The sequence below is a fragment of the Topomyia yanbarensis genome, chromosome 2, assembly GCF_030247195.1.
Source record: "Topomyia yanbarensis strain Yona2022 chromosome 2, ASM3024719v1, whole genome shotgun sequence".
Lineage (NCBI taxonomy): Eukaryota > Metazoa > Arthropoda > Insecta > Diptera > Culicidae > Topomyia > Topomyia yanbarensis.
Window position 1 is genome coordinate 57,090,906 of NC_080671.1, and position 72,089 is coordinate 57,162,994.

The window sequence follows — 72,089 nt, forward strand, 5'->3', positions numbered from 1 at the left end:
AACTATGCAAATTCTAAGCTCGATCGATGAAACTATATTTTTGCGTCCACGGTTCAAAGTTTACATGGGATTTCGTATGGGGAAATCGACTTTTACAAAATAATTCATCCAAGAGTCACCCAGTGCCTCCTAAAAATAAAACAATGTAAAATTTTTGTAAAAAATTTATCAAGGAAACAAAGTCTCGAAGACTGCAAAACGATTTGAAGACTGTGGAAAAAGTTATTGAACAAAAATCGACTTTCAATTTTCATAGCACCACTGCTACCGACGGTCGAATTAGATACATAATTGTTGAATTGTCTAATTGTGTATATAATAAGCCCCAATTTACCTCTTAAAACTATTAGAATATAAAAATCGGAAGCAAAAATCCGACGGAGATCCTTCAGCCAGGCACGTAGCCAGAGGGGGGGCTAGGGGGCTAAAGCCCCTCCCGAAATTTTTCAAAATTGAATTTCAAAAACCGGCGACTTTTAACAAAATTTGTTGCTCATTTGGTTTGAACAAATCTTTGAGAAAAAGTTGAAGAAGGCTATTTCTAACCACCAAAGGCAATGATCACGAAATTCAGTCACTTTATGCTTTTGCTCGAGCCAGTGCGACGCGAACGACAAAAATAGTAACTTTTATATTGTGTGTCTTGCCTAAAGAATAAAAGAAACTGTTACTATAATTGTTGCTGTAGTAATCTGTCGAGAAGCAAGAAGTGGTGCTCCAGCCAAATACGGTGATTATAAAATTATTGATGATTCGCTTAGGACCGAGTATACATAATGTGGAACATTTCCTGAAGGTGTAAATGGAGGTTGGACTTTCGGAAGCGAGTTCTACCATGTCAGGCATTTAGCGCTCAACAAATTAGCCCAGACGAAACCATTCATTTCGAACAACTTAAAACACATGGTTGAGTGTGACAATGCTATAATTAAGATCCTCCTATATATGGACGTTGAGAACATCAATGTTCCGCTACAAGATCGGATACCGCTTACTCGCAGATTAATGTCACATTTGGGAGAAATGGAATCCATTCGGAAGGATAATTATTGAGAGCGAGAAGCAAGGAAGAAATCAGATATTCGCAAACATAAAGGCAAAATTGACGAATTGACATAAAGTTTTGCAAAAGTTTCACAGGAAACGGATAATTTGCTGTGATTTGAAAACAGATAACTCTAAATAAAGCCTCTTTTGCAAATTAGATGTAAGTGCGATGTGTTCTCTTCCATGTGTCGGAAGCAAGTGATGCTGAAATTATTAAGCTCACCTGTGTTTATAGTTTCTAGTTATTTTGGTGGTGTCAATGATATATTTGCCTAATTTTACGTAAATTGGAAGCATTCACTAATCAGTGCTAAGTAATTTTCTTTCGATTAGTGAACAAGTTCTGAGCAGTTTCGCTCAGTAGATTAAATTCTGGGTAGTTTTCATTAGTAGATTAAATCATTGAAATATATTTTACATTGTCCAAAAACCCATGAAATCCGAAATAATACATTCAAATGTTCAAATATAATATTTACTTAATCTAGGTAATCTTCTCAAGTTCCAACGGTTTTGCAAAATTCTGAACGTCAATGAGCTAATGATCTTATTCTTGCATTGTAGTGGAATCAGTAGTTTTTTGCACTCACTTTACATTTTGACTTTTACTATAGTTTCAGGGATCTAGGAACATCAGTCTACGATATTTTTAATTCGTAAGTCCAATGATATAAAAGTATCTAAAAAGAATCTACTTAAATAAATAAATAGATAGTTATTCTCAGTTGCCTGATAATATTGTCGAAGATAGTGTTTAACCCATTCCCCACGAGAGTCAAATGAAAAAACATGTGTTTTTCTCAGGATTGTTATAATTACGACATGATCAGTATCATTTAAACAGAAAATTTCATAAAGTTGAGTTAACGCATACTTCGGATGAAGTCACAGAACTAGTAATAGTAGCCTGATCATGAAAATAGGAGTTGAAGTTCACTTTGTTCGGACATTCTTTGCAACGATAAACTTGGATTTCACACTGATATATTCCTATCCATGGAGACAACCTTGACGTTGGTTTCGTTCTCCTGTTTAGCAAATGTGTGTAAAGTTTCGTTAGGCGGGTTTTTGGATATTTTTGTACTCATTCCAATTTAGCGTCTTCTACACCTTGTAAACGTGTAGTCTAGAATGCGTAGCATTTTCAATCAGCTCTAAATATTTTGATCTCTTGAAGAAATCTTGAAGAATCTTGAGAGAAATTTGTAACTTATAAACTAATAATAATCAAATTTAATTCATCGATGCACTATAGCTTTTCTTGTAACAGACAACATATTCTTAGGGTTTTTTAGTGTCTATTGTCTTAGTTATGGAATTGTTTTCACTAAGAACATTTCATAATTACATTCAGTTTACTGTGAATATCTCAAGTCATCAGAATTTATACATTTATGCAATAATTTTCAAGCCCCTCCCGAAACAAAATCCTGGCTACGGGCCTGCCTTCAGCATAGTAATAACTTCAAAAATGTTCACAAACTCGGCAAGGACCTCCAGGATAAAAATCGGTTAACAATAAAAAAATCGTTCGCATCCGTATAACGTGATGTTCAAGATTAAAAGTCGGCTAACAAAAACTAATTTGTAAGGTTTTTATACTCAAGGTTTTTTATCCGGCTCTTACAGAGGAAAATCATATCCGGTTTTTCTATTATAATATAATTGAAGGGGGTTTTACGAAGCATTTTTTATTAATTCCAATTATAGGTTCCAGAGTTACGGGTTGAAGAGTTACGTTTGAAATTCCCTTATAAATCGGAATCAACATGTTACCTAAAAGATGCAAAACTTCATAAAATGTGTTCTAAATTGCTTGGATTTCTAGCTTCAGGTCACTGATGCTCAATCAAACCATTGACCGCTTTGGACACCCCCGCCGGAACCGGCAGCTTCGGAATTGTGTTTAAGTTACTGAATTGAATGCACAACTGCATAAATGTTAAATGTCAAATGAAAGCCACAACATCCTTATTGACTGCTATTGAATTCCATTTAAATCGGAGTTGTGGTTCCTGTATTACGTACAATGCGAAATTCCTATGTAAACCAGTATAATTATTATTTCTAAATGATGCAAAACTAATTGAGATGAGTTCTAAATTGCTTGAAATTGTTTATTGCGAGCTTCGTTCTCACAATCTCAATCTTAAATGAATGGTATATTAGTCTTTATCTTATCTTATCTAACATGAAAAAATTTTCAGTGCATATTTTTTCGTGCAGAAATGTTCATTGTCTGTTATTCATTCTCAGAAAGTTTTGCTGTATAAAATACAGTAATCGAACAAAATTTTTTTGAAATTATTGTACGTCTGCGCCCTTTTAAAAAGTGTAAAGATTCGTAAAAATCTACGATGGTCGGTCACGATTTTAAATATTTTCGGAGGGATCTTCGTGGAATTCCTCTTTTATTAAAATCTGTCCCTTTTTCGATGATGGTATTTACAACCCCTTTTTCTATATAAGTTCGCAACGAATTCGCTAAAACAGGCTTTTGATGCAATTTTCGATGCATCTACTAGGTTGACTATTTGAACAACAGTATTTAAACTGCAAAAACCTGGGAAATAATAAAATTCTAAACAGATAACGAATGGTGTTCTATTTTTACGTCGCGTGGTTTTTTTAAATAGCATCCCCGTTAAACTGTCAAATCTATTTACATCACATAACTTTTCATGACACGAAGTTGGTAATGCTTATTAATACATTATGACTAGACTAGTGCCCACCGCTAGATGACAGCATCTTAATCATAACTTGGAGGTTAGTGGCGCAAATATGAAACGTCAACGCCGCGGTCTCATTGTTTTGTCTTCAACTGTATACACACTTATCCTCAGCTACTCATTGCAACTAAAACGCTTTTACTCATAAATGAGTAAAATTTGTTTGATTGTTCAATATGATGTCTGATCGAAGTAGGTCATCTCCATCCGACATCGGTACTTCATCATTCCGACTACTATCACCTACTTTTACTCATTTTTGACAAGGTACGGTTTTTGTCAGCAACGCGTCAAATCTACTCATTTGTGCAAAAACCGTACCTTGTCAAAAATGAGTAAAAGTAGGGGAAGCTATTAGGAATGATGTAGTACCGATGTCGGATGGAGGTGACCTACTTCGATTAGACATCATATTGAACCTTCAAACAAATTTTACTCATTTTTTAGTAAAAGCGTTTTAGTTGCAATGAGTAGCTGAGGATAAGCGTGCATATCTCTCTGGCGTATTGTAAAATTTGATGTCGAAGAGCTTCTAGATAATGCAAAGGTTACGATCGTTTGTCTTCTACTTATCAAACTGTTGTTGATTTCCAACTGAGAAAATATCCCAGCAACACACAAAAGCTAGTGGCAAACAATAAACTTGTTTATCACGAATCAATTTTTCTTCGCATTTTCCATAACAGAAAGAAAATCCCATGAAGCTCTACTAGCTTCCATTTTACTATAGTATGCAAACAGTAAATCTTTATTATAAACAAGTCCTCGTTCGGGAGTGAATTTCTCTGTACTTCTTTACACACAGTATAAAGTTCAACCAAGCCGATTTCTACGGATTGACCTATTGAGTATCGTTTACAAGCTGGAGAGATTATGGCTAGGAGAATATACTTTTATTTATTCTTATCGTTACCTTCGAAAAGGCAAGGAACACGTATACCGAGCTCAAGCAGATATTTGGCAAAGGAATAATCGTTCATTTGTTGTTGACATATCCATAGTCCAGATCAATGTCATCCATAATCGCTATATCGTTTTGCACCCAACTGGGTGAATTAATAAAGTGATATTAAATCGAGCGAATTAAATTCCCTCTTGGTAGACACAATGATTATTGTCCTTTGTATCCCGCTTGCATTCCAATAGCTCGCTCCGCCAGATCGGCAGACCGGAAAGCACCAGCAAGAGTTTCACTTTAAATACAAATTTCACGCTCTATTCACTTTTTATCCTCGACAAAAGCCTTGTTCAGGCATCATCAGCCACCACCGAGTCGAGGAATCGTCCTGGATACAATCATAATTCAGGGGCAAGCCAGAGCAAAAGGTTTTGCTGAACACCGTGCAGCCAAAGCGAAGGGAGCGATAATCTTATCCTACTTAACGGCCAGAAGTGGGCCCTTAGCGATGCGAATTTTCATTCATTTGTTCGCCGCTTCCTGGCTCGACTGCAGTCTCAGATGCCCTTTTTAGGTACGGATGGTGACTGGTGATGGTGGTTGGTACTTAGGGATGGCAGAGAAGTGATATGAGTTATGGTTTTAGTTACTGATTGATATACGACGATTGATTTCTTGGATTTGCTTGCTGTTTTACTGAAGGAACCCAAACAGATATGCGTATAAAGGATAATACCACCAGCAGCGGAAAAATGTTCCCTAAATTGTAAATATAGTGCCATAAATTCTGGAACAATTACATTTTTACGTTACGAAAGCAGGACTATGAACTAAAATACAAAAACAGATATATTTGTTCTTATGTTGTGAACCTCAGTCACGGTTTCCGCCATGTTCTTACCAAATCGATTTTGTATACGTAAACTAGTTCACAACTTTATAAACATTATTCATAGAACCAAAGGTGTTATTCATAGATTTAAGAACATTAGTTCACAAAATCAAAACATTCTAGATATTTTCTCGTGAACTATTTCCCGAAAATCGGAATTTTATACATGAATCCATTTAATCTTCGTGACCTAATCCACGATTCCTAATATAATAGTAACGATCCAATGTCCACGCTCGTGAAATAGTTCATGAAATCGTAAAATATTATTAATGTATTCGTGATATGGTTAATGATTGCTAGTGTAATACACACGACTTACCACTCGTGAAATAGTTCACGAAATAATTCAATATTATTCATGTATTCGATTCCTAGTACATGATTTACGATCTGTTTTGCGTGCTTGTGATATTTAGAAGATATCTCTAATCATTTTCAATTTTATACATCATGCTAATGAAATTTTCACGTGAACTATTTAAAAAAATGGAGTATTATTTGTGGTATCATTTTCCTTCCATGCACTTTTTCATGAAATATTCAGATACGAGCAGTAGATATAAGAACCTCGAACATCGTTATTCATTTGATACGATTCATTGCGATGTCTGTACGGAAAACGAAAAATGCGCTGAGCACCATAAGTCGGGTTCGTGATATAGATCATAGTTTTATGATCCAGCTCTTATTGTCACGTTGCTCCGAGTAAAAAACCGATAATAGCCAAATATAACAGACTAGCTAATAACCATCGCGCGTTGCTGCGACTTTCAACGAAATAGGAGAAAAACACAATTTGTTCCGAAGCGCCATCTGGCGGGCAGATAATCTCAAATCACACACAAACACGCTCCAGAACAAATGCCTACAATGTGTAAATTTTGTCGGAAATCGGTTAAGCCGTTTGGAAATCATATACATACAAACATTGACTTTTATACTTAGGGGGACCCAGGGCTTTTAGGACAGTGGGGGTAAATCGAACCCCCTCGATTTCTCAGAAAATAGTAAGACTTTCTGACTATCGTACATATTCGTGGAAACGCTATTCTGAAACATTAATTTTGAGAGCTGAAGTTGATTCTTTGTTCTTTGTAAAAAGGAGATATGACGTGTTTCGTTGTTTTGCCATTCTCAACACAAAAATCATTATAATGAAAAAACTGTAATTAAAGCAACAAATAAAAGTGAAAAAATAAAAGGTAAATGTTTTGGAATGCTTGTGGCTTCTATTTTATGGAATGATTTTTGTTTGAGTGATAACAGAGATATTTTCGAGACGCTCACCACTTTCGTGCGATATGAGCATACGGGGCTATTCGGACTCCCTATTCCGTCAACCACCGTTCAGCGGCTTGCGGCTGCGCACACCATTGCACAGGCCACAGCAAAGAAAATACATGAGCCGTCAATCGACAGTTGTGACATACCAGATTAAATTATTGTAAAGCAATTTAGTGTCTCTTGTAACTAATTCATAGGTAAACATAATTCCATTGTAAACAAATTAACGAAAAATGACGGCCTGAATAGCCCTGTACGGAGGTCCAAATTACCCCTACATTGTAAAAAGATGGAAAAACGTAGAGGTTTGCAAATCGTCGCCTAGCGCTGCTATTAAGTGGTGCAAATGAACCTTTTATAGCACCAAATTGTAGCTGAGGTTTCAAACTAACAATTAGGACTTTTGACCGGTAACTTTTTTTACATCTATCCACCTAAAAGGGCGATTTACTTAAGTAGGTCCGAATAGCCTCGGGTTTCCCTATTGATTGCGATAAGGCGAAGAAAAATTGCGAATATCATGATAAAACTAATAATAATAATATTGTAATACCGCAAATCGTGTTTTTCCAGAGACCAGAGCTTAAAAAAATTGACATCGCTGCATGAACTTGAAAGAAAACGAAATTCAATTCATGCCCGCTGCGATGAATGAAATTTTTGGTTTGTTTCCATCGTCATTCGTTCTCCCGACGCAGCGCTTTCAGGTACGGACATGTTCGGTTTCAGAAGCAAAGTGAATTTTATTTCTATGCTGGCTCTGAAAGGGATTATCGTTCAAAAGTGCACCAGATATAGATTACGCAGTTCACTTATGCTCGAAAATGTAAAAGATGCTAACTGCTGTCGTCAAACTGTCGACATAATAACAAATGAATGCTTTGGTTGGTGAATGAATTTATATTTCCTCTCCACTCAAGCATTCGATTCTGCATGAAATGTCAGTCAGTTGGAAAGTGAATGAGTGAGGGAGGCGTTGAATCTGAATGTCGGTTTCGGTAAATGCAAGCAGAAATAGGTGACTGATTTTGAAATTTCGTAACACTGCCAGAGACATTATACAAAAAGTATCGTCGCCGAGCCGCTTGTCCATATTTATGTTATTGAAATGATACAATATAATGTACCAAAGTTATGGTCTATTCGCTTCACCCAAATTTCTAAAAAATCGCAAAAAGTGTTTTTTTCACGCTGAAAAACGTGCTCGGACCCATCTCGCTTTAACGCCGAATAAATATATTTTTCCCTTTTTTCTCAAACATTTTTCAAAGTACTGAAATGAATCACTGAATCCATCAAAAGAGTCGATTCAGTTTAGTGAGTGAATCGGGCACGATTCGCTCTCCAAACTGAATCGGTTTGCTCATCTCTACTGCGAACTACGTTTGGGCCTGCACGGAGCCAGTTTGCATCAGTTGATAATTTAGGATTACCAAGAGGTGAACATTGAAGTAAAATTTGCTACTTCCAGGCATTAGCATTCATTTATTCTCTGTGCAATTCCAGCTAGTCCAGATCAGGAAAGGACCAATCAGCGGGCGCTAAAGCTTAAGTTGTAAAATATATTTTAGAGTTTTTGGTGGTGTCCAACGAGAAAAGCAAGAAAAAAATCAATTTTTCGGCATTTTTTTAGAACTTTGGGTGAAGAGAGTTGACCAAAACTTTTGTGCATTAAAATGTATCATTTCAATGAGATTCTGTGAATTTTTCATGCAAAATATTGACAAGCGACTCGGTGATGAAGCTTTTTGTAGAATATCTCTGGAAAAGACACGATTTGCGGTGTTAACTGTCATTCAAAAACTACTTAACCGATTTTTTTTTCAAATTTTGCATACACATTCTATGTAAAAATACTTAACTCCTACGTTGAGTTTTTGAGATAATTTTTCTATTAAGGTTGTTTTTCACTCATTTGAAATAAATATTGATGTCTTTCACGAAAAATTCCACCATTTTTGAGTAAAACACCCCCTGAATCGAAAAATTATATCAAAAACTCTACGTAGAGGTTAGGTATTTTTTATATAGAATGTGTATGCAAAATTTGAAATAAATCGGTTAGGTAGTTTTTGAATGGCAGTTAAAACGCAAATCGTGTTTTTTTTCAGAAACGTTCTACAAAAAGCTTCATCCCCGAGTCACTTGTCGATATTTTGCATTAAAAAATTACAGAATGTTTTTGAAATGATACATTATAATACACCAAAGTTTTGGTCAATTTGCTTCACCCAAAGTTCTGAAAAAATCGCAAAAAAGTATTTTTTATTTTGCTGAAACCCTTACCCTCCCTTAATGGAAATCAGTTTGGGTAGTCAAACTTTAAAATTTTCGGGGGAATCCGGACCCTTATAATCCTCCCCCTGGATCCGCCATTACAAACGTAATTCCTTAGTTTCAAGAATTTTAACAAATATAAAAAAGAAAAGTGGTACGTTCAAACTACCGTTTGTCATATAACCGAAATGATTTAAAAAGTACCTAGTATAACAAAAAGCTGAAAGAGAAACATATTCTCCAGTTCAAAATTTGCGATGAACATCCCTACCATCTGTTGGCTGTGCACTTTTCAAGTTCGCACTTACTGCGTTCCATTCTGTTGGATATGTCACGATATACACATAACCCACCCCAGCCTGTTCGATCAACAAACATGAATTTTCCATGCTTCGGACGGCTGCCGCTGTATATATGCGGTCCTACAACACAATAATCTTGGGCTGGTTTGAATTCATTTACCGTGAGAGTGCGACTTCTGGTCGAACTTTCTCAGCAATATCTCATCTCGTTATGAGCATTGAATGGGATCATTTGTTGTTGAAAATCGAAGCAGTCCGGAATGCGAAACGGAACGATACGAGAAGCAAAAATCAAACATGCGCGCAAGTTCGGTAGAAGAATCGCATTTATCCGGGTATCATATGGTGAATTTTTCTTTCTGTTCGTCCCTGAGAGACCCAAAACGTTGAATAACAATATAATACGTTAAAAAGTGCCACTTGAAAAATTGCGTCGATCGGGGAAGGGGGTTTGCTCGTAAACCTTAACGAAATGGAAATCGGGTTTTAAATCGTTACTGTATGTTTGCTGAAAGGATCTGAAGTTGCATGAAGAGAGTTTTTTATACGATGATTGACTAACATTATTCTTTGATCGAGGGACGAAATACAACAGTTGGTTTAGAGAGCATAATTGCGAGATAATTTCTTCAAGTTATTGAAATGGAATTGTGTAAAGTGGATCTCATTCTAAACAAAGATGAAAGATTTAGTTGGGGTTAACTACCCATCAGTGTGTGTTTTTTATTCGAATAGTATTAATAAAATACATCTAATAATATTTTAGCAGGTACATGCTTGTACGATAGAGCTGAAGGTATTGCATACCAGGGCCAAATTCGCCTCAATTCGTATTTAGGTACCTATTTTAGTGAAACAAACGTACTATGAATATTTGAAAAAACCTGCGCCTCAAATCAGTAACAAAAAACTGTGTACATATCGACATCAATTTTACGTATCACAAAAACAAAATTATAGTGATCCAACATGAATTATTTAGAGCATTCAATATATTTTTGGAAGACTTAAAATACCCCAAATACTTACAAACAACAAATATGTTTCAACTGTAATCCTATATTGATTTTGGTACATCTTCGTCATCAACGAACAATCAACACATTCCTTCTAGCACACGTGCAAAGTCAATCGAAGCGTGATATTTATATTAAACACTTGGCCACGTGCGAACACTCGTAATTAATTTTTTAAGCAAACCCGCACTGTTACCAGATGGTAGGTTGTTATGAGAACAAGATGCTTATCCTTTCAAATAGCCCTATCATGTGATCGGTGGCAAAAAGTGTATCTTGTAGATGGTGTTAAAACAAACTGATATTAACACCCCGCCCAAAACGATTGCCACGTGGCTATACTTCTAGCGAAAGGGCTTGCACAACAGGAAGGAAGCAATAAAAAGCATCGACGGTTTAATATTTGTTTGTTGGTATTTATCCGATGAAATTACAAATTTTCGTTTGCGGAACACGCTCTTGTGGCGATGATTCGATTTTGATTGATTGTACAGCAATATAATAGAACTAAAATTGACGGTTTCGCTATCAAACATCTGCACAGTCAGGATGCTCGCCATACTAGCAAGGGTGCTCAAAAATCCTGTGCGATTTCAATAGCACTTTGAATAAACAAAATCTAATTTACACAGCGTGTGATTGCTAGAGTAGTATGTCTCTGCGCTGCTGGTAGCAACCGATACCGACAGCTTCCCCCCTTGAACATAATACCGGCATTTACCCGTTATACAAAGGGGTGAACACAATAAATTTATCAAATGAAATCAAATTGTCCACCGCTTAAAATGCAATTTCGCCGATATCTAAATCGTCACTTAATTAAACATCAACAAAAAATAGACATCCTGCTGTCAGAATAGAATCTTTAAAAATGTGACACCCGCGTGGTTCGAATTCCCGCAACAGTTGGTATCAAGCTGATCGGCTCTTGGATGGTGGTGTCATGAACAATTAAAACAATCAAAATCATTGCTGGGTGGATTTGTTTGAACCTGTTCTAGTGTTCGTGATGATTTCGGCATTCTCGCAGTAGAACACCCGATTCTAGAGTATTCAGCTAAAGCTGTGAATAAATTTTATTTTTAGTGAAAGATCAATTTTAATCTTAGCTCTTACGATTTATTTTAATTGAACAGACATTACTTACTAGTATACAATTTCAATTTAGGCTGCAAATAAATTTTAGATTGTAAATGAAAATAATTATTTATTAACAGATTAAGGCCGAAGTGGCCTGTGCCGTATACAAAAGATTCCTCCATTCTACTCGGTCCATGGCCGCGCGTCGCCAGCCACGCAGTCTGCGAAGGGTCCGCAAATCGTCTTCCACCTGGTCGATCCATCGTGCTCGCTGCGCTCCACGTCTTCTTGTACCGGTCGGATTGCAATTGAGAACCGTTTTCAGCGGGCTATTGTCCGACATTCTGGCTACGTGCCCGGCCCACCGTAGTCGTCCGATTTTCGCGGTATGACAGATGGGCGGCTCTCCCAACAGCTGATGCAACTCATGGTTCATTCGCCGTCTCCATGTGCCGTCTTCCATCTGCACTCCACCGTAGATGGTACGCAGCACTTTCCGTTCGAAGACACCAAGTGCGCGTTGGTCCTCCACGAGCATGGTCCAGGTCTCGTGCCCGTAGAGAACTACCGGTCTAATCAGCGTCTTGTAGATGGTCAACTTCGTACGACGGCGAACTCTGTTCGACCGAAGTGTCTTGCGGAGGCCCAAGTAAGCACGATTTCCTGCCACGATGCGTCTACGAATCTCTCTGCTGGTATCATTGTCGGCGGTCACCAGTGAGCCCAAGTACACGAACTCTTCAACCACCTCAATTTCGTCGCCACCGATGCAAACTCGAAGCGGGCGGTTCTCATTCTCTTCTCGTGAACCTCTTCCTATCATGTACTTTGTCTTCGACGTGTTGATGGCATGTCCGACGCGCTTGGCTTCTCTTTTCAGTCTGATGTAGGCTTCCTCCATCTTCTCAAAGTTTCGTGCAATAATATCAACGTCATCGGCGAAGCCAAGTAGCTGAACGGACTTTGTGAAAATCGTACCACTCGTGTCGATCCCTGCTCTTCTTATTACACCTTCCAGCGCGATGTTGAATAACAGACACGAGAGACCATCACCTTGCCGTAACCCTCTGCGTGATTCGAAGGGACTCGAGAGCGTCCCTGAGACACGTACTACGCACATCACCCGATCCATCGTCGCCTTCACTAATCGCGTCAGTTTGTCCGGGAATCCGTAATCGTGCATAATCTGCCATAGCTGATCTCGATCGATAGTGTCGTATGCGGCTTTGAAGTCAATGAACAAATGATGTGTGGGCACATTGTACTCGCGGCATTTCTGCAGTACTTGACGAAGAGCGAACACCTGGTCCGTGGTAGATCGTTCGCTCATGAAACCCACCTGGTACTGCCCCACGAACTCTCTTGCAATTGTAGGCGGCGTTCAGCAGGGTGATTGCTCGGTAATTACAGCAATCCAGCTTGTCGCCCTTTTTGTAGACACGACACCTTCCATCCACTCCTCCGGTAAAATCTCCTCCTCCCAAATCTTGGTAATCACCCAGTGCAGCGCTTTAGCCAGTGGCTCGCCACCGTGTTTTAGTAGCTCGCTTGGTATTTGGTTAACCCCAGCGGCTTTATTATTTTTGAGCCAGCTAATCTCCTCCTGGATTTCTTGGAGATCCGGAGCCGGTAGTGTAATGTCTTCCGCGCGTGCTCCCAGGTGCGTTACCATGCCATCCTCGTCGTCTGCTGCATCGCCGTTCAGGTGTTCTTCGTAGTGCTGCCGCCACCTCTGGATCACCTCACACTGGTCCGTGAGAAGATTCCCGTTTGTATCTCTGCACATGTCGGCCTGTGGTACGTACCCCTGCGCGAGCGGTTCAACTTCTCGTAGAATTTCCGTGTGTCTTTAGCGCGGTACAGCTGCTCCATCGCTTCGCGATCTCGGTCTTCCTGCTGGCGCTTTTTGGTCCGGAAAACCGAGTTCTGCCTGTTCCGTGCCTGTTTAATTCTCTTCTGTATTGTTCGTTATGTGGGTTTTTTAAGGGGCGGCTTATAGGGCCTACGCCAACCACCTGTCTCGCCGGTGGGCCATCGTGCCAGGACTGCTTAAGGTCCCACCTGGACACCAGGACAGGTTTACGCCTTCCGAAGAAGGGTAACCCCCCCCCCCCCCTTCCCTGCCAGCATACGACCAAAGTTCCCGCCGGGGTTGGTTACCCGATCTTCACTAAGGTTACTCGTATCCCAGTCGACGCCACGAGGAGGCCAGGGCTAGGAGTTACTGGGCAGGAAGTTAAGGACCGCAAGTGGGGTCTATTTTATGCCTTCAGGGATGAATATAAGCACAATATAAATTTAATTTTAATTTTAATTTTAATCTCCTGCTTCCTGTTAGTTAAATGAATTTGTCAAAGTGATGGGGTTATGTCACGTTATTTGATAGCCCACTGTGATGGTGTCAACCGAATATCAACGCTTGAGTTTTGGCTCAGATTCGTGGTCGTTAACGAGGAGCAGCTTTCCACCTACTTGTACCGAACACATGGCATAGTTTAATTGACATATATTCAAAAAAATTTCATGGGATTGCTTGCAGCCTATGGCTATTTTAATTATTTCATTTTTGTTCGTACGACTAACCTTTCATGCGTATTTCAAAATCTCAGTAGAAGGCTTTGAAGTATGAACTAAACGGAATAATAATTTTTTAACACTATTCGGTCGAATGTAGTTTCGCTAATTTTGTAACAAATTGCGAAGTATGTACGATTAAATCACGGAAATTGTTTTATTTTTACTTTTAAAAGCTGCGCTCTGATTGCTTGTCATTACAGTGAAGACTGATTTTAACAGCCCCCCCCCCCCTCCCCGATATCTGACCCCAATTTTGTCTACTACCGACTTTGTCAGCTTCACCTCAAAATCCGTTTGATGGTCACTGGCAGATAAATCAAGGCAAATTCGAGTAAATCCTATCATGAAAATATTTGTATTATCTTAACCTTCTGCTGCCCAGCCTTATCTTTTGGCGTGGTATGGGAAATTCGTTGTGGAATGTGGAAAACAGGGTTGCCACTGGTACGAAAACCTCTTCGCAACTTTCCTAACAATCATGCAAATACATGGTTTACTGAATCGATTTTGTTGGCTATTTTTGGCAAATTTAAGACTAAGAGAAACGAAAGCAATGAAATTGAAAGACGGATAGGTATGAACTTAGAATGGAAAGCTAGGACTAGGCTGGCTCATATGGACAATATCGAAAGGAAATGTGAAGAATCCTTTGCCTTCTGCTAAGTGGGAGTTGGGCGTTGCACCCAAGTCTATCGCACCCCCGAAGAGATATTGTCATTCAAATACGGCTCAAACTATAGCTCTTTACCACACTGGGTTAGAAACAATAGCATATTCTTGAGTTTCAGCTCTCTGTACATAGGTTTATCTATGTATGGAGAACCAAAAATCCAAATACGCAATTGCAGTACTGCAGGATAATTACATATCAAATGATATGAAGTGCCGTATTCGGATTCACAAATATCACACGAATAATACTCAGCACGCTGAATAGTAGCCATGTGATAATTGAGTTTGCCATGTCCAGTCAGTACCCTGACTAGATTACAGCAATTGTTTCTTGGAAAAATGCAGCAAATTCTTTGACATTTTGACCACTGCCCTCCTTATTCGATCAGAAGCTGTTTTGGTAAAAAGATATTTGCATTTCCCTACTTTAATATGTTAATATTCCAGAAGTAATCAACAAGGTGATCAGTTTATTTTTTTTGTGTAATACTTTATTTAATCAAGTAAAAGCGAATTAATTAAATTTGGCAATAAAAACCATTTCGAATTTGTGCAAGCAATAAGCAAAGTATTGTTTCTATTAGGGTTGTGGCACCAGTAAAACCGGATTCGAAAATCCGGGGAATACCGGTCTAATTTTGGTACGGAATAAAAATAAGTAAATTCCGGTATATTCGGTACCATGCACTACTTTTGATAAAATTATTTCTATATTATAGGGGGACCCGGTGCTATTAAGACAGTGGGGATAATTCGGACCCCCTCGATTTCTCAGAAAATAGCAAGACTTTCTAACTATCGTACATATTCGTGGAACCGCTATTCTGAAACATTAATTTCGAGAGCTGAAGTTGATTCTTTGTTCTTTGTAAAAAGGAGATACAACGTGTTTCATATTTTTGACATTAAAACATCCTTAAAACAAAAGTCATTCTAACATTCTAATGGTAAAAACGGGATTAAAGCAATAAATAAAAGAGAAGAAAATAAAAAGGAAGTGTTTTGGAAAGCTTGAGGCTTCTATTTAATGGAATGATTTTTGTTTGGGTGAAAACACAGATATTTTCGAGACGCTCACCAGTTCAGCGGCTTAAGGCTGCGCACACCATTGCTCACGCCACAACAAAGAAAATACATAGGCTGCCAATCGACAGCTGTGACTTACCAGATTAAGTTTTTGTAAAGTAATTTATTTATTGCTTCTTAAGGAGTGTCTTTTATAAATATTTCATAGGTAAACATAATTCCGTTGTTAAAAAATTAAAGAAAAATGACGGTCCGAATTACCCCTACATTGTAAAAGGATGGAAAAACGTAGAGTTTTGCAAATCGTCTCCTAGCGCTGCCATGGAGTGGTGCAAATGAACCTTTCATGGTACCAAAATATAGCTGATGTTACTAACAATTAGGACGTTCGACTGGTAATTTTTTTTTACATCTATCCACCTAAAAGGGCGATTTGCTTAAGTAGGTCCGAATAGCCCTGGGTTCCCCTATATCTAACTTATACCTAAAACTTGACGACAATCAAAATGCCATCGCCTTCAGAAATCTATCTGGTAATAACGGGAGTCAAGTGGCACACTCAATAATAGATCTACCTTTGCCAGATCACTTTAAAAGTACATTCATTTTCTTATTTTGTAGCACCGTGTTATCATTTTCAAAATGCTACGCCTTAAAAACTTGATCATTGAGATATGGGACACTTTCAAATTCGTGTATTTTTTACCCTAAATTCGTTTCTAAATATGCTGACATCTTTAAATGCCATCAGCCAGTGCACGCCTTCTTTTAGTCACTGCACAGAGGAGTATTTGACTGAGAAAGCTGGCCGTAAGTCAAATTTTCAAAAACCGTTATCAAGAACATTATATTATATCATAATATTCCCTAGTAATTTCTGTATTAGATGGCAACCACGTTGCGTGTATTTACTAAAGTTTGGCAACATTGTTAACTGTCAAAGGTAGGGGATTTTAATGCTCCTGGCTGATTTGAAGGAGCGCGTGGAAACTAAATCATCCAAACATATTTTGGTGTAGATGGATCCATGTACTCTAAAAAATATCAGTCTTATTAAACTTAAATACAAAGAAAAAAAATCCGCGATTTTCTTACTTTTCAAAATTGAAAAAGTTCGTGTTTCCAATCCGTCCCAGTGAAAACTCTTTTGCCCTGATTAAGTTTAATCCAAATACTACTAGATCGATGAAAAAACTTGCTCATAATTGCTCCATTTTGAAAACCGAGATATTTGAAAAATTTGACATTTTTGACATTTTTCCCCTTTTATTACATAGTCCGTGCGAAGTTCAAACATTTACAAGCATATTTCTTTTCGAAATAATTTGTTATTCTTGGCAAGATTTAGGTTACTTAGCTGTGAAACAAAATGATGTTTTTTATTGAACCAGAGCGCTTCAAAGTGTTTCGGCACCAGCTGAGTCATTTCGAAACACAGTTGAAGCAACATATGTAGTTCAATTCTGCACGAAAACAAATCAATTCGAAGCACTTTGGAGCGCTCTGGTTCAATAAAACCATCATTTTGTTTCACAGCTAACTAAACCTAAATCTTGCCAAGAATTACACATTATTTCGAAAAAAATATCCTTGTAAGAGTTTGAACTTAGCACGGACAATGTAATAAAACGAGGAAAAATGTCAAAAATATCAACTGGAGCAAATATGCGCAAGTTTTTTTCGCCGATCTAGTAGTATTTGGGTTAAACTTAATCACGGCACAAGAGTTTTCACTGGGACGGATTGGGAACATAAACTTTTTCAATTTTGAAAAGCGAGAAAATGGCTGATTTTTTTCCTTGTATTTAAGTTTAATAAGATTAATATTTTTTAGAGTATATGGATCCATCTACACCAAAATGTGACCCTGACCGCGGTTTATTTAAAAAATAGGATATTTAAGTCAAAACAATTTGAATCACTAATGTTTGGAAAATTTTGTTTCCACTCGCAGCTTTAAATCAGCCTAGAGTATTAAAAAAACCCCTACCTTTGACAGTGAACAGCGTTGCCAAACTTTAGTAAATACACGCAACGTGGTTGCCATCTAATGCAGAAATTACTAGGGAATATTATGATATAATATAATGTGCTTGATAATGGTTTTTGAAAATATGACTTTCGGCCAGCTTTTTCGGTCAAATACTCCTCTGTGCACTGCCTCGCTGGTGACTGCTCCTTTCATCTTCAGTTCGAGTTTCATTGTAGCACAAGATTTTCATATTGGACGGAATTTGTAACAATTTTGCGGATTCGGCTAGTTTGAGATGAAATGACTCTTAACAGGAAACACTACTGCGAGACGTTTGAAACGGATCCAGGAGGAGGGTCTTGGGGGTCCGGACCCCCTCCCCCCGTTGTTGAGAAATATTGAATAAGTTTCAATTTTATATTAGTTTCAAAGTAAAAATCATTTCAAACCAAATTTAGCCACCAAAACAAATTTTAATTAAATGAGGTATTGACGCATAACGTATTCTACAATGTTCATTCCAAAATTAAAATTTCGGACCCCTCCCGAAATTTTTTTCTGGATCCGTTGCTGGTTCAAACACTCTAGAAACAAGCCGTTGAAGAAATCAAGAAAGAAATATGGCGAGAGTGGCTGGAAACTGATGTAAGTCAAACTGGTCGGCATCTCTGGATCGATTCCTGTTTCGACAAGTTACGATATTAGCAATAATTGTGAGTAGACACAGCACAGCTCGGTCAGCGAACTAGCAACGGGACAATAAGGAAAGGAAAAACACGAACGAACCACACGAAGTCAAAGAAAATCGGGATATCGTTGTCAGGAAAAATTTTACTGCCGATAATATCTTGAGAGCCGGAGTTGTTGACAGCTATATGGTTCACGAAAACGGGCATCGATATCGAGAGAAATACCGCCGCCGAGGAATTCTCAGCACCAGCTAGTATATGAATAGGAACGAGTTGCACCAAGAAGGATAAGAAAAAGTAGTAATGGAGGAAACATGAACGATTAACACAAAATAAAAAGAGCAGGAGCACAATCCATCCTGAAGTTATACCTAACGATGCACCCGGGGAATGAGGATTAGGGTAAACAGCAGGTTTAGATTTAATCGGTAGGCTTAACTACTACAAAATACTGCTTTAAGATTCCGATACTACCACGAGCCAGCAGGTAACGATGTTTGATGAAGAATCCTTTTCGATAACAGAAATTGACTCAATTTGTTGAGCTGGATCGATTGATAGGCAAGACTCGGCCCTTCCCGGCTCGGAAATAATCTTCAGAGTTTAAGAATTTATGTACCTTTGATTTATAAGAAACACTAAAAAAATCTAAGTTTTATCGTTGACGTAATTGCAAACATGACACAGTTTAACAAACCATAAATCACGGAATGACTAAACATAACCGCGTTCCGTTTAATTTTTTATGAAACATATACTTTACATACGCAATGACATAAAATTACGCTTAGTACCATTCAGAACAAACACCTTATGTGGAGTAAAATTACGTGATTTGCGAAATTCAATGCCATGTAAAATTAAAATTAAACGTAAAACTATGTCATTTTTAATGCTCGTATATGTCAGGGTCATAAGACGTAAATTTACAGGTAAACAAATCAAAACCCTACACTCTTATAAAAAATTAAAATTACATTTGACGTAAACAACGTAGCGACGGATTTTTTCTATCTGATAATAGGATTTTACATGTTATAATATGTAAAATTAAATAATGTGACTTTTATGATGTAAAACTCAGACTGAATGACCTAGGAAAAGCCGAACAGCTCACATTTTTACATTTAATTAAATGTAAATTTTTTGTGAATTGGGACGCTCCTTTTATGTGAATCTGGCAAGACGTAAAGTTACAAGATTTTTTTTGCTGTGTACCTTCCCTTGAGAAACTTTCTGCGCACCGGCCTGGTAGCACGTACTTGCTGTTAGGGTAACTGACTAGATTTCGCCAACATGTAACTGGACTATCATGAAAATTAATGAAGTGTAAAATCCGTTTATTAAAGCACTCCCTTTCATATACTATTCATAGTCCAATCAGTCAAAAAAACCGTTTTTCTTACTGAAGGAACAGACCATCGCCAAATATTTTTTGTGTGAACATATGCACATGCCATGCTATGCATTCATGATGGGCAGATTCTTATGTGAAAGTACTGGAATTTAACGAGACCTACTGGAAAACATTAAGCGGAAGAGGGTCAGGAGAATACATCACAACCGATTGCCAACACATCTACGGCAAATCAATCCAACTACCATCATCTGAACCACATAAGGTTTCCAAATTTGTGGCAAATATTCAGCTGAAAACACAGCATCAAGCACCGCAACATCAACAGCCAGCACCTTCAGCGCGGGTTTTGTGACCTTCAAGTGCAAAAGACTACGAAAAACATCTGATCGTGAGCCCGAAGCATTACCGATTAGAGATTAGCAGACTAGTTGTGTAAAAAGAACTAGATCACAAGAACTATTTTTTCATTCAGTTGAATGTTTAATTGTATATAGCGAATGATTGTCGAAACAGATCTGGAAAGGCCGGAAGACACATGCAGTATAATTACGGAGCGAAAACTCTCGTTGAGCGTTTGCCAGCTGAACTGTTACGCAGGTTCGTTGAAGAGTGGCCAGTTGTTCATGAAGAAATGACTGAAATAGAGAGTGAGAGAAATTTTTCTATTCTTCTTGAATGTTGTTCTTCGTTCGTTCCAAATTAAGAGAGCATCAAGGTTAGTTGGTAGGACTTCGGGTCAGTTCATTGTCATCTGTTTGCCCAAAAATTGGTCCCTTGCATTTGGCGACCTGCTTTAAGTGAACTGATCAATCCCTTTCTAAGCGAATTAAGTAAGTTCTACTGTGCTGTGAAAAGGAACTCCCTTTCACTCTTTTTATTTGAAGAACCAGTTATCCTAAACCCTTCACGAACGGATTTTCCATCTTTACGTGAATGATAAGAGAAAAGTAAATGAACCTCAAGATGCAGCAGGCGACCAGACAAGTGTTTCCCCGTCGCGAAACAAGTTATAGAAAGTAGCACGTACGAAATCCAACGAAGACTTAACATTTACTTAGCCGTATCGAATAAACGAATTATAAAAATAGTGATCCATGCGATTTAAGGCTATTTTCCTTTAAATTTGTAGTGAATGCTGGATGCAATAATCAAATCTTAAGTGTACCTAAAATATAATACTTTAACTACATAGGGCATATTATGAAGTCCGAAGACTATTACTCCACCTTTTCCTGTTCTCTCATATTACTAACGATTTGTCGTCTATAATTACCCGATAGATACCTTGCGATTCTGGAACAATATGAATGTTGTTCAGTAAACGCTTATTGAATTCCACTGTTGTTAGCTAGTCAGTAAACAATTCATCGAATTCCCTATCGGAACAAAATACAGGTATGGTGTCGATACAAATTATTACGGCACGTGCTGGAATCCAATTAGTCGAATCACATTCTTTCTTCTGGCAATTGTGTTTTGTTCCGGTTTTGCCCAATCACTTAATAAAATCTAGCATAAGCTAGATCTCGAAAACACACCGCCCAACGAAGTTTTTCTGATCATCCACTATCCAAAAATGAACATTTCACAACAGATAGTGCAGTAATGTCCCAAATAGTTGCATGTTGTCCGACTCAGAAACAGTTTTCTCCTTCAGAGATAATGTAGCACCAATAACTCTATTTGCTGATTTCAGTATAAGCATCGAGCATACGCTGAATGACACTTCTTGGCACTTTCATCAAATGCACACACACATTCCCAACAGGACGTGCCTCCGAGCCACGTTTCTTTCCTTCTGGCAGATTTAATAGATTTTTAATGTTATAAGACTTATTTATATTTCAGCATTATCCCACTATGTTCCGTCACAATACTCACGCGGGAACGACAACAACGGCTTAGCAAGGGGGTGACGATAGGACGAGCCAAGCGGATAATATGCGCCCAGCATAAATAGAGAGGCTGTTTATAATTAAATACTTACTTTATTTTCATATTTGTTTTATAGCGATGAAGAAATTGCTGTAGATTTCGAGGCGCGTGACAGTTATATTTTGGAAGGGGTGCTAATGTGAGGGTGAGTTTTTATTTGACAGCCCAACCAAATGAACGACGTGGTTGCAAAGAAGTGCTTGAGCTTTGCACATGTTCTGGTTGGAATATTTTCCGGTTGCGGTAACGGTTTGTGGGGGAAGGAAGATTCAACGAAGATAAATCATCTTTCGTATATTTGACACCGAATTAAACATCATAAATTTCACTAATCGGTTGCCTAAATGGTTTTAGTGGTACAATTGAGGGCAAATGAAATGATTATTTCGATAAGATTATTACTGTGTGGTGAAACAAACTGTAGAATTCCTGAAATAATTCATTACAATGTGATAGGGACTTAGAGCTGTGCTTAGAGGATCTTTTGTTACGCAAACAGTTTGAAAGAAACCTGTAAATTTCGATCGACTACGCTGTATCAAAAAGAATCTATCAATTTCAGAATGTTAGGTGCGATATTAATATTACATGACCACAGCGTCATTGGAAAAAACCTGTTTTAATCCACCTAGCGGTGCAATTGTGCCTTTCTCATTTCTCTAAACTATGGCACGGAGGTTTTTTATGTTCAACATAATTGTGGAAATGTCCATTACATTCTTAGTACACTTTGCACTTATACACAATGGCATGCCAGCCACGAACTTGATGAGCTACGTGTCGACGGTGAAACACTTGAAACAAAAAAATATCATACTCCATTAGCCCAATCAGCATTAGATCAATGTTATCTGCTTACTAACTCATTTTGTCATGCGGGGGTGGGTATGTGAGGAGGGCGAAAGTCCCATGAACGAACGACTCCCCAGCTTAAATTGGTATGCTTTGTAATATAGTGGTGGTTTAAAGATGATGGGGTTGAAAGGGAGGGGTATGAGGTGGTGGTCTGAGGGATGATTTAAGGAGATTTTTAAAGGAGGGGAGTGAACAGTAGAGGGGGGGGGGGTGTAACCCCTCTCCGTAAACCATCAACTACGCCCCTGTTAAAATCCAGAAACCTTATGCGAGTCGAAAAAAAATTTTCCGGGATTAGGTTGACGTTTTTCAGAGTGATTGCATAACCTTTCTATATGAGAGAGGCAAAAATGTGCCAAAATCCAAAAAAGATTCCTTCGTCAATTTTTTTTCGAGTTTGCATCAAATCTCGACGTTTTATGCACCTTCAACACATTTAGCATCAAAAATAAAAATTCTATTTTTAATTTTTCCTATAGTTTATATGAGAAATTTCCGTGTGGCCGCACTCTGAAACCCGTAATTCCGGAACCAGAATTCCGATCGATCCAAAATTCAATAGCAGCCGATGGGAAGGTTGCACCTTTCATTTGAGACTAAGTTTGGGCAAATCGGTCCAGCCATCTCTGAGAAAGATGAGTGACATTATTTGATACATACGCACATACATACACACACATACACACACATACACACACATACACACATACATACACACATACACACACATAGACAGACTTTTTCCGATCTCGACGAACTGAGTCGAATGGGATATGACACTCGGCCCTCCGGGCCGGGATTAGGTTGACGTTTTTCAGAGTGATTGTATAACCTTTCTATATGAGAAAGGCAAAAATGGCAACCGGCAATGGGTCTTGAACCGGCTATCATTTTCCCAGTAAGTACACCTATCTACTAACTGAGCCATACCAACAAACAATTACTTGACAAATGGCATAAACTTAGCTTTGGCGTAATAGCTATCACAGTTCACCGAATTTATTCTACAAGTCTATGTCCTGACAAAAATACTCGATGTGATGCTGTTTACTTAAAATATAATATTAATTATGTTTAGTTTTAAGTTCCAGCCATCATCTATACCCTTAACGTCTTTGAGGTATTCTATTGGTTTTCTATATGTTCAAAGTTTGCAAACAAGCGAAGGGTTCGCAACTGAATTTCCAATTCGGGCTCGAGTCATACTCAGATACAAAGGATTTCCGCTTCAACCAAACATGCCCATCATTTCGATCCAGTGAGCACACAAATATTGGTTTCGCATCGAATTGCGCCACAGGATCACATTTGGCATTGTTTAGAAAAGGTACATATAGCATACAGTAAGAGTGACGTAAAATGCAATATCTCGCTTCGGTTCGGTAATACATACGACGTACCTCCTGAGTGGATGCCAGCAGCGCCGCAGTGAAATGTAAGCAGAAGCTCGGTTTTATCGATTCCATTCTTCTCTCAAATCGCATTTGGGTGCTGTGGAATGGAAAATGGAACCGTCGCCGCAACGCAGTCTCCCTCACGGAGTTCGAACCACATATAGCGAGTCAACAGGGGATCGAATCGAAGCGAACAATTTATTTTATTGCCTACAGTTAGTACACAGAAGAGCTTCGAATCATTGGTTCCCCAAAAGCATTCGATGTGTATACGTATTGATACATCAAGGATCTGGCATAGGCATCAATAGGAGATGGTAGCACCGATGATGATGTGTGGATTCTCTGCCCGGTGATTGGTTTTGCATTCAGCTCACATCAACCGACATCCAGCATACATTTCGAAACGAGTGGAAAATGCTCAATTTTTGGTTTGCACACAATGTGCCGCCGCATTTCCGCTCATATATACTATTTAATATTGACACAGGATATATTCAATATTGAATCGATTCCCAGTCCAGATCAGTGGGAACCACCCGGAATTAGATCCAATAGCCCACTTTATTTGCGAAAATCGTACACGAACCGCACAACAATGGGAAATGAAAAGCTATTTGAAGTTTTGGATAAAATTTTCATTGAGTTCATCTCGCAGAGATGGATTTATTTCTATCATTTGAAGGAATTTTACATAGACCAAATTTCAAAAAAACGCTGTGCTCGTAAACTATTCGCGGAGATTCCCGGATACGGTTTGGTAGAGAAAACACGCTTTTCTTTTTGCATGTTCTTAAAAACGGCGTCTCGGTGAGCTGCAGAAGAATGCCCCCATGCTTCTGATATTCGTTCAGCACCTCTTCACGACTTATATCCTTATTCATATCATTGATGTCGTTAGCGGATGTAGATAAAACAGTGGAACAAGGAAGCGCTTTTAATATCAAATCATCGATAACTTTTCGAACACCTCCTTCATCTATCACAGTGGAATCTGTGGTGGATTGACTTATGCTGTCTACGATACTGACACTGGAACAATAAACAGCCTTGAGTATCAATTCTTCAATAATTGTTCGAACACCTTCTTCATCTAGCACATTGGAATCCGTGGCGGTAACACTGATACAGTCCAAGCTCATAATTATCAGATCAATTATAATCTCACGTGCTTCTTTCATACTTAATAATCCAACTTCTTTCAGTGCCTGAATTTTATCCTCCAAATCTTTTAGAAACAAATCGTCTATCATGAATCGCATTTCAGATTCACCCATGGTGTCAGAAGTATGTACCGATGACATCGAACCGCTTTCCAGATCATCACCTTCAACAAATCGCACCACGGAATGTACTAGTTGATCAATGTTGAAAATTTGCTCAACATTCCGTATCCCAAGGCTTGCATAGAAAGGACCAATACGTCCTGCTAGTTCGGGTAAATCATCCAGCGTCGAAAAGCGCATCCAATTGAAGTCTGAATAAATCTCCATCACGCGTCGATTCCGCGCCTGAATCAGTCTCGTGTTGAACACCATCCCGACTGGTTCGGAAAGACGGTAAACGCCGTTAAAACCAATTCGATCTGATCTATAGATGGCCATTCCAACATGTTGGGCAACCCGCAGATCTACCAGATCTTCTGCCATGCTTTTTGTTACGTTATCCCGAAGCGTGTTTCCTTTCGCACGGTAGAAGCCTTCCGCATTTAGCTGCACTACGTGATCATACATGCCGCAATATCCGGTAAGTCCACCGCCAAGATTCAATACCAACCGGTGAGTGGTCTCAAGTAAACGAGCTTTATCACTTACCACTTGATATCCGATTCGAACAACATTGTTGAACGACACGCTAAATCTAACCTGTATCATCAAATTGCAGCAATCATCCAGAACTACGTTGGTTAGGATCAAATCAGATCCGTTGACGTAAGGTGACCAAATGCGTTGACCCCAATCTGTGCGTCGCTTCAGCGGTGCCGATTGAATCGACGACGATAGGTTCTGGCTGGCATAGTAAAGATAGGCTTTCAATGTTCCACTACCAAGAATCACTTCGTCCGAGTTGAAATCCTTGTCCGGTGGACGTATGCCTACTATCGCTGCATCCAAAGTAATTACCTCGAATGTGAGCCGGTTTGTCGTTTCCCATGTATATTTCTGCACTTCGCAGCATTGCCCGGACTTTTCATCTGTGAGTTGACCAAATTTTGAAACGAATAATTTTATTTTTTCCGAGCTAAAAATCTCTACCTTGTCGGTCATTTCACGGTTTTACTTTCGAACTGCCTTGTAAGGTTGCTACGATCACTGCTTAGTGCACAGTAGAGTGGGACACGGTTATATAAAAAAAAATAAAACTTTGCTCCGAGCAACTTTCTTTTTGAGTACCATTTGGGTCCTAAAACAAGTATGCAAATTCTTATGGAATTTTTGTTTTTGGCAGTGCACTACACCGGTGTAGTCGGTGCTACACTCATTGAAACTTTGGTGTAATCAGTCTTTTTTGCACTACACCGGTTTAGCACCAAGAAAAAACGAAAACGCTATTGGCTCGATAGTTGAATCTATATTGTTTCGCCCACTCAAGTCGTTTTTTCAAGTAAAGTAAAGCATACAGCAATGAAGTCTTCTAGGATGTAATGATCCACGACCTCCATTTTGATGATATAGTTAAAGTGACTAATCCCCCTTGAAGTGAGATATTTGATAATTTTTTTAAAGTATTAAAATCAATATGAAGCATTCAGAAATATTAATAAGCTTGTTTTTGTGAATACCTTTACTGAAAACCAAAAATCTCTATTTATAGTACACGCTAAGTTATTGACCGTTGTTTATGAATGACCTCTTAAAACTTTTATTCAAAATACCTTCTTAAATATAGTAGATAAAGCTTCAGCACGTTCCAGAAAGAAATTCTTTTAATCAAGATACATATCTTTACAGAAAAGCTCATAGGTCTATCTCCTGCGACTTAGAAGCTAAAATTAGGCAAAGTTTCAAAAGTAATAACTATCAAACGGGTAAAAACGGGCTACATTACTAAACTTAGTAAAGTTTACTTATCTCCTGTTGTCTCCAATAGAATTATAGATGATTTGAAAAAAAATATTATTTTTCAAAAGATGTCCAATATCTTCGAAAATACTCGATATAAGAAAAATGATGCGGTAACAAAAATTATGTATTTTTACGATTGAAATAACTTCGTAGAATATAGAAACCCGTAGGAATAATAATAGACCTTTCTCGTCAAAAAATTTTATATGATAGGATGCTTCCTTTTTTATCCCCAATTCGTTACTGCCTATTGCCCCGATGATTTGGTACCTCTAACTATTGAAAAATCAAAAATAGTGCAAGCTGCTCATTTAACTCCATATTCTGAATACCTATCTTGCCTTGTTTCCCCATATTTTTACACCATTTGGATGAATTTCCTGTGGGGAATACTAAAAGGATGCCAGATCTGCATATATATTAGTAAATCTGCAGATTTTGCATTTTCACTGCAGATCTTTTGCAGATTACAAATATTTAGCAGAACAAAGCATATGCCAGCCAATTTATACACCAGCCTTCAATATTTTTGATCATTTAAATTATATACATACTACATTTCTACGTCGCATTTATTGAAGATTTTTGTAGCAATCGGCAGACTTTTATATTTTTACTGCAGGCTATTGTTTAAATAGACCTGGCATCACTAATGCTGAACTGATTCATTCATATACCTGTCAATAATATAGAGCATTGTATGACAATGCTCTATATTGCTCACTTTTCTGACAGTTCGGTGTGCTTGCTTACCTAAGACTTGTTTACACGGACTTTTAAAATTTACATTACTTGAATACTTTCGATGCTCTTTGAAAGAATATCAACTCAAGAGGGATGAGGATTGGAACAATGGTAACCTGGTTCATACATTGACCAATCGGCGCTGGATGTAAACCCCGGTGGCATATGCTGAATTGTAAGATCAAACATTGGGCTATGAAACGATTGCTTTCTGGATGATGGATAAGGATTTGTACACATTTGTTTGTTTGCTCGTGGGTTAATTCCTAACAAGATGATCCGATTGATTATTCCTTTTAGGGGGTGAAGTTTACCTGAACTTTATAGGTAACGAATTCGGTCGATGATAAGTTGTTGAAATGATTTTGATCGTTCAATGCCCATATCGAAGAACGTTTCCATTGGTCAGAAAGCCTACCAGCGTATGATAGCTGCAAACATGAGGACAACAAGGTTATCGCTTTCGAATGGAACAATTATTTATTATTCGTGTTCAAGATCCATTACAGCAAAAGTTTCGTCGATTATCGCATTGTCGTTGATTTGGCCGGCAAATGCAAAATAGCGCTCGGCACTGACGATAAGGAGTAAGAAGGATTTGATTGGATCATAATAATGCAGAGCATTATACATTCTGGTAGAATATCAGGGAGGAGAAATTATATGTAAATTTATATTATATCCCGAGTAGCCATCATTTTGACACCGCAATAAAGCTATCTGCTGTCTTGTTCAAATTGGCACGAAATAACTAGGCAGCGAATGATAAATTTCATAGTCAATTTATTTACTTTTTCGGAAGGATAAGTAATTAGTATGTTGTGAATATATGTGTCGCCGGTGCCGTGTGTTATGGTGGTACCGGACGGAACCGTTGGTCAGCAGACCGTCCTTGTCGTACTGGTCATAGATGCGAGGTTTTTTTCTCATCTGATAGCACTTGACATGCTTCGGAGATCTGTCTTAACGCTCTCTACTTAGCGCAGGATACGCGAAACCGCTGCTAGCTTTCGAAAGAAAATTCCTAGCTGCTGCTACTCTATCAGTCTCTCTGTCGACTGAGGACTACAATTTCGGTCGATTAAATATGCTATGAAAATTGTACTTCCTGGAATTTCATCTAACGAGATCAAGTCATTATGAGGAATTTCGCTGCGTTCCAATATTGCTTGCCTCTGTAGGTGATGATGTGTGTGGATTCACTTCGACAGCCAGCTCTTATGTTTTGGATAATTTTGCTATCTTATTCTGCTGAATAAATCATCTGCCTAAAGCCTCTACGTTATACTACGGTCACTTTAAAAACGCCCTGCTATTTAATCTTGTAGCTCTCGGCAAGTCAGTCCTGGCACTCTTCTCGACTATTCCTGGCACTATACCGCTGACGTCGCACTTATGACGATGATCAAGCTTGGCGAGAGTGGCAGTGGTTTCGTCGGAATTGTTCACTCGACAAGCAGTAAGTGCAAGGACTCTGCTACTTATGGCTGAGCCCCTCATTGAAACCTTCGTCCTGCCGGAGTGTTAGCTTCGTCCGATACCGGAGCGTATTGCTGAACCGAAGCAGTCTGCTACTGGCGCTGCTTCCTTCGAATCGGAATCGCTGAATATTCCCGTTAGCCGAATGTCCAACGTCGTTGTGGTCCATTTTCCCCCACGCACAGGTGCGTTTTGCCCCGCCTATTTTTCAAAGAGCGATTTATAATGATTTTGAATAATTGAATGTTTTTCATGTTTTTGAATATTTTGCGAAGTGATTTTAATTTCAGAGTAAAATGTTGGCTAAATGATATCAATAATTAAATTCTCCCAATTAACGGTCTATAGTTAACCTATGATTTTATTTCCTTAGGGGTGCATTTTACCCCATCTTCCCCTATATACGCATTACATTCACACTTGCAAAGCGTTTGTGCAAATGGAATATTGGTCATACCTCGAAAATTTAAAACGTGCACACTAGACAAATTCGTGGCAAAATTCAAATGTTAGGTTTGTTCCAAAATTTCAAGTGGGTAATTACCATCTCGGTTATTTTGAAGTAATGTGGGTAACCCACCGGACAAGATTATTAAATATTTCTCATATATATTGTTGGTGACCAACACTATTAACATTGCTATCCCCTTGTGCTGAGTAGCGCAAATTGGAGTGCTAGCGGAGCTTCTGCTACCAACGGCTCAGCAGCGCGGGAAAAATTATTGGCATCGTTAAAATCAAGCCGCGCGAGTGCGGAAGAACTTATTTTAAATATAATTTACTAGTTTAGTTTTTGTAATAAATAGTTGTGATTAAATTGTTGTTTACGTCCAAGTGAGGTGTTATATGTTCTTTGGTCGAAATTACACCAAATCTCAACCCACTTGGAACAGTGCGCGTACCTGTCAGACCACCATCATCTCGGTTTTCCCATCATCCGATCGGAAGGCAGTTGACCAGATCCGGGGACCCCACCGAGCTATCGAACATGTATAGTGGGATCAAAATGCATCTGCAATTGCCACGTATGATAATAACCGACAACGAATGTAGTGCCAGTACATTACTTTTGATGGAGCATTTCATTAGTTGATCTGCGAAATTTGCAAACAAATGAAGTAAAATAAAAATTGAGTCAATTAGCATAGCAAATACGACCGCATTCATGATGGGATGAACATTGAGTCATTTAGCCAAACATAGAATATGCCGGCCTTAATGTGGATGTACAAATCCCATCATACATGCAGCAGTTATACAATTAATCTGATTCTACGGATCGTTATAAAACTGTGTTTATAGTAGCATATACGATGATACGTAAAAAATTGTCCCTGTTTGCCTTGAGTATCAAATCATCTGAAGAAACTTATAATATCCAATAAGCCAACATAATCTCCTTCACACAATACAACAAATCAAATCGTTAATCGAACTACAAACATAGGGACAATTTATCTGAACACGCCGCACATCATTTAAAGTGCGAGAGAGTGGGGTCTTTCCAAGGGGTGAGTCGCTTAGAACAATGTGCCATACACACTGTATCACCTACCATAACACGATATAAGATTACGATTCACACTAATGCACGATCATTTCACTCGTTACCACAATGTGTGGCACAATTAGGCACACTTTTAACAACTCAAAAACTGTCAACAAAGTGTAGTTCAATAATCATAGCAATCATTGCTTTTGTTTTACTGAACACCATGGCACAGCTTGGCACATCGTGGCATATTGCGGCACAAGCTAACACGATGTTTGTTTGTGAGCACAATTCGATTTGTGCTAAGCGACTCACCCCTTGGGTCTTTCGCACCCAACCACCCTCTCGCACGCACACACTTAAAATCCGTTCATTGCACTCCCAAAAAAAAACGTTACTGTTATGTGTGCTGATGATTGTATGCATTAAACTGGCACGTCTGTGCATCATTGAATGGAATTATGCCTGGCGGCAGGCATTTAATATATATTTTATACCTGGCGCAGTTCATTGAATAACAAAGGGGCAGTCCTAATAATCCTCACTGCTTGGTTGAATTGTACGGACCAATCAGCGCAGATAATTATCACTTTCACAAAATACACTATTTTCGTTATCCATAGAATTTACGGAATCAAATACAATGTACGTGCACATATTTCCATTCAGTTAGTGCAAAAATATAGCTATTTCGAGCAGTAAAATGGAAGTTAATCGCATTTGAAGACTGGGACGCCCATATATTTTTTCTATTAAGCTTTATTTGACACGGCTCAATGCGTTAGCACAACTGAGCCGTGGATCTTTTAAAAAAGAATTAAGAATGTCTCACGGTGTCTTTGTCGAACAAGTTTATTAATAAAAATCGGAATCTGTAAAACTTCGGAATATGAAAGAATGGACTTTTCTCTTTCATTTGAAAGTAAAATTAAAATATTCTGTCGGGGGGTCTAGAACAACTTTTTATTTTAAAGTTTTTTGATTGAAAACTTAAGTTTATTAACGAAAAGCCGTGTGGTGTCCGGCGGGCTGAAATCTTTTTGCACTATTTCAGCCAAGAATAGAACCTCTGGGAACTGCTCCCATGTCGTAAGAGGCGACTAACAACATGCTAGAAGTTCCTAGGTCGAGGTATTGCTCCGTACCGAAGACTTAACCTGGGCGAACCTTAAGGTTCAGGGTTGTTAATCGATAATTAATCGTCATCGTCGATAACGTTAACCACCCGTCAACGTCATCGGAAACTCCGTTAACGATAATGTATCGTCGGATTCATCGTCATCGTCGATAATTCATCGGTGGTTATCGCGATACATTTTGCGTTACTTTCCCGTTTATTCTGTGAACACTCATAGTAATAGACTCGCGGATGTAAGAATCGCAAAACTGGCAACTAGAAAAACAAGCATGTTAAACTGGCATCACCCAAAAATGTGCAAGCTCGAACGTGCTCGACTGTATTCGATCATCTGTTTTTATCAAAATAAGTTTTCAAGTGGTTCAATATATGAATCAAAAGAGAAGTTATATGTTTGATACTGAGCAACAAGAAATTGAGAAAAAAATCCAATTTCCAATCCAATCCAATCCAATCCAACACAAAGTTGATGAAAACGAGCATAAGTAAAATGTTTTTTGTGTAGTTATATTGAACACAATAAATATATTTCTAAATAACATTGTGAAATACCAATACGAACACGAAAAGTGAAGCCTACTGTGAATAACAAAATATATTTTTTTAAATAAAATCGCAATACTTGTTCTGCTTGTTTGCATTGAATGACGTCATGCTCGTTTGGCTCCGGATTTTGACAGTTCGTTTGGCTCGATAAAAGTACCTTCGCTGGTCTATTACTATGAGTGTCTATAGTTTATTCGAGTTGAAGTTGATGCGGTTAAATTTCAATTGTTTAGAAATAAATAACTATTGAAGGACATGTTGTGGCAGTTGAAAATCAATAGTTTGGACATTTTCTAAGCACAGGGGGGGGGGGTCCGACGATGTGTCAAAATCGAATTTTTTGCCAACTTTTCGGGAGTGTTTTATATTGAAGGGAAAGTTATTGGCAGTTGACAATCAATAGTTTTGGACATTTTCAATACACAGGAGGTTCGACGATGTGTGAAAATAGATTTTGTTCAACTTTTGGGGAAAGTTTATTATATTGAAAACGCTATTGGTAAGTGAATAATCAGCTCCAATAAGACTTTAATTTGACTAGTATCGATGAACGCGGATCAATACGTACTGAAAATTCGCCGCGTCTGTTTTAATGAATCTAATTTCAAGTTCCGTTTTTGGTAACAAGCCCGTCCATCAGGTTAACGATCCTTTGTATTTCCCTTCAATGTTCGATATAATCGTTCGTATACATGTATTTCACAAACAATCCGATATTAGAAATAGGAAACACTTTCGCTGATTTATAACATCTAGAGCTATCATAACTCTTTGTCTGTATAACGTGTTATCACTCGATAGTTTGCAACCCAAAAAATATATCGTAGAGATACTCCCACGATCGGTTGTGTGGAGTTGAAATTGCTTTTGTTTAGAAAACATAGGATACTCTCGGTAGCCGGCTACCCAGATTTTAAAAGAACAAAAAAGTAAACAAGATCTTTTTCGAGCGATCGTGTTTTCGAAAACTAACTGAACTACAAACTAAGGGATCATCCATAAATGACGTAGCATTATATGGGAGAGGGGAGAGTTTTGCATTTTGTGATGATGTGTGACGACGGGAGGGTAGGGGGTCATGTCAGGCTATGTAGCTTTTTCAAAGGGGAATGACTAACATCGGTTTTTATTTTAAAAAAAATCACGAAGACAGGGGGGGGGGAGAGTTACCGTCAAGCTACGTAATTACCAGGGAGTATTTAGAGGTTTGTGACGAAATGCTACGATGGTGGAGGGGGCTGGTAAAAATTGCTCAAAAAATGCTACGTCATTTATGGATGATCCCTAATAAACTATGCTTTACAGGTCGCATCGCTTGCTTGGAGCGAATCCTAGACCTTATTTCCTTCCAAACTACCAACTCCGCGACATCTATGGAAGAGTCTGATGAACCTTCGGTATAAGATTCCTCATTTTATTCAAACGATCGCCGGGTAAAATCAGCACCGACACGATAGAAACCACGAATAAATTCGTCGCGTGATTGAATATTATTAAAAAATATAAGCAGTGCTTCTTATAGCCGGCTATCCGGAGTTCAAGTTGCTTATTTTGCTAATCGTATTAATACAACAAATGATAAATTTCCCAAATTCTCGGCAGCCGGCTGCCCAGAGCAATTATTACATGATAACGCTATTGGCACACTCACTAACAACTCTCCCCTTCCCGTGATACATGTGGAGATGCAGAGGATTCCTCGGTCTCTAGTAGCAACATGTATCGAACTAACATTCCTTCCTTTCCCAGAAGATCTGCATTCGGACGTAGCCGGCGTTGGTATTGATCAGCATGCAGGGATCGGAATAGATTGTACAATGTGGCTCATCATGTTATTCCCAAGCATGTTGTTCCAATCAACATTTTGCAACCTAATTTGGTTCTGGTCAATAACGGAGTAGCAACTACGGGCGATCTCTTATGCTTATGCTTATGCTTATGAAAACTTAAGTTTATTAACGAAATTTATTCGCATTTTTTCTACTAATTGGTGTTAAAGACATAAAAATACTAAAAGTCAGAATCTAATGAACAATCTCATTGTCTACAACTTCGTAGAATGCTATAAATCGATGTAAAATCACCCGAGAAAGTTATTTAAATTTTATCAGTTTTTAGGTGTGCGCGGGGCATATGGATTAAGAAGTCGATTAACAAGGACCTACAAAAAATGTTCGGTTTAAATTAACAAAAAATTCAGATAAATTTCAATGTATACAATTAACTTATACAATTCTCGATAGAAAAAAACATATTTTCAGATTCCTCCGGGTCTTGGGCGAAAATGACACTTTATGAACAAGGAGGTGTGGAAAGGTGTTGACCAAATTTATTCGATAATATTATACCTTTTCAAGATGTTGATTAATGTAGTAACGGATTTTATCATGCCTTTTTCATTTCTTTTCTCGCTCTAGGAGATAACTAATGTAAACTAGAATGACCCTTCTTCCTGATCCTATCCTGCCTGGTAAATGCAGATACAGATGCAGAATTTGCTTGTCCTTAAATTTTATTTCCTAATCGAACACACTTCACATAATCTTAGAAAAAAGAACAAAACCAAATTTCATAATTTCCTTTAAGAAGAAATACCGGAGTCGTTACTCGTTGAACATGGATCACAACAGAGAACAAACAAGAAAATATCAGGCTGGAACATACATTCAGTAAATTCTCAAAGTAATACAAGTCTGTTTATTAAAGGTTTCCCTCATAATATGGGATAAGAGCAAAGACAACATATCAAGAAGACATTGTTGCCAGTTCAGTTCAGAATCTGGAGACATTAACAGCAACACGTCTTTCGGGTAAAGGTGATACTTTCTATATCTACTTTTATTTCCAGAAGGTACCGAATCGCAATAGACGAGAGAATGTATTGGGAAAATAACGTGTGCGGAAGCTCCACACTCATTTGTTAACTAAACCGCAATGTCTCATAGTTGATTGTGGAATCCGATTTCTGACAGCTTTCTCAGTTCCTCTTCTTCACTGTTCGTTCCAAATTCGGCCGAAGATGTCTAAGTTTACCAAAAAATATATGATCGGGTAGGCGTTTTTCTCGTGTGAAACACAGTGACAACTGAAACATCCAATCGGCCGATGTATTTTAAAGATTGCCTCGAAAAGTGTTTACTTCCACCTCTGAGGTCTTACGATGGCCCTACGCTTTTCAGGCCAGATTTAGGCACGTGCAATTACTCGAAAGATGTTCTGGAGTGGTTCAAGTCTGAGGACTCCAATTTCGTGCCAAAGGATTTCAATTCCCCGAATGCAACGAAATTGCAGCCAATTGAGAAATACTGGATCATCATGAAGTAGGCACTCCGGAAGCAGCATATGAATGTTATGGGACCACTTTCAATGGAAAAAGTATTTTAGGTATTGTCTGGTGTAAAGTGCTCAAACCGAAATTAATTTTGTTTTACGATTGTGAAAGCAAGACAACTTTGGATATCTGTGTAATGTTAAGATCTTCTTATACATTCATTGTGTACGAAAAAAAATATTTTCAGTCACGCTGAGTCACATATACGAGTGTTCCAAGAGCAGACGTCCAACTATTTCTACGTCGAAGTGCGCCGCGACGAACACGAAAACTCTAGATAAAATTGTCTAAAACAGAAAATTCAAAAAGATTTGTAAAGCTTAGACTTATGGTTATTCGATGAATCAAAAAATATAGAAAAAAGTTTCGGAAAATGGCTTCATGAAAACCGAAAAATCTCATATTTTACTGTAAAATTCGCTCACTCTTCAAAATAATAGGGAGAAAATGTTTTTATTCAGTTTTCTGTAGTTCATCGACAGACTACACATATTGTGCCTTCTCATAAAAAATCAAGTCAATTCGTTGATTAGTTTTTGAGCTTTCGTGTTCGCCAATTTGAAAACGCGGTTTCGAGAAAAACGCTATTAAAGGGTGTCCCACATTCAGTGGCATCACGGAAAAATGTAGAAAATAACCCATTGGGTATTTTTTTCTTTAGAGTGTATTGTTCACACTGTATTTTTATTATTTTTAGTCTGCATTTTAAGCAAAAACTGTCAATATAATCAACCGATCTTCTCATAAATCGAGAGAAACATAGAATCATCGATTACCTTCTTCGAAATGCTTGTAATATTTCACGATACTCAATCTCCAACTTTAAAAATAGTTTTTCTCGAAAAGAGCTAAATTGTGCTTGTCATAAGATAGCACAACAGCGACGATATATCTCCTTAAGGAGAAAAACTTGGGTAAAAATCAATTTTTTCCACTAATGAGAGAATTTGGAAAAAACCATTTCATGCACGCGCAAGGCACAACAAAACCTATAACTAAGTTAGTTATGGAATTTGCGTTTAGACTTCATCTCATCAGAATCCGAAACTAACTTAGAGCCAAGCCAAAGTTAGCATCGGAATCTGCGACTACGGCTCTAAAGCAAATCATAGTTATGCTTAAGCCTAATTCAATCGAGTTAAAAGGGAAGCACGGGAAAATTGTATGCCTAATGTGTTCCCACTAAGATCCAAGTAAGAACACATCTAAGATGCAACGACACAATTAGTTTGGGTAAGTTTGCTAGATTCCGTTTGATCCAATAATCAAACAAAAATTGAATCAAGAGCACATGACTGCCACTGAAGAGACGAACGGAACGAAGGCACTTGTCACTGACTAGAATGTATCCCCTTGGAAACAAGCAGCCACATCGTCAGACATGATAAATCCATCTGATTTAGAGAAGTTGTTATACTTGTCGATGTTTGTAGCTCCAGAACGGTGTATAAATATAGCAATGTAGTTACATTAATAGATAGAAAAATTATTATAATTTGATATTTTCAATTATATGAAAACGTTCGAATAAGAGAGCTATCTATGGAAATCAACGAACCAAAATTGAAAAACCGTTCCTCAAACTATAAATCAAATATGCAATGTTAAACAATATTCCTTTAGCTTATTGTCAACTAATCTGTATTCCATCGTCGATTCCATGGAAATCGCAAGGATATCACATCCAACAACTAAACACATTCATTATGTCTTGCACTCATTGTCTACTTCCCATGCACCCGAGTGAGGGGCGAGGCGAAAAACATTGTCGCATAATCTCACTCTCCACCGGGGGCTATTTACCCACGCCGAAGAGCTGATCCGGTCTGCAAACATATGAACAGAAATGAGTTTTGATGATGTATTTTCGCTGCCAGACTCTCTGGGAATACCTTTCGCTCCCCTCATACCGCTGACAAGAGCTACATGGCAACGTAATGCCAGAGGAAGCGACAACATAAAACAGATAACATTATACGTACATTGAAAGGTAAATATGCCGAACAACAGAAAACAAACAGACAAGATACAATATGGGAAACAACTGAACTCTGTCAACTGCTGTCCCCGTCAAGATAGCCTACAAATAAAAGTAAGAATGTAGCAATAAAATAATAAGGGCTTTCCGTTTGAGTGAATATATTGCGCGAAAAGTACCTAAATCAAACAAGAGCATTGAGCAATCACTATTTCGAAAGATAAACAAATATTCAGATTCCGCCCAAGGCAAGAAGGGTTCGTTCGCAAACGAAGAGAACGTTTATTGGATAAGGGCTGAACATTTCCTCGGAACAGGATGACCAGTAGCATCGAAACGGATTTTTTCGTGGTAGCAGGAATTAGTGCATGTTTTTAGTGCAATCAGTTGATAGCATTTTTAATTGTGTACGATTAGGGTTGCTACCTCCGGTGAGGCTTTCTACCGAAGATTTTTATTGATCTGGGATTGACTTTTATAGAAGCACCAGACCTACCTATAAAGTCTTTCACTCTTTTTGTAACTCGTGGATGTATCAATTACCAAACTCACATCCACCGGTCGGTGGTTTGTTTTGGTGAGCTTTTCTCTTAAAGCAATTTATTTTTTGTGTGTGAACAGTTTTGTCTATTTTGATAGGTCTGGAATTTCACTTCCCCAGCTAACAATAATAAATTCAAACGCACCGTCCACTCTCGCTGTGGAGGATAATCCGAACAAAAATTGCCCTCTGCCACAGTTAATGGGAGAAGTCGAATGAAGTAGGCAGGAAAGCGGTAATGCCTTAGAAGCACACTACGGTGTCTTCCAATATTTTTGCTTGGCCCATAAAAAACGGTTATTCGTCAGTCACCAGGGAGGTTCCAACAAAAGAACAAAGTATTTCTCCCTATCCAACTATAAAGGACAGCTGCATGAACAGCCAAGATTAACAGAGAAGAACTTGTTTGAAACAAACATATTCCATGAAAATTATTCATCGCCACACTAGACCCGAAGAACTTGGTGTAAAACCCGAGGGCCCGGCGATCGTCTCCAAAAACAGGGGTCTCCGATTTAAACCCGGAGGGGTGGCAACCCTATGAGAGATTGAGGGGAAATGTAAATTGGACAAATCTAACTATCGGCCCAATTTGAAGCTGTTATAGGATTTTTCAGCAATGTAATTTGTTGAAAAAATGCAAAACTGATTCAGACATCAGTTCGTGAATTTATTTGATTTATTCGCAGGCTTTGACTTTCTTATTTCCCTTATATTGATAAACTGATGCATACAGTGTCATCTTGCGATGAAAGTGTGCTAGATAGTTAGCTACTGTTGAAAAATCCAATCAAACTTCAAATGCGCTGGTCCAGTAGCCAGACTTGTCCGATTTGGCTTAAATTTGGAACAGATGATTATTGTGGGTACGATATGGTACCCAGAAGTGAGCCGATTGAGTTTTTTTGTTATTGTTTTTTTTTTCTGTGATGCCTACTGTCCACATATCGTGCTTATAGAGAATCACCGGTCCAAACAGTAATTTGTACATGACGCACTTCGTACGGTGGTGAAGCTTCCTGGATCTTAACGTTTCATGGATCCCATACACACTGAAAAAGATGTTGCTAAAAATAAGAGGTTTTCGCTCTTAGTAAAAAACAACCAACACATACTCTTAGTTTGAAAATAAGTTTAGTTTTATTTTGATTATTATGCTTGATTAGTTTTAAAGTTTTATTTTCAACCTAGGCGTTGATTGTTTTTTGCTAAGAGCGGAACACTGTTACTTTTACTAATATTTTTTTCTATGTGTAGTATGCACGACTTCCTGATATAATACACCTTCTGATCCCCGGCTGGCATTATTGTCCGCAGCCACCAATGAGCCAAAGTAAACCTAAACCACCTCGAACTTATTGTGGAATCGGAACCATCGTTACGAGTTCTCACATACATTTTTTCTTCGCGGACAGCATCGACATTATTGGCGTTGATCGTAGAGCAGTGAAAGAGGCATTTTTACCTTTTAAAAAGCAACCTCAATCAGTCTTTTTCAAGGGTCAATCGTTTTCAAGAATAGTTCAGCTCACAGAAACATTGATTTATAACTTCACTACACGAAAATCCAATTGATTTTAGCAATCCATTCGATGTTTTATCCAAAGAACAGAGCATTCAATGTTCTTTCCGGACGTGATATAATGAATTAAATTAATTAAATTTGAATGCAAGATCACTAAAAACGTGCGAAGACGATTTTATCAACTTCTTCAGGGTACATAATATGCATTTTTTTTAAATTTCAATTTTAATTTTAAGAACATTAAATTGACAGTAGCTCTAAATTTGTGACTCATCGATTTGATCGAACTGTTGGATTAGACGGAGGAATAGCAGTAGCGATTAACCGCAGAATCAAACAACGCATTTTACTCATTTTGACACCAAGATATTAAAGTTGAAACCGTATTTGTAGCATTTTTGTTGCTGCAGCGTATTTGCCTTTTCAATGCACTGGGGAGCAAACCAATTTCTAGAAAGGAGACTTACAAAAACTTACAAGAAATCGGTCGACATTCTTTAAAATCAGTGATTTTAACGCTCCTGGAATAATACCCCAACGCAGCAATTCCAACGGTAAACTACTTTTTAATGACTGCTCTGTAAGTTATTATTCAGATTTATTTTCAAATGAACCTACGTCTATTTGGCTGTGGTCCACTAGGAGGTTGATAATAGTCTATTATCTTTCTCAGGACAAAACCAGCCTAGAGGCCGTGCGGAATCCGGCAGGTTGAAGTATCTCAACCAAGAATTGATCCACTGAGTCCCTGTTCCCATGTCGTAAGATGAGACTGAAAACAGGAGTCCTCAAGTCAAGGTGTTTCTCCGTACCAAGGACTGAATGGCTGGCAGGACTAAACCATGCCAGTCGCGCACGGAGTGTCGTAGGTCTTATCCTTTTTTTAATTCGTTTATTTGGCACGGCTCAAGGCGTTAGCTTCACGGAGCCGTGGGTCTTTTATATATTCGGGTCGGGGAAATATTTGGACCCACGTCAACTGTATCATGGTGGTTATTTATATCTCTGTCGTCTTCGCACATGTCCAGGTCAGCGTCGGGGTTACTGCCTTGATGTTCGCGATCAGGTGTTGTTCCTAACTTCTTTCCCTTTCGGGTCACGAGCGTGAACCCTCCGTCATTGCTAGTAGCTCCCTCATTGATGGTATTAGCTGTTGAGTTTGTGGTACTTGACACGGCTTTCGCAGTTGTCATTATTGCTTGAATATCAGCCACAAATTTGGCAGCCGTTTGTGGCTCAGGGAATGATATTGGAGACTGAGTGTTGGCATTTCTTTCTGTAGATGAGCTTTTCTTAGCGGTTTCTGGACAGGGTTGTCCGTAATGTGCCGTTTGTTCACAGAACTGGCACGTGTTAGTTTGTCCTTTATATGTACATAGAGTTCGCTGTACAATGGTATCACCCCTTCTGTTTTGTACTGCAAGGTAAGGTAGGATGGAATGGGTTGGTCTACCCGCATTCTAACCACAAAAACACCATTTGAAATACCTGGAAAGTAGTTCCTCCACGTGTCTTCCGTAACGGATTCCACTTCTCCGAAATACGACATGAATCTTTTGATGGCCACTTTGCAAGTACGTGGTGCCAAATCATGTAATTTGACTTCCACGTTTCCGTTATCCATATACAGAGGGATCTTGATTTTACCAGTGTTACAATCCAGCATGTGTTTCAAGTTGTTTTGCGAAATGAATCTTTTCTTCTGGGCAAATTTGTTGAACGTTATCAGCACCGCGTGCTTGACGTGCTCCAACTGGATGAAGCTGACTTCCGAAAACCGAAGCTGCATTTTCACCTTCAGCAAATGTTCTACATCACCAATACTTGGTCTTATGCGAAAAGACCGGAAGTCAATGTCCACCGTGTGAGCCCGAAGAATCACATTTTTTTATGAGGCTCAGTCATCTTGATAGAAGAATAGTAGTAACGGTTCTCTTTGGTCTTCACACAATGCACACAAGAAAAAAGCAACTGATTACGCTGGCTTGGGTAGCAGCAGAGAGCACACTGGTATTGTGACTAATGTCTTTGGTGGTTGAGAATAGACTATGAGGGTCTTACCCTTGCTGTGTTACGCGAATCTCTGACGCAGTGGACGTGTTTCTTCGCAAATCATGGGATTCATTTGATGGTCATGTCCCTAATACACATTTCGGCGCTATAAACGATTATAAGCCAAAGTGTTTGGTATCTTCTAGTTGCTGTACAACAAGTGCTCATGTGCAGTGCTGTAATCGAATATGGTTAGAGTAGCACAAATTAATCTTCAGCATAAACGTACAGCAACTATGAATCTATCCCGCCTTGTGCAGAAAGAAAAAGCTTCCATAGCTTTGGCTCACGAACCGTATTTCCATAAAGGAAACTTCTATGGTGGAAAGCTATTTAACCCCGTCTTCGTAGCTTTCAACAAAAATGGCATGACAAATCCACGTGAAATTCCTCGTGCACATATACTTGCTAATAGTTCTATAGACGCATGTCTTATATCCGACCTCAAAACTCGCGATATTTGTGCTGTCACGGTAAATATGACTGTTTACAACATACACAAGAAATACGTCTATTATTTGCAATATTTGCCGCATAATGAACCATCAACCTTCTGGTGATTTCAAAAGGGTTGTATCATACTGTGGCAGAAATGGGTTTCCCCTCATAATCGGCAGTGATACAAATGCCCACTACATAATTTGGGACAGCCCAGATATCAATTTGAGAGGTACCGAATTAATGGGATACTTAAGTAGTACAAATCTGCACACTCTTACTGCAGGAAACCACGACACATTTGCACGAGCTGGCAGAGAAGAGGATGTAGCTCTCTGCTCTGACGGTATTACGCATGAGTTGGCAAACTGGCTCGTACCAAATGACCTCGAATCTTCGTTATCAGATCAGGTCGTGGATAAAACAAGCTCACTCATAGTAGCAGCATACCAAGAGGCTCGTCCGCTTCGAGTTATGCGTGCTTTTTTTTTTATTTCAATTATAGAGGTTTTAACCTTAAGGTCATTCGCCTCTTCGGGTTAGAAAAATCTCTTAGGAAAAATTTCTAACCCTATGTGCGGGGTCGGGACTCGAACCCAGGTGCGCTGCGTACAAGGCAATCGATTTACCAATACGCTACGCCCACTCCCAAATATGCGTGCTTCTAGAGGAACACCTTGGTGGAATACTGAACTCGTTCGACACAAAAGGTTATGTAGAATACCCTTCGATGCTCTGAGCGAAGTGGTTGGAGAATCCTCTGCACAAATGTCTCAAATCTCAACGAGACTAGTAGGTTAAATAAGTTACTTTCGAATTCGGAAGACTTTTATGCCAGTTCAATTAGAACTGCTAATTGTGAATACTCGTCTGACGAAGATGTAGTACTCAACTATCTTTTTGACACACACTTTACAGGCTGTACGGAGCAATCACTGACGACTGCCCCTGAGTTCTTTTCAGTTAGTTCTGATTCTTGGAAATTTGCTCGTAGAATTGTGATAACCAAATCGATCAAATGAGCGATTGAAAGTTTTGCTCCGTAAGTCTCCGGTAATCGATGAAATCAATCCAGTTTTACTACAAAAAGGATATGAACACTTCAAGCATATTTTGAAAAATATTCTTACTTATAGTCCAGCAACAGCATACATTCCATTAGCGTGGCGAGAAATAACTATCAAATTCATTCCAAAAGGTGGCCGCGTCACTTATGAGGAGGAGCTTTAGACCGATCAGTCTGACCTCCTGCCTTCTCAAATCAGTTGAACGTTTAATCGACCACTATATTCAGGATGTTAGCTTGGGCGAGCACCCGCTGCATGCAATGCAACATGCATATCAGCGGGAGAACTCTACTACCATCCTGTTACACAATGTTGTCTACAATATTGAATATGGTCGGTGTTAAGTCATTTATTTATATTTGCACTTAGGTGTTAAGCCATTTATTTATATTTGCACTTAGAGTTTTCTATAAAAGCTTCATAGCATTTATCTTCAAAAGCTTTTTAGCACGATGTCTATGTTCTGTATGTCGATATAGTGCTAGATTTAATTCTTTACATTTTAGGTGCATTGAAGCTGGAACATAATCAGAACGCTATATCTAACATGATGACATTTTAGGGCCATCTTTAGCTCCATTTGTACTTTTAACAATAGATCTTAAAGACCGTCTCTAGAAGTAAACATGAATACTGTTTGACCACAATAGGCCACTTTCTGCTTGTAATCGTCACTCATATTTTTCGACATATTGGGTTTCTACTGTGCAGACAAAGCGACACACGGATTAATTTTTTGCTGGTAGTAATGGAGCAGCTCCTAGCTTTTGTTGTAAGCAAAATGAGAAGGTAGAAGAACCACTTCGAAAGTCTCATTTAAAATTATTAAATCAAAAGGATTTTCAATTTACATAAGTTTATCTCGTATTGAGTCCAATAAAATCATTTCTAATCGTAGATTTTATGCAGGTTTAATTAATAAACAATGTGATACGTCTAACGCAGGTGCCTGTTTTGATACGCTGTGAGAATATGTAGCACCCGACAACAATATAGACACAGAACGCAATAATAAAACTCAAATTAAACAACTGTAAGTACAGTGGGCTACCTAGTACTGCTGCTATTGGATGGACTGAACTGATTTGATTTCTCTATTTTGCACATTATAATTAGGTTCTTATAGACATCACACGCATCTTTGGCGAGGCCCAAAATCACCGTTCTATATCAACACAATGCACTTTTAGAAGAAAAATTCCTTGAGCTTGCTATAAAAATACAAGAATTATCCATTTTAATCACCGGTTAATGAAGGTCGGTCTACCTTCTCATCTCGCCCATAGTACAAACTAAAAATCGTTCCGCTATAGATACACGGCAAAAAACGAGTGCAGACGAATTGTGTTGCTACTGATTTTTGGAAAATGTCCTGTAAGACCAGCTACTCGGGAAGTAACACAATTACTAAATATGCAGATTGTGCTCAATCCGGGAGAAGTTAAAGCCCTGCATATGCACCATATCAAACATTAGTCGTTTGTTTCGCGGAACAACGTGCAGCATACCAACGAAAGCTGCCACGTTAACATCATTCCCGTACATATAGGCAAGGGCTCTAGAGATATGTGCTTACACGAATTATCTACACACGCACCTGACGTCGTGATTAACAAATTTATGTCACGATACAGAGAAGTGGCTTCCATAAGAGCTGTAACTTCGCATTTCCCGGGTGTCCCTAACGTTGTTCTTGTGGTGAGAATGCTTCCGTATAAGCCAACTTTTTCATACGAAACCTTTTATGCGAATCAACCAAAAATGGGACGTTTCATCAGACAATACTGGTTAACCATGGTAGATTCCTATGCGCGAGTTCTACAAAAAGACACTGCACCATGGAAAACTTTGGGCAAAAGCAGCTAAGAAAAGCCCACCTACTATAACCGTAAACACCACACCGTTATCTTATGCCAAACCACAAACGGCTACAAAACAAATACCTACGGGTCCGATAGGAACAAATATTCACTCAACAACAATCACGCCCAGTGACTCCAAGCCAACAACCGGCACCACCAGCAAAGAAGCGAACGTAGAAGAGGACGGATGCGTTTGTCCGTTGGCTCGCATTTCTGTTTGACGCTCTATTGCTTTCTTCGAAAATACTTTGAATTGGCTTCGCAATATTTTGTAGTTTTCCGTCGATTCAAGCAATAAAACTCGTATTTTAAACTTGTACACAAAGTAGACAATTCCCTTAAGAGCGTTTGGTTTAACAAATGTCAACTATCAAATAAAGTTTTCATTTTTTTACGCTTTCATCATCTAACAATTTAATAAGGCGAATGATTACAAAGAAATTACTATTGCTATTTTTTTGCTCTTCGATGAATACCGGACGTGTTCGCCCATCTTCCGGGTAAAAACACGGGCCCCCAAATACGACCCGGGCCCCAGGGCAGTTAACCTGGCTGCCTCCCCCTCTCATCGGGCTTCGTCTGTAAGGAATCAATTGATTTGGTTTTGACAGACCAAAGTCACATTTGTAGCGAATTGATTACACATGCTGACTTTGATTTTGATCACCTTCTAGTATTTTTTTCGTTTTCTCAAGAAGTAGTTTCCGATCACATTAGCTCAGTGTGTAATTATCACAAAGAAAACCAACAACACAAACAAAACTTAATACTCGATTCGTCTTATTAGAATCCACTACTAACTTAGGACTAAGCTAGCGCCGGATTGACGCTAGCTCCAAGAACAATTTGTGTTACTGTGATTTTTTTTTGCGCCGGCCTGATGTAGAATCTCATGTAAATGAAAATTTTTTTCTTAAGACTTCGCAACTGTTCGAACTTTTTACGTGAAAATGACATTTCGTTTTGCGAATAACTTCAGCAACACAAATTTCGTTTCTTTTCGTTGCGTTAGGAGAAATCCCAAGTTCTTCGTTTTGTATGTACACACAATGCCTAGAATCATGTTTCGACTAGAGATGGGCCATTCGTTCGCGAACGGTTCAAGTGAACTGGTTCTTCGAAGAGAATGAGCGAACGGAAGTTCTTTTTAAAAGAACGGTAGTTCTCAATTCTCTTCAAAGCGAATGAACTGAACCTGACCTAAAGCCGTTTGGCGAATTTCTCGGACCGATTTTTAGGCGAACGAATGAAAATGAACCGACTTGCCGTCCCACAAACCGCTCTCTGTGCTCTCCCAGAATGGAACCGGCGAAGAACGATTCATCACATTCTCTATTTCTCTAGTTATACATCATGAAGAAATCGCTACCCTTGATGAACTTGTTAAGCATACAGGGGTATAATAGTTTGGGAAGCATCTGTTTGGTTCCTCTCCAAGAATCGAATGTTTTGAGAGACATTCGCTAGATGCAAGTAAATTATCAGCTGAACGGAAGAACGGTTCATCTGAACTAGTTCTTTTTACAGAACTGTTCAGTCGGGAATGGTTCTTCGAAGTGAACTGTTTCGCCCATCTCTAGTTTCGACCACGAAGCAGTAGTGGTGAAATGAAACCGTCGCACAGTGGCGGATTTTCAAACAAAAGTCGGACAAAACCTCAAATGTTACCTAATTTGGCTTAAAATCACAATTTAAGCTAATTTTGAGGTGTCGAGCTCATGTTTTATGTCAAAAGTCGTAAAATATTAAATGCATTTTTCCATACAGTGTCATTGCACCTTTCTTATAACTATAATCCCGTTTTCATGATAGATTTTCCGTTACTGTTCACCAATGTCTGCAATATCATAAACAATGAAGAACACTACTTTAATTCCATTGTATAACGTGTTGGTTTACTGTAGATTGTCTAACTATTTTATACAAAACGCCATGCGCCTCCATATCAGCAACAAAGCTTCAAAATCTCCTTAAACTTTTTTGCGCTTCTAGGCGCAGAACGATACTATGATATTCGAAAAGTGAAGGTTATTTTCCATAGAATGTATACTATGTGACCGTTCCGAAATTGTTCCGAAATTTGTACAGAATACATTAGTGAAAAAAGTATTTTTGATCTGACCACCTCAAACATATTTAAACGAAAAAGTCATAGTTCCAAGCAAATTTACCGAATGCATTTTATTCGCTAACCAAGTTCATTCGTTCCTCTACACAATGAAACTAGTTGTGCTAAAATCGGACCAAAATCAAAAGAGCAACATGCATTTGAAGTGAACAGAGCAATTGTGGTTTCGGAAATAAAAATCATTAAAAAGTCCGGACTTTGCCACGTTTAAACTCATGTTAAAAATCGTGTTCTTATCCAATGATCATAATATTTTGAATATACATAATTCAATACAAAATATCAATATTTCAAAAATAAATTTTTGAGGTTTTGACCAGCCTCCAGCCACCGTGGTGCGTCGTATGGTAGCTAGAAAGGGCACTCGTTTTAATGAATATGTATATAACAACCAGGACACAGAGAACAGACATCCATGATCGAACAAAAATATTTAAAAAACGTGTGTAAACATTTGAATTAATATACGAAAAACATTAGCGCCGCCACACCAACCTATCCCAACTATCCCTCAAATCCATTCCGGAACCGGTTCGAAATCCTGGATAGATTCAGCATGGAATCTAGCTCAAAGAAAACAACCGATTCCGTCTCTATCGGTTGACGCATTTGAGCTGGAATTCATGCTGGAAGTCCGAATCGGTTCCGGACTAGTTTGACTGGGTAGAGGAATAACCGCTGTCGATTCTGTCGCACTCAGCCACAAAAAAACATGACGACAGTAGCGCACCTGGTTTAGATATCCAAACTACCTTCGAAACCGTTAAAGATTTTACACAAGTTGAATGCTGAAGATGGACGTCTGTTCTCTGTGACCAGGAGTAACAGAACTACAGAATAGTAGTTCATAAGTGATTGTTTTGGAAAACAATCGAATAAATTGAACAATTGAAATTTTATCAAGATTAATTTATGCAATAAAATTTTCACATCAGTCAACCCTGGAATATCGGTGTGTTTTTGTAAAACAAAATCTGATGCGTCTCGGTAGGTAGCGCTCCAAACCCAAACTCTACGTCCTGGAATCCAGACGTAACAACGGCAAAAGACAAAGAAACATAATTTTCCTTTCATTGTGACAACCATGGCGGAAATGTGCAAGTCACACCGGAGCATTAGGGTTGTTTGCTCGTCCTCGCCACCCCAATAATGTCAGTCCATCAACTGTAGTGGTATTAGTTTGCTCGTGCGGTGTTATATACCTTTAGCTCGTGACTAGTGTCCTCTCATTCGCACCAGAACATGTCCTGCAATCGTATGAATTATAGACACACCCAATTATTTCCTCTCTTTCACATTGTCGGTGCCGGTTCGAGAAGGGATTCGACTCAATACATATGCAAGCCCCGGCAGCCGTTTAACTAATATCCCATCTCGCATTTGGCGCTGGCGTGGTTTTGTCTAAAATAAATGTTTTACTTAGCAAGGAACACAGTTTTCACAAGTTTTTGAAGCCAGCATCCCCGCCAGTCAGTGTAGAGATTTCACGTTCTACAACAGAGGGTCGATTACGGCAAGGAGGGGAACGATGGAAGGGAGATTTTCTTGTGTGCGCCTTTTGCTGTTATCCTGGGATTGGTACTTTGGTGTGGAGGTTACAATACAATCTCGCAGCCGATTTTGGCTCACTTGATGGGATTGGGTGAGGTTTGCTCGGGTGCCTGGGCTTGGTAGGCTGTTGAGACGAGGGTTGCGCGTTCAAGGCGGAAAGAGAAATTATTACAACATAGCAAACGGATGCTCAACCGTACTGGGGGTGAGAGCTACTGTACGGTGGCCCACTCGAGAGGGAAAATATTGGTGTCCTGTATCGACGTAGTTGCGAAGAGAGAAAACGAGAGTCTTCTGAGCGAATAGATAACATTTAGTTACGAGTTTTTGCATACACCAGACGCGCGCGCCATTATCATGCATACGTGAGCACAAAATTTTCACAATTTTCCACAAAGTTAAAATAACATTATCATTTTTCTCTCGAACGTTGACATGCGACGTGGTGGCTCCGGATGATGTGAATCTCAGAGAATGGGTGTTGGACACTTGGTGGAAGCAGTGTGTTTCAAGGAATCAGTACAACATCTGTCATCAACCGGAATGGTTTATTCTAGAGGATAATACCAAGTGGAAGTGTTAGTTGAATATTTTGAAGAATTGCTAGTGATTTTACTGGAGATCAATTGTTAAGTTGTTGTGTTGTTTCAAATACGATTGAGAGAAAAAAAAGTTACGAAAATTCGCAATAGAAACCTAAAGTGCGAATAACTGGCAACTTTGCCTCGGAGATGCATTCTTCTGCTTCGCCACTATCTTCGCCTTCACCATTGGATTTACGACCTGTACTTGGCGGAGCCGTCGTTCCTGCAATGCACCACCCCCATGAATCTATGCACCGGGTTCAAAGTCCCAGCAACGCTGCCAATGCTACCAATCAGCAACATAGTCATCATTCGCATCAACATCATAACCATCATCTTCAGAGTATCGCAAACGGAAACACTAGTACCAACAATACCACTACAATGAGCGGAAGCATTACTAGCAGCACTTCAAACGACAATAACAGCAATCATCAAGACGATGGTGATGGTGCCACGGGCAACAGTTCCAATGGCACAGGAAGTACTAAGTCTTCACGCGCCCAGGCATTGGTGAAGCCACCTTACTCGTATATCGCACTAATTACCATGGCAATCCTGCAGTCACCCCAGAAGAAGCTCACACTTAGCGGGATATGTGACTTTATAATGAACAGGTAATGACACCAGCTGGACTGGCTGTTAAATAAAATGAGGCCCAGATTCAGTTACAAAGTAATAGAACCAACTTCGCAGCTTATTCTTAGCGCAGAGTTAGTGCTACGATTCTACTGATTACTAAAAAATCCTGCCTGGCTGGGGTTTGAATATGCGGCGAATGGGTAATCTTAGCCTCTTAACCATCAGAATACACTCTCGACAATTTTGAGTATATTGAACAGGTTGACAATAAAACCACGCGTCGCCTATGATGTTGGAGAGGCGCGGGGGTCAATTAGAAGTATTTTATGAGTAGTAATGCACTTTGAATTTTTTGGAAGAAAGATTATTGGAGCAGTTGATTAAATTAAACTAAGGAGAACGATTTTACATTCGATATACTAGATGGAGCGATTAAGTTTTTTAAGATTAGGGGGGTTAATTAGAGCTATTTGATGAGTAGTAGAACAGTTGGGCAATTTTTAACGAGATTATTGAATTTAGCATTCGGAACTAGAAAAACAGGAATGGCAAATATGCTTCTGGAAGATATTCAGGAGGGGGGGAGGGGTGAATTTCTACATCTGGGTAGCAGAAACAGGGGAGAAAGAGATATCAGGGAGAAGCAAAATATTACAAATATAGCAAAATATTGCAAACAGGAGATCAACGACATCCATCACAGACTCGGACGGCCTTCATAAGGAGACATCATGTACTGAGGTGCCGGGTGATCTCCTCCAACCGGCAGGGGTTCCTCCAGAATATTTCGTGGTTTGGCTCGGATGTTGATTACCAACAAACTGAGTTTCGCGTGTGATATTTGTGCTGTAGGTACCATATTTGTTAACTCATTTGACAGAGATGTTTTGTACATCAATGAGGATGAGGACACTTCTGAGAATGATAGGAAAAATAAAAGGGGCGGTAAAATCTGTACAGTGATGTTTTTAGGAAGTTTATACGAGGAACATATAAGATACATCGCAGCTTGCCAGTATATCCCGAACCGGGACATCCTCGGATCCTGGCGCTGCCGGTACAATACCTGTCATATGCCCAGACAATATTTTCGATATCGTGATAGCCGTCGCCACAAGCGCAGAAACCACTATTCGCTAACCCAAAACGCGAAGATGCGCGTTTAATGTATAGTGATTGGACATGAGCCGAGGTATAACATGAAATCAATCGCGACCCACATCCATTCCTCTAAACCAAGGTTTCGTTGATACCTTCGGGGTGATAGAATGTAGCCACCGTCCCAACTGCCCATTGCTCCAAGATGTCTGCCAACTTTCTGGCGTCCTCTGACGAGAGATATTGAAAAATTCACTGAAGCAGAATGGGCTTTCGTAGATGTCATCTTTTAAAGTTCCCGCCATAGCGAAAGAGCCCGGTTGTTCATTATCTGGAGTGGGGCAATATGAGATGACACAAACCAAGATAATCTTGTACGAGTTTACAGATAAGGCACACACGAGGTTCGATGTTTTCCCCAGGAAATACAGCATGCGTTTTCTGGGTTTCGCCGAGCGAAAAGCCTCTGTTGCACTGAGGCTGTCCGAAACGATAAAGTAATGATCGGTGGGTAAATTATTATTAATCTTAAGAATATACTGAATGACAGCGAGTTCTGCGACAAATATTGAAGCATGATCGCTGAGTTTGATTGATACGGCGAAGTTTTGATTGAATATACCGAAGCCAATGGAGCTGCCGAAACTTGATCCGTCGGTGTAAAACATCTTATTACAGTTGACTTCTCGAAATTTATATTACAAAATATGTTTGGGATTACTTGTGCACGTATATAAATATCATAAATAAACATAAGTCGGGTATGGGAATCGAGCTCGACAAGTTTCTCTAAATGTTCAATTACTGACGGGTTCAACGCATCGCATCGAATGAGACATCGATTCTAACCGCATCGCTGGGTGAACCGGAATCCTTGTAATTTCGCACGTGTTCAAAATGGTAATATTGAATTTGTCGCAAATCTCATGAAGTGAGATAGATCGATAATCATTATGAAGATGTCGTCGTACCGTGGGAGTTCAAATCAACTAAATCAGCATCGGTGCGGGGCGGAGTTTCGCAATATCGCAAAGCCGTCGGTGGCCAACTAAGGCTATAGGGAGAATGTATGTGAAAGCAATGTTAAGTCCTTTACCTTTAATTCTAGTTTGGCAAGCGATACCTTCAATACCTGGAGTCGAGGGGACGTCAATTCGATTGAAAATACTCCTCCGTAAGAGTCTTCTCGATCAAAGTGATTAATATGAAAAGCGTCAAGGTTGAGGTCTATTTCTGAAGTAAGCCATGTATGGCATACCCAAGTAACAATTGAAGTTTTATAGCACCCTACAAGTGCAATCTAAGTTTTATCAGTGACTATAAAACTATCATAAAATCTCAATTGTTACTATGGTAATGCAAATGCATCGCATTTCAAATTATTTATTAAGATTTTAAAGAAATCGATTTTCGTGATAATTCCTCAATTCCAGTTTTATCAAGCCAGCACTGGTTTCTTTCTCTGATTGAACTCGTTCGCTAAGCTCGGGATCCTGAGACAAGAATTTCACCAGTACTTCCTCGAGCTGTTATTTTTGAAGGAGCTTGAAGAGACTCCTTATTTTTACAACGATGCTTAGGGTAGGCAGGCCCGACGAGAGGGGGGGTCAGGGGGGGCAACTACCCTGGGGCCCGGGTCTGTTTTGGGGGCCCGCATTTTTAACTGAATGGAATTTATTTTAATTTAATTGATGAAGTTTATTGTTTCTGTCGACACTGCAAATATATTACAATCAACTACTTCAACTTTAGCGGCATTAATTGGGTTCGCAATAATACATCATTTCTGTACCCAGACTCATCACACTCATCAACTAACACGTGTATCACTCAGCTACTCGACGGTTACAGCACCGCGGGGCTAGTTCAACTATGTGACGTCACTAATGACAACAACTGTATTTTGGATCTTTGCTTTGGAAGCCAGGAGCTCTCCGATCACTTTGCCGTTTGTCGTGCTCCAGCTCCTCTCGTTAAACTATGCCAACACCACCCTGCTCTTCATTGTTTTCTCCGAAAATGTGTACCTTGTACATTTGGAGATATCAGTGAGAAACTGACATATGCCTATCGCATGACAGATTTTCGAGGAATGCACCTTTTCTTGTCTCGTATCAATTGGAATGAAATCTTGCCACAATCTGATGCAAACGCAGCGGCTGAAATTGTTTCGAACGTACTGATTTATGCTATCGACCAGTTTACTCCTAAAAACTCAATCATGGCTGTGAATATCCTCCATGGTCGAATCGTACACTAAAAAAGTTTAAATCGGCCAAAAGGTCAGCTCTAAAAAAGTTTTCGAAATACCGAACCGATATGCTAAAGAATCATTATATCTTCTTAAATTATTGTTACAAGAGACTTAATAAGTCTCTCTCTTGAATTCCTACCTTCATCGTATTCAGAGCCACCTTCGTAACAATCCAAAAAAGTTTTGGAATTACGTTAATGAACAGAGGCGTGAATCAGGTTTACCCACTTCTATGTCGCTGGGTGATTTAGAAGCGACTTCATTGCCGGACATCTGTGAGTTATTTCGCCAACAATTCAGCAGTGTTTTTACCAATGATACTCTTAATAATCAACAAGTCTCCGCAGCAGCCGACAACATTCCCCGTAGGACTAGTATTGGACCTCATTTCACGATATCTTCCGATATTGTACAAAAAGCTTGCACAAAACTCAAGTGTTCTAACACTCCTGGACCTGACGGAATCCCATCATCTATCATTAAAAAATGCTCGTCGTCGCTTTGCCTACCTCTGTCCGTCGTTTTCAATATATCGTTAAGTTCCGGAGTGTTTCCTACCATCTGGAAATCATCTTACGTTTTTCCGGTTTATAAAAAGCGAAGTTCCCAATTACCGAGGAATCGCATCTTTATGTGCACTATCGAAATTATTGGAGCTCATCGTTCTCGAGTTTTTGACACATTGTTGTTCTAGATACATCTCAGAAACTCAATACGGTTTCATTCCCAGGCGATCTACTTGCACTAATTTAGTAGCCTACACCTCATTTATCGCTCGCTCGCTACAGGATCGATTGCAGGCTGATGCAATATACACCGATCTGTCGGCCGCCTTCAATAAAATCAACCAATGGCTTCGATCTTACTTGTCAGGCCGTAAAATGTCTGTTAAAATCGGGAATCATTTATCCTCATCGTTCGACGTAACGTCCGGCGTACCTCAAGGCAGCCATATCGGTCCTTATATTTTCCTTCTATACATAAACGATCTGGATTCATTGATTAAGTGCTTCAAGGTGTCTTATGCCGATGATTATAAGTTATTCTATATAGTTAAAAGTTACTCTGATGCTTTGTTTTTGCAATCTCAGTTAGACATTTTCGCTAATTGGTGCATGACTAACAGGATGGTTTTGAATGCCTCGAAGTGTTCTGTGATTACGTTTGCACGAAAACGCTCCATCGTAACATTCGACTACACTATCTTGCAAAACAAATTAAAAAGAGAAACTACAGTGAAAGATTTAGTGGTTCTTGTGGATTCAAAGCTTACATTTAAGGATCACATTGCTTTTATCTCGTCTAAGGCTTCGCGTAATCTAGGAGTTATTTTTAGGGTTACTAAGCATTTCACTAACGTACAGTGCTTAAAAACGTTGTACTGCTCGCTCGTTCGTTCCACACTGGAATACGCCGCATCAACGCATCGAGAGTATTGAGCGTAAATTTGTGCGTTTTGCGCTGCGCCACCTGCATGGAGCGATCCCTACAATCTGCCCAGATACGAAGATCGTTGCAACCTCATTAGTCTTGAAACACTGTCTTTGCGCCGCAATGTGACCAAAGCGTCTTTTGTCTCTGATCTGTTATTGTCTCGCATTGACTGCCCTGATTTACTCCGTCTTCTCAACATTGATATTCGCCTCCGAAACCTTCGTTCCTACTCTTTTGTCCGTCTTCCAGTGTCTCGTACTAATTATGGCAAAAATGAACCCGTCAGTAGCATGTTCAATCAATGTTACAATGTCTTTGACTTCAATTTGTCTCGCACTTCTTTAAAAAAATTGTTTTCGCGCACCCTTTCCCAAACCTAATAGTGTTAGCCAATTTTTTATGTTAATGTTAATACTTTACCTATGTAAGATAGAGTTTAAGAAGTGTTTATTTTAAGCAGTATTTAGTGTTAGTCATTGTATCATTTGGTTTGTTTGTTAAATGTTGATACCTAAAAGATAGAGGTTTTGTGCCTACGGGAGAAGGAGCTTTTGAAAATCCACTCCCGCGGGTTTTTCCCTCTCAATAATAATAACTACGTTCCAATCGTTCCAATGGTTTTCTGAAGTACGTGAACGTAACCCAATTAGATTCATTTAACAGTGCAATAGAACCATTCTGGTTTCATTTATCGCAAGTGTTTGTCAAAGTGTACAGTATGAAGTTGTTTACAATTTATCATATTCTTAGCTAATGTTACTAATAAAAGTTGGATATTTTCGGAATGGGGTTGACGAGTAGATGACGAAAATCAATGAATGAAGCCACTTTGAAATCCAAGATGGCGAATTCCAGTTAAGACATCTCTATAACCTAAAATATTGACATTTTCGAAAAAAATAATCATAGAATAGATATAGGTATATTGATTTGTGATGCGGATGATATGATTATAGAAAACTTCTCTGAACCAGAAGACGCTATATTGGCCTTCAAAAGGGCATCGCTCATCTACTCGGCAAACCCGCTTAAAAATACCCTCATATTTTATACAGATATTGTTTGAAATAACTCCAAGGTACCATTTCTATCATCTACTCATTAAGCCCGTTTCAAAAATTCCCAAATTGTTAGGGTTATCGAGATTATTGTTCAATCGGAAGTCTCCATCCTGGATTTCAAAAAGGTGCCAAATATCCATTTTCATCATGTACTTGTCAAGCCCGTTCCGGAAATACCCATATTGTTAGGGTTATCGATAATGTTGCTCAACCAACGAATTTTGATAAGAATGTGAAGCGAATTTTTTACGATCTAAATCCCAAAAAACGAACTAATTCAATTTACGAACCCTTGGCTTGGTCCGTAAATAAAGGTTCCAGTGTACACATTTGATGCAGAAAAATGTGGGAAATGAACTAGATACTTATTCTACCTATTAGTATTCACCAAAAGTTGAAACTCTTTCTCTCACAACTCTCTGTCTCAGTCTTTCTAACAGCAGACTTCGCTGTTGGATCCCATTCATCGCATTCGGAATGTTTTCTCTCTGAATGTTAGCGCAAATGTAACAACTGATTCCAAAACCGATTTTACCATGTTCAGAAACCAATAAAGAAAATTCGTTCAGGTCATAGTGACAACTGCAATAGCTGCATCCAGTGCCTCAAAATCATCGACATGTACCAACAATAAGAAACAAGGCAGCATCAGTGGTGCGAAATTTTACATTCAGTTGCCTATTTATGATTAATTTGCTGAATTCAATATTCAGTTTCAATGCTTCCCTCATTCATTCACTTCCAAACTGACTGAAATTTTATGCAGAATCGAATGGTTGAGTGCAGAGGAAATATAAATTCATTCACAAACCAAAGCATTCATTTGTTATTATGTGGACAGTTTGAAGGCAGAAGTTCTTTTACATTTTCGAGCATAACTGAACTGCATAATCTATATCTGGTGCACTTTTGCTTGATGATCTCAGAGCGGATGGACGAGGAAAACAAACAAACCTTCGATTCATCGCGGCGGGCATAAATAGAATTTTATTTCTCTTTCAAGCTCACGAAGGGATGTCAATTTTTCTAAGCTCGGATTCTGAGCAGCATTAACGATGGTAGCATTAACGTGCGTCAAGGGAGCATGAACGATGGCGATATGGACTGTATGGCAATGTCGCAAAAAAGGTTTCCAATTGCAATGGCAAATCGGACGCAAGTCATTCTAATGGCCAGCCACAAACAAATATTCCTTTATTATTTTTATTTTTTTCATCTATTACTTATTTAAAATACTGACGATTCTGGTAAGCTAACGCATTGAATCGTATCAAATAAACAATTTTCATAAAAAATTTAATTTAAATTTAATTGAAACGGTTGCATTTGTATAGTTCCTCTAATCGATGTTGAAATAAGAAGTCATATATGGTACGGCCCGTCAGTACTTCGAACCCTGGGGCCCGGCGCGGCTCTCGACGGCCCTGAGGGTAGGAAATGATCCTCCTTTTTGTATTGCTCGTAGGCGCAGCAGAAAATGTTCCCTCCTGGGGCTCATAGAAGTCGCTTTCGTCTGGAGACAAGCAGCATTTCTGCGCAACATCACTTAGAGCGTCTCTGAAGGGAACGACCAATTTTCCTCTCAAGCTGCACAGTGGCTGGTGGCCGGACAAAACCTCACAATGTTCCTAGTTTCATTTTGTAGGGAAACGAAATAACTTGGTTTGTGATTATAACATATTCGCTGAATTTGCTTGGAACTATGATTTTTTCGTTTAATAATGTTTTAGGTGGTCTGTACAATCAGATTTCGTAGGGAATTACCTCTACATTTCGAATATCATGGTCTCGTTCTGCACATCAGTGTGCAAACGTGTTTAAGGAGAGCTTAAATTTTAGTTACTGGTATGGAGGCGTATGGTGTTTTGTGCCAGTTAATAAGAGAATCCACAGTAAACCAACACGTTAGACAATGGATTTATAGTAGTGTTCTTCATTTTTTATGATATTGTTGATATTGGTGAACAGAAACGGATAATCTACCATAAAAATAGGATCATAGTCATAAGAAAAGTTCATTGACACTGTATGGAAAAATTAATCTAGTATTTTATGACATTTGACATCCAAAATGAGCTCAGTCCTTCTTAACACGTCATTTACAGTCAAATTAGGCAACATTTTAGGTTTTGTCCGACTTTTGTTCGAAGATGCGCTGTTTGTACGCGAGATATGTCGGCAGATCATTTCCTAAACAGTAGGGATATTTTGCTATATCCTTTCCCGATGAATCATCCACATAATTCCAACCTCCTTTCTCATGACGAATCTTATTGTTGAAATGGGTGGCTATTTCGATTAGAATGCAATAACACAAATATACAATAGTACCATTTTCGTATTAAGCTGTTTTATAATTTCAGTCTTGATAGTAGTTAAAATAACAGAAATTATAACAAGTAACAACGCGAGATATAGCTTTGAAATCTTCCGGTTATGTGTTTCTGATCGAGGTGTGTCCAAATTGTTTGCAATTAGTACAGTTCGTGATCCGTGGCACAAAAAGGCGAACAGATAGGCGAACCTTTTGAAAGAGGATGTAGTTAGGTGGAGCAGACCCAGCGAGGGTCAACCCATAAGAGTCTCAGTTGACATAGGTCCTCTTCCCGTCAGCTGCGACTAATGCTGAATGCAATCGATTGCAGTTCAGTATCTTCACTGGCTGTAGTATGGGATCTTCAAAATAACCAACCCCGTATATCAGCAAATCCGCACAAGTTAAACTCAAATCGGACACGACCCCACTTATTTCAACCTGCTTAGCTGGTACATGTACTCTGTACTCCTTCGTAAAATGCCGTAACAAGCAATATCTTTTGCCTGCTTGAAACTGTATACGAACACCCGAAGCTTATCAAAGCGAAGTTTCAATATTTCTGTCTCCCTCGAATACAGCGAACTCGAAAAAGCTCAAATAGATCACGAAGGGCTCAGTTGAGAATATCCAACGAAGTCATTTTGAATGGGTCTATTGCCCAGTGCAGATGGGTAGGAACGACAAAAATGGGTAATAAAATATAATAGCGATACTTAACTTATATAGCGGAATCTAGGCGGCTCACAAGTAAATAAATACTACTACTCTACTGCCGAATAATGCTTGTTTACGCACGCAGACAAAAGAAGAACAAAAACGCCAATACCTCGGAGAGACGGAAAACGCACAAGATAACCTTGAAAGCAGATTAGCAAGCAGGCCGCCAAAAGAGAGTGGCCGCGAGAAGCTAAGCTGGGGTTGGTACAGATATTAGGATGCTGTTTGCAGTAAATCAACTTGAGCCTGTCAGAATATAAGCTGGCAATCGGAGCAGATCCACTCGGCTTTTACTCTGACAACATCCCTTTGATTTGCTACAAGCAGGTTTCTCGCATGTCGCACTGCAATGTCAGTACCAGCCCCAGCTCACCCACACTCTGTAGATGGCCTTAGGATGCTTACAGGGTGACAGCGAAAAGCTAAGCAGGCGCTAGCACTGACATTAGAATGCGAGATGCGAGAAACATGCTTGCTGCAAACCAAAGGGATGATGTCATAATGAAAGCCTATTATGACGGCAGAGCCAATTGTGACCCAATTTCGCACCTCTTAGTATCGAACCAAGCATATGGAATAATAACAATATATATTTGGCAAAAACAAATGTGCAAAAATAAGCTCAAGTTATATTTTTTGCTTGTTGTGCACATATTTATTAAGAACAATCCTTTAAATCTAACTTTTAATTAAAATAAAACAGCCTTCTTGAAATATCTGCCAATTAGCCTCATTCACATAACGTATGCAGAATGAAATTTGGACAACGCTTCCAGCATTAAAACAAAAAGGCAACCCTGCGCAAGGCACCACACTAAACGTCATAATCTAGGCACACTTATTTTAAACATCCAGTGTTAATTTCGTCCCGCTAGGAGGTACCATGTGATCAAAATGGCAGCGAACGCCCAATCTAGCATATGCCTACAAAAAGTTTTGGCGCATTGGAGGATTATGGCATACCTTTTGTACAAAAGGCTGCACCCTCCAAATGTACCACAACTGCGTCCAAATGAGGATTTCTGGGATAATTTGAGGCATAGAGTATATGCCAATAATTCTCGACCAACCATCGTGATAATCAAAATTAAGAATATGCCAACATTAGTTTTTTCGACTCCTTTGCAAAAAGTTCCTGCAAACTGTCATAAAACTTTTCGAATGGACTCAAATTTTTTCTACATTATGTTAATGAGCTGAAACATAAACTTGAAAATATATCGCAATGCAATTTCAGGTATAAATGATCCATTATTTCAAGTTATTCAACTGATTGCTGATTGCAAAGATTTTATTTTCATCTGGGTATAAAATTCTGCCCGAGACAATGTATTGTTTGATGTGAAACTAGTCATTACCAGCTGTTAGCATTCGTATGATTATTTCCTGCAAATATAATACTGGACGGTCTTGTTGTAACAGCAGATGAGGTTCTTTCATGTGCGTAATGTTTAAATTTATTTTGATGGATGGATGCTGTAAAAGTACTAACTACTAAAAACTTGTCGACTTCGCGCGGTAATATCTCCTAAATAAACGAACATATTTCAACGAAAAAAAGATGCGGGGGTAAGGTCTGTGACATAACCGGAGTGTCGTGACTACAGGTCGGACATTTTAGCAGCTTTTAGTACTGATAAGTGTTATTTAGCTTGGTTAAGAAAAACGTCAATGTAGAAAGTAGAAGATATATTTCGGACTTTTCATATCTTAGACTTCATTTTATTGATCCCGTGGTTTAATTTGATATCGGCAATAGACAAAAATGGTAAAATTATAACCGGTTGACGACCTATTTCTACACCAGTCATGTCATGCTGACAGAAGTCAGTAGCATCCAACAATCTTTGAATTCAGTACAAGCATCAAAGGATCTTTTCCGAACCACCATAATTATCATAAAGAATAATTTGAAAATTCCTCATTCAAACATGTCATTTCAAATCTAATAGTTCCGTTGAATATCGTTAGATTTGATGCAACATGTCCGAAGTATCACAGATCTTTGAAGTTGTTTGCTTAAAATGTATTTGTCACGTAACGAAAAATGGAAATTTCAGTTAAAATTTCTCATTAGAATACAAATAATTGGTTCTGAAAAGAACCATTGCTCCGCTACTGCTGATGCTGGTAGAACAATGACTGTCAAACGAATGATGAAAAAAGCCGACCGACCGATCTTTTTGTGTAGTCGCACGAATACGCAATACTCGTTTTCGTGCCATGCCTTTCCATTCCGTTCGGTTTCTCATACTGGCATAACCAATACGAATATGTCGTCTTTCCCCCACCATTCGGTATTGTACAGTCCAGTGGCGTAGCCAGGGGGGGGGGGGGGGGGTGGGGGTTAAAACCCCCCCAAACCAAAATTAATTGGATTGAAAAAAAAATTTATGCTGACGAATTTAATTTAATATTCCACAAAATATTTTTGGAAAAATATTCTCTGATCACTACATTGAGAACTGTGTTTAAAGCGTCATGAGAACTTTTGGAAAATTATGGGAAGGGGATCTTGTTACTTATCTCTTAGCCAAAATCCCATAGTTGTCAAATTACTTCAATGTAAAATAAAATAACTGTCTGAATTATTATGAGCTCATTTTTGGAAAGATGCTTCAAAATATGGATTAGAGATAATTTTTCGAATGGGAATCTAAATTTTAATAGGTTGATTGCATATAAAACATAAGCTTGTTTACCGAAAACTTACATACATTTCAACATTTGCTGAAAATGTATCTTTTTAGATTGTGTAGAGTTTAGACAACAATTCAATATGGTTAACAACAAGAATAACATTTCAGAAACTAGTTGAAAGCTGATGTAATTTTGTCTCTAGCAGGTCAGGATCGGTTTTATGAGCATTGGATTTTTGTTGTATTATCAACTATATGAACTATGCCTCTTAGCAGGATGCAATGAATGGCGTACTAAAATTTTGTGTGCTACGTACTAGTACTGCAAGTTGTGAGGTTGACTAATGAAGAAAAGTAAAATTAATGCTCGATAAATTTTTAACGGTCACGATCACATTCATTCGAAACTGCCAAATTTCGATGTTAAGTAACATTGAAGAATTTCAAAACGTAAAACTGTTCATCTGCTGATAGAATAGTTTTGACGGTTAATCCTCCTAGAAGTAATTATAGACAAGAATTACTCTTCAACCAAATTTGGGTCGAGACTTGATGTCTCCAGCAAAGTTTTCGAAAATGCTATTTCAAACAACTTTGTCAAAGACATAAATATCCCACCTATTCAGAGTATCGAAAAATAGTAGTAGAAAACCTTTACAACAAGCTATTCTGAAATTACTGTATTTGATAAATCTCTTCTGCGGTAATTAAATAATAAATTCACATTGCGTTCAAAGTGCCTTTGAAGCTTACAAAAAATAAGGGAACTGGATATAAACAAATAATTCCCAGATATTAAAAGGACTCACATGTACTACGAATAACTAGTTGTTAATGAAACGAGCTAACAAAACCTTTTCAACCTTCCAATAACAAAATTCACTGTATGGAGGTATTCAATAAAGTATTGATTTGGTATTTGTAAAAATCACTGGAATACATAAATAATACTAAAATAAAGTATTATACCTCATTGAGGTATTAAGCAGGTATTAAAGAATGTTTCTTCAATACCTGCTTGATACCTCAATTAGGTATTAATAATCAATTAATACTAGGTTATGGTATAATACCAGTAAATAGTATGCTCGGCTTATTGGCCAGCTATTTTCTCCTGGTCGGGGCACTATAGGGGAGAGTGGGTACACTTGATCACACTTTTGTTTTTTTGCTCATAACTTTTCAATGAAATAAAAATTTCAGTAGCAAAATTCGCCATCTTGTAGTCAATTCGAATTGTAAGAGTTATGAAAAATGTAAATTCGAATACTATGTCAGTAATAAGAACAGTTTTGAAAATCATGCCAAAGCAAGGTTTTTGTAAAAACGTGTGGTAATAGTAAGAAACAAAGCACTCTGACCTATAGATACGAAAGTTCAGCTAACCACCTATCCTGACAAATTAATTAATAAGACTACCTTTTTAGATGCACGGTTAAAATTTTTCAACCACAGTAGAAAGTCGATATAAGTATTTGCGGTAAATCAATGTTGTTTAACTGGCTTTTTCAACCTTCAATAACTTATACCATTATTTGTTCACGAAACAAACATTTTAGATCAATTAATAGTGCCAGGTACGTCGTGAAAATGATGTTTTTCTATTTCTAAAGATTTCCAAAGTGTTTGAGAGAAATAATAATATGGATCAAGAATACCCAGGGTTACAGGGATCAAAGATACCAGTTGTATGAGGTGAACAAAATTATATTTTTTTGCATGTGTAGTGAAACTTTTTATTCGAAAAACGTGTTTTTTAGGCATAAGCCGTTAGAAAGTAATCGTACTTGAAAATATTCATAAATAATTAGTTCGACTATCTCATACGACCGTTCAAAAAATTTGTGAAAAGATCTTCGAGGTGGATTTGAACACATATTTTCTAAAATATTATACAACTTTTTCAAACCAAACATAATACATTAGATTTGTTTTTTAAACATCAGAAATGACCAAATGCTTCATTTTCTTTTTATATTGTGATAACTTTATGCGTACAGATTAGGAGATATGGCCAGAGAATCAATTATCCCCAAGGATCAAGTGTCCTCACTCTCCCCTACTGACAGCTCTGGCCGAGATGAACTGGAAAGTTTCACTTTTTTCGAACCTTTTTCGGAAGATTTTTCAAAACACTATTTTTCATTGTTCAAAAATGTAATACAAAATGGCGAAGAAATAGATTACAGTAATGTTTCGATAATATAATATCATGCATACATATATGGATATATGCGTGATATAATCGAAGCATTAATGTATTTCCATTCAGTATAACAAGAGATATAAACGTCCCAAAGCTTACACAACTTTTCTTTCGAAATCCCCTAGATTTTATTCACGATAAAAGAAACTATATACTTATAAAAAAACTCTTCGAAATACAAAAAGGTTGTGCCTTTAACATGTGCACTTGTTTTAAGCCACACGCAAGAATTCAACAGGATTATGACCGTTTTTATGATAATCCCCCCTTAAGGGTCATCTCGATGTATGCTCAAATGATCTCAATTTCAAGCGAAACTTTCGTGGAACAAGTGGAATTTATTGAATATGGACTTAAGAACAATTAATTGGAACGAATGTAGTGTATGTGCCAAAAAGGAAAGTCTAAACACTAACTATTTTTGCAAGGATTGTTTAATTTGCCCAACTACTCGCCACTCTATGGATTGTGCTAGAAAAGAAGTAATATATAATATTTTCAAATCGTGAATGTAGTATATTTCGTAGGAATAGCGTGCCTTATCTTTTCCAGCGGGCTAGAGCGCTTTTCAAACATATACAATCGGTGATGCGATGATACCATGCGGAACTGGGGTCATTATCCAATTATATTTATATCATGCAATATATTTTCAATTATTCATAGGCATCAAATGTCCAGTAATCATAAAATTAAAACAATTTCAATTTTCCCGTATTTTCCAGATTTCCCTACTACAAGGAAAAATTCCCCGCCTGGCAGAACTCCATCCGGCACAACCTGAGCCTGAACGATTGCTTCATCAAAATACCTCGCGAGCCGGGTAATCCAGGAAAGGGCAACTTTTGGACGCTGGACCCACTGGCAGAGGACATGTTCGATAACGGAAGTTTTCTCCGCCGGCGGAAACGCTACAAACGCACAACAATACCACCGGGGATGAACTTCCCGGCGGTATTCAATCCTTTCGCCCCGTTTTGGATAAGAAAACCGGTTCCGGTGATACCGATGCAGTTCCCACCTCATGCAAACATGGCCGGGTTCGGTGATGGGCTGCCAGTTCCGACGCGAGCTGACTTCATGTTGGATAGCAAGTTGAATTTGTTCGGTGGTAAAATGGATGATTTGAACGCGGCCGTAATGGAAAACAGTGAGTTCCTGCAGCGAAATGTGGACAGTTTGAAGATTTCCAGTGCGATGAACAAGTTTTTCCACGGATACAATAGTGACGGCGGTGGACCCAGTGGATCATACGAAGACAGTGTGAACAGCTTACAGTGCAATAACAATAACAACAGTAGTTCAATTATTAGAGATAGTATGAGTGGTTATTTCACTAAAACCAACAGCAACGTTCCTATGAACATCCCTAATGACCGGTATCCGGTGAGTGTTAACCGAAACAGGGGCTCTCCGTCGGTCATCGGCACTGGGGACAATACCAGTGCTTATGATCTGGAACTATCAAATGATGATAAAATTGATGTGGAAAGTGATGATGATTACAAATCATTGGGGAAAGACTATGATTCCATGCAGAAAAGAACCGAATCATATACAATTCGTAATGGTCACTATTCTCCGACGGAACGAGAGACTGCTAAAGAATATGTACCTAATGATTCTACGAAACCTCCGAATGAGGTCGATGACGATTGCTGTGAGGACGATGATAATTCCGATAAAGCTAGTAGTGGATCCCCAGATCATCAACGAGAGTCACATAAAAACTATTACATGAGTAGTTTTGAGGATACTGGCCATTTCCTGCCAGATGCCATTACTGGAAGGTATGAAAATTTGAAAAGAGCTGCGGAAAATGAAGAATTAAACGTAGTCGACACGTACGCAGAAACTAAACTAGTTGGATTCGACTTCGTGAGTCGAAAGCGCAAATACGGAAACACCAAGGGGTTTAGCATAGAAAATTTGATTGGTTGTAATGTTGACGACAGATGAACCGGCGAGAGAATGCTCTCAGACAGTACCTAATATGTATGCTGGATGATTGTAGAAGGCAACTTTTTAAAGTATTTCAAAATCTGTAGGGTGACGTTCTGTAAATAGTGAAACCAAAATGTAACGATTATTTGTGATGGTATATTAAATATATGATTTTAGCATTTTACCAAAATAGCTTTTATTAAAAAGAGAAAAATGACATGTCACTAGAATTTAGTTGCGTGCTATTTCAAAATATTTTTTATTCTTGTTTATTTTCCGTCGGCCTCTGTCCACACTGAGTGACTATCAACGACGCCAGTGAGATCACTTCACCATCTGGACCCTAGCTATCGGCCCACCAATACATGAACTGGAGCCAAAGGCTTTACTTCCTTTCCTAACCTACCGACGAAACATGCCATCACATACTTTTTGTCTCAGAAAATTTCAACGACAACGGATGGGATAAACTGTTGCTGTTCGAAATGTAAAAGAAACGCTTAGGGTAAGAGGGTATAATACGCCCCACCGGGGTTAAATGCCCCTCTTCGATTCCCAGGATTCCTGAATTATCTAAAAAGTAAAAAAGACTGATAACAGTATCGTTTCATGAAATCAACGTACTAAGTTAGTTTGGTATTTTTAATATGTTGCAAAACAACAATATACACAAAAGCTTCAAAAGAGCTACCTTTATGTAAGCTTCCACTTTTTCCAATAGCATTACAACCAATTAGAAATAGTCGGATTCGATAGAACTATTTCAAGTAGCTTACTAGAATATTATAGTTACTATCTTAGTTTATAGCTTGGCTTAAAACTTTATGTGTGTGTAGAACTATTCATGTATTCACAACAGCTCATCACCGGCCAAAACGCCCCACCCATTGTTGTGGGGCATACTCACCGATTGCTGTGGGGCATACCGTCCTCTTGTTGTGGGGCATATTACACTTTCACCGGGGGCATTTTGCCCTGGGTGAAAGAAAAAACTAGAATTTAGGCATCTTTGAAAAATGTTTAATTGTACTTGTATCAGGATGTTTTAATAAAAAATGAAACGGGTGCTAATTTCTAACTAATATAACAATAAATTAAAATAGTTAGTGAGAGGATCATAGCGTCGAATGGTGAAATATAGCTATTTTTGCTTATGGGGGGCGTATTAGACCTGTTTACCCTACAAAGAGGACATGGCAATGTATCAAGCTGACTATTTTCTCACGATAAGCAAATAAGGCGTTATCGTATTTGCAGTTGCCATACACTGGTGTAACTCCCACTTGGGCGTAATAAGTTTATTAGTATTTTCTTTTGTAACATTGCACTAAACCAGTGCACAGCGATTCTGAATGTGAATTTAGCAGGCATTTTAACTTTTTATTAAAACTAAATAATACTACGTTCACACTACGAGTTAAAACGTGTTTTAACGCTATCTTGATGACATTTTTCTTGTTGCTAATTATTATAACATGTTTTAACTCTGTAGTGTGAACATAGTATAACTTAGCTTCGCTGTTGTTATGGCATTAGAAGTTCGTATTTTATTTCATAACAAACAGCTATCTGAACAATAATTAAGCCAAACAGTGAACCGAAAATAACTCGATGAAGTTCCTATGATTGAATTATGCAAAAAAACACTGGATATGATAACACTGCGGTAATAATGTGCACGTTTTAGTACATACAAAGTTACAAACGCGGTCTCAAACGCGAACACGCAAACGCTCGCGATCATGAATCGGTCACGTCCGGAAATCTTTACCCTCTGGCAACTTAGGTCCGTGCATTCAGTTACACCAATCAAAAAATAAAGCTCATATCCACTAGATAACACGTTCCATAGCGACATGACTGGGAACTCTAGTGATATGGAAGAACCCAGTTTCTTCTAAAATATGAACCGTACACGAAAAATTAAGTATCAAATTCACAGTCCGCTCGCGATCATTCTAGAACACACGAGAATATGCGAAAGACACACGGTTTTAATATAAAATTTATACACGTTATCACACGCGACATACAAACGCATAAGCGATCGAACACGTTAACGTACAAATGTTCGAGCACTTCGCGATGATACACGCGATCGCGAAGTCCATACTCCCGCACATACACAGAAAAAATATGTTGTAATTTTAAGTTTATTTTCATGCACATATTTGGAGCATGAATATAAATGTAAAATTCAGTTCTACCACAAATCCACACGACTTCTCGTGCTTTCTTCAACGAATTTAATCATAATTTTACACGTTCATTGAAAACTACAGTTTCATTAAACGGAAAATCAATGCACTTTAGTGTATTTTTACTCCAATATTGCTGCAAAATGAATGACATGTAATATTACACGTATGAAAGTGCAAAATCGTATGCGTTTTGCTGCTCCAATTAAGTGCATTGATTTTAGCGTAATTTTCAATCAAATTTTTGATTCAAGCTTTGTATGTTTACATTCGTATTGATTTACATGTCGTTTAAATTTCATTATTTTTTGTGTGTACCTGAACCGTACAACGAATATCACATTCAGAATCACTGCAATTGTAGTGTGTGATTCTGACAAGGAACCCTTCCGAGAACCTAGCTCTACAGGTCCAGTATAATAACTCTAAAAAAAAAGAAAACAGTAACATTAAATGTGAATTTACTGTATCAGTTTTTTGCTGAACACTTCGATTTGATGGCATTGTAAGGGAACACGTATCCGCCGGTTGATGCCAATCGAGCTGAAATTTCTTCAGACTTCAGACTGACTGATTTATTTGGTTGTTTAATGTTTATTTAACCAACTAGGAAACGAATCCTCTGGGTCTTTATTGCGCGTGAGGAATACGCATAGTCTTCTCTGAGTGAATGATGATTTTTGAATTATGTATGAGGGTTGAGAATTGATAATTCGCAAGAACAATTCAAAACAAATTACAAATTTGCGGCAATCATTTCAGCATGAGGATCAAATGTTTTATTGTCATATTTAATGGTTTAAATTAAGTCCATTGAATGGGCAGTCAATTATACTGAGCTAAGAATAAATACGTACTATTTATAAACGGGATGTGTTTGAAATTGGGTAGGCGCAATCGAAATTGCCTGGAGTGCTCCATCTTATTGTTATATTATCATCCATTCCGATTTGGCGCATTGAAAATATCAACGTAAAATTAAAATATTAACAGTAAATCTAGACGCGCCGGTGAAATTTATGTATAGAAGAGAAAAATATTTGTTTCCAAAAGTTCGATATTATCTTGCAAAAAATAACATCGTATTATTCCAACACCGAAAATTTTCCAAACATAATTGAACTTAATTTGAAACTAAGTGGCAAAATTGATTTGCAAACTACCGCGTTTGTTCTAGATTATCAAGACATGTTACAAATAGATTCCGCCTTGGGGCTTTCTTGATGATGAAACAGTTGAGAATATGTTCACCGTAGCTGGATTATTACACGCAATTTGGTTTTATTATTAGTTGATAAAAAATTTCAGTTCAAATTAACCCAAGGTTTCTAAAACAAGACATATTGTAATGGTGGTTGGAAAGATAACGAAACCTAATTCAATAATGATCATTCAAAGCAGCTTGACCAATTGAATTTGTTTTTTATTATGTATTTACAAGTTACAAATTACTCCTGTTACAACAAATGGATATTCTAGAGCTCAAAGTATTTATGAGCTAACCGAATATGGCAATCCTTGACGGTGCTGGAAAATGCAAGGTGTTCTAAACCACACGTTTATTAAGGTATAGAAGACACTAAATCGATCTTGGTAGAAAAATCTGATTTAGCAAGCGATTTGGAGATCTTGATCTGGCGTTCTGCAATTATTACCAGTTCTATGGCATCATGCTAACACATTTTTTTGATATATTCTATTTAAATGAAACTATTTTCAAGACCGGCAGGTCAGTGCCCCAGCCAGGAAAGATTCCTGGTGATCAATAGGTTCGAAATATATATTTCTATAATGTAATCAACTAAGGACCGATTTCTTCACTTTCGCTTAGCGCTTAAGTCGGGTTTAAACGTACTGGTGAACCTGGTTTAAAAGTTAAGCGAGAGTGAAGAAATCGGCCCTAAAGGAAATTGCACACAATTTAACCTATTAAAGAAAACTGCTCAGAAATTGTGCACAAATCAAACGATTGTGGGCCGTGGGTCTTTTATATATTTGGTTAATAGATGTCCAACAGATTTCGTGCAAGCGACTAGAGATTGTGCGTTCGGGACCTCTTTAGAAGGCTGGGGAATATTTTGCCTAACCAACAGTGTCTTGATAGTTATTCATTTCTATCCCGTACACTTCCATGTCATTATCATGAGTACTGCCATGTTCATGTTCGCGAACATCTGATTTCATCCTTGTTTCTTGCCCTTACGGATCACGAGTATGGACTTCCTCAATGATGGTGCTGGTTGTTGATTTTGATATACTGGGCGCAGTTTTTTTGTTCTTTCGATGAGTAACACAATATGAAAGGAACTGTTTTTGTCACACTCAGCATTGTGACTAGGAATCTAGACCGGTGTCTTTGGTTGTTCGAAACAGAAATCTTCTTCAATATTCTCTAAATATTCAAACCAGTCAAAATACAAATTTGTGAAGAGTCACCGAAAAACTTGTTCTTTCTTAACATTTTTTCTGAAAAATTCCGGGAGGGTCTTTAGCCCCCTAGACCCCCTCTGGCTACGTGCCTGGATACGTACTAAGTATTATAATAATGTAATAGACATCTTCACTATTATATTGAACATGACCAGCTAATGAATCATAGTTTGGATAAATGAGAAAGACACAAAATCCTACCACCAGGTAGATTAAAACAGGTTTTTACAAGACAACGCTTGAAGTTTGTTTAAAGAATTTCTACTACAATACTTTTACATAAAAAAATTGCGCCCAAGAAAACCGGTAGTCTCTAACAATGAAAAAAAAATCAAAACAGGAATTTCCAAACTTATTGTCAAACGAATTTGATGATCAAGTTCAAAATCAGCCAAAACTTAACGCATTTTTAAACTGCTCGTCGAAACCAACATCATGTGCACTAAATATGTAGCAGCTGTTCAAGACTATAAAGATTTGGAATGTAGCTCAACCGACATGGCCACGCGCTCAAACCGTAAAAATATCAAGTAATATCCACGATAGCACTACACCACAAGAACATCTTGAACTGACAGAACAAATCAAAATCATTCCAAACAATCCGGATTAAGTCGTTCTGGCTTTCATGTTTCAAACACACACACATACAACCATTCGTTCTGCCAACAATCAAGGGACGCCCCGTGGTCAGGCGATGAAATTAATCCAACCGCATCCAGATGTGTATGCTATATGTCCTATTTAGTACTGCAGTAGTCTGCTATGCAGGGATATGGATGAACGGTGAAACGAGAAATATTTTCATCTCAGTCATGCGTTTAATTGAAGTGTAATTTAAATAACAATTAAATTTGGTAAAACTAAATCCAGTCAAGCCTTCGTTTTCCCCCAGTTATGCCTTTCGACAGAAACTTGGTGCAATCCCTAACTGAAGCTGAATACATTGTTGGAGATAACAGAAACAAAATCGTTAGTATTTAGAGGTAAATTATTTATATTATGAATATAAAATGCAAATTTGTATTCAATTTTTGGAAATGATTATCTCTATGTCAAACAAAATTGGGTAGTGACGATGCCCTCATTTTGCATTTTTTTACAGGAAATAGAAAAAATTTCAGCATTTCCAAATTAACATTTTTATTATTGTGAAAATACACGTTTTTGTTGGTAGTTCAATGACTCATGTTGTTTAGAAAAAATAAGATCATCACATTTACAACTTTTCAATTCACGAGAATTTCCGTAATTCGGTGGTGGGAGGGCGGGGTAACCCCGGGGGTATTTAGCGTCCAAAAGGGGCTAACCCACAATTCATACGTCTTTTCCTTATCATTCGTATTAGAGTTATGGTGTCTTTGGTAAAGTTATAGCATAGCATTTAGCGCTTTATTTGATCATTAGCTCAGAATTCAGTCGCAAAGAGAGCGCTGTTCTCAACTTTTTACTGGAACGAGATAGCTTTCTAGATGTCTACGACAAAGTTGTAGGTCAGGTAATTATAAGTATATCTTCTGAAGACATTAACTTTGTAGGTCCTACAACTTTTTAAATTGGGCGCATTTTTGAAAACATAATCTGTAAGTAAAATATTTAACTAAAGCATGCGCTATCTCGATACATACAAGACCTACAAAATATGCATCTTCAGAAAATATATTTAATATAATAAGA

At 38.4% G+C, this 72,089-nt stretch overlaps 2 protein-coding genes across 2 annotated transcripts; one reads left to right on the top strand and one right to left on the bottom strand.

Moving 5' to 3' along the window:
• Positions 1–24,658: 24,658 nt before the first annotated feature.
• Positions 24,659–26,279, bottom strand: LOC131679487 (uncharacterized). Its single transcript, XM_058960222.1, has one exon. The coding sequence runs from the start codon at positions 26,276–26,278 to the stop codon at positions 24,659–24,661; it is 1,620 nt and encodes a 539-aa protein (XP_058816205.1). The 5' UTR covers position 26,279.
• Positions 26,280–48,910: 22,631 nt separating this feature from the next.
• On the top strand, positions 48,911–65,977 carry LOC131685657 (uncharacterized). The gene is made up of 2 exons (XM_058969525.1): positions 48,911–50,149; positions 64,566–65,977. The coding sequence occupies exons 1-2, from the start codon at positions 49,680–49,682 to the stop codon at positions 65,797–65,799; spliced, it is 1,704 nt and encodes a 567-aa protein (XP_058825508.1). The 5' UTR covers positions 48,911–49,679; the 3' UTR covers positions 65,800–65,977.
• The last annotated feature ends 6,112 nt before the right edge of the window (positions 65,978–72,089 follow it).

What these genes read in the sequence shown, in the direction of transcription:
- LOC131679487 (XM_058960222.1), bottom strand. Translation starts at nt 26,278, where the DNA reads ATGACCGACAAGGTAGAGATTTTTAGCTCGGAAAAAATAAAATTATTC.
- LOC131685657 (XM_058969525.1), top strand. Translation starts at nt 49,680, where the DNA reads ATGCATTCTTCTGCTTCGCCACTATCTTCGCCTTCACCATTGGATTTA. An exon ending in TGTGACTTTATAATGAACAG is followed by an intron (nt 50,150 to 64,565) that starts GTAATGACACCA and finishes CGTATTTTCCAG; the next exon opens with ATTTCCCTACTACAAGGAAA.